The sequence below is a fragment of the Salvia splendens genome, unplaced genomic scaffold (assembly GCF_004379255.2).
Source record: "Salvia splendens isolate huo1 unplaced genomic scaffold, SspV2 ctg275, whole genome shotgun sequence".
Taxonomy (NCBI): domain Eukaryota; kingdom Viridiplantae; phylum Streptophyta; class Magnoliopsida; order Lamiales; family Lamiaceae; genus Salvia; species Salvia splendens.
Window position 1 is genome coordinate 1 of NW_024598914.1, and position 51,138 is coordinate 51,138.

At 38.4% G+C, this 51,138-nt stretch overlaps 3 protein-coding genes and 2 pseudogenes across 4 annotated transcripts; all 5 read left to right on the forward strand.

Moving 5' to 3' along the window:
* The first annotated feature begins 15,913 nt into the window (after positions 1–15,913).
* On the forward strand, positions 15,914–19,234 carry LOC121789566. The gene is made up of 3 exons (XM_042187993.1): positions 15,914–16,054; positions 16,287–17,888; positions 18,719–19,234. The coding sequence occupies exons 2-3, from the start codon at positions 16,432–16,434 to the stop codon at positions 18,969–18,971; spliced, it is 1,710 nt and encodes a 569-aa protein (XP_042043927.1). The 5' UTR covers positions 15,914–16,054; positions 16,287–16,431; the 3' UTR covers positions 18,972–19,234.
* Positions 19,235–21,918: 2,684 nt separating this feature from the next.
* On the forward strand, positions 21,919–26,315 carry LOC121789565 (anthranilate synthase alpha subunit 2, chloroplastic-like). 2 transcript variants are annotated; one of them, XM_042187991.1, is made up of 11 exons: positions 21,919–22,133; positions 22,438–22,622; positions 22,815–23,004; positions 23,345–23,496; positions 23,931–24,046; positions 24,136–24,382; positions 24,474–24,530; positions 24,728–24,880; positions 25,066–25,146; positions 25,452–25,538; positions 25,785–26,315. In XM_042187991.1, the coding sequence occupies exons 1-11, from the start codon at positions 22,007–22,009 to the stop codon at positions 26,106–26,108; spliced, it is 1,719 nt and encodes a 572-aa protein (XP_042043925.1). In that variant the 5' UTR covers positions 21,919–22,006; the 3' UTR covers positions 26,109–26,315. The 2 variants fall into 2 exon arrangements, with proteins under 2 accessions (XP_042043925.1, XP_042043926.1); XM_042187992.1 differs by lacking the exon at positions 21,919–22,133 and having other exon boundaries at positions 22,462–22,602.
* Positions 26,316–32,335: 6,020 nt separating this feature from the next.
* Positions 32,336–33,440, forward strand: LOC121789563 (NAD(P)H dehydrogenase (quinone) FQR1-like). The gene is made up of 2 exons (XM_042187990.1): positions 32,336–32,604; positions 33,138–33,440. Exons 1-2 carry the CDS (start codon positions 32,477–32,479, stop codon positions 33,307–33,309), a joined length of 300 nt encoding a protein of 99 aa, XP_042043924.1. The 5' UTR covers positions 32,336–32,476; the 3' UTR covers positions 33,310–33,440.
* A 1,487-nt stretch (positions 33,441–34,927) lies between these two features.
* Positions 34,928–44,631, forward strand: LOC121789564 (annotated as a pseudogene).
* Positions 44,632–44,730: 99 nt separating this feature from the next.
* Positions 44,731–48,369, forward strand: LOC121789561 (annotated as a pseudogene).
* The last annotated feature ends 2,769 nt before the right edge of the window (positions 48,370–51,138 follow it).

The window sequence follows — 51,138 nt, forward strand, 5'->3', positions numbered from 1 at the left end:
ACTTTAATTGATTGTACTACATGTGGAGTTATAACTAATTAGTAGTTTTGCCACAGTTAAAAATCACCTTATGAGGAGTACTTAATGAAGCATACATAATGAATTGACAAATACTACCATTTGCAGAGTAATGAATTATAATGAAAACTTTAATTGATTGTACTACATGTGGAGTTATAACTAATTAGTAGTTTTGCCACAGTTAAAAATCACCTTATGAGGAGTACTTAATGAAGCATACATAATGAATTGACAAATACTACCATTTGCAGAGTAATGAATTATAATGAAAACTTTAATTGATTGTACTACATGTGGAGTTATAACTAATTAGTAGTTTTGCCACAGTTAAAAATCACCTTATGAGGAGTACTTAATGAAGCATACATAATGAATTGACAAATACTACCATTTGCAGAGTAATGAATTATAATGAAAACTTTAATTGATTGTACTACATGTGGAGTTATAACTAATTAGTAGTTTTGCCACAGTTAAAAATCACCTTATGAGGAGTACTTAATGAAGCATACATAATGAATTGACAAATACTACCATTTGCAGAGTAATGAATTATAATGAAAACTTTAATTGATTGTACTACATGTGGAGTTATAACTAATTAGTAGTTTTGCCACAGTTAAAAATCACCTTATGAGGAGTACTTAATGAAGCATACATAATGAATTGACAAATACTACCATTTGCAGAGTAATGAATTATAATGAAAACTTTAATTGATTGTACTACATGTGGAGTTATAACTAATTAGTAGTTTTGCCACAGTTAAAAATCACCTTATGAGGAGTACTTAATGAAGCATACATAATGAATTGACAAATACTACCATTTGCAGAGTAATGAATTATAATGAAAACTTTAATTGATTGTACTACATGTGGAGTTATAACTAATTAGTAGTTTTGCCACAGTTAAAAATCACCTTATGAGGAGTACTTAATGAAGCATACATAATGAATTGACAAATACTACCATTTGCAGAGTAATGAATTATAATGAAAACTTTAATTGATTGTACTACATGTGGAGTTATAACTAATTAGTAGTTTTGCCACAGTTAAAAATCACCTTATGAGGAGTACTTAATGAAGCATACATAATGAATTGACAAATACTACCATTTGCAGAGTAATGAATTATAATGAAAACTTTAATTGATTGTACTACATGTGGAGTTATAACTAATTAGTAGTTTTGCCACAGTTAAAAATCACCTTATGAGGAGTACTTAATGAAGCATACATAATGAATTGACAAATACTACCATTTGCAGAGTAATGAATTATAATGAAAACTTTAATTGATTGTACTACATGTGGAGTTATAACTAATTAGTAGTTTTGCCACAGTTAAAAATCACCTTATGAGGAGTACTTAATGAAGCATACATAATGAATTGACAAATACTACCATTTGCAGAGTAATGAATTATAATGAAAACTTTAATTGATTGTACTACATGTGGAGTTATAACTAATTAGTAGTTTTGCCACAGTTAAAAATCACCTTATGAGGAGTACTTAATGAAGCATACATAATGAATTGACAAATACTACCATTTGCAGAGTAATGAATTATAATGAAAACTTTAATTGATTGTACTACATGTGGAGTTATAACTAATTAGTAGTTTTGCCACAGTTAAAAATCACCTTATGAGGAGTACTTAATGAAGCATACATAATGAATTGACAAATACTACCATTTGCAGAGTAATGAATTATAATGAAAACTTTAATTGATTGTACTACATGTGGAGTTATAACTAATTAGTAGTTTTGCCACAGTTAAAAATCACCTTATGAGGAGTACTTAATGAAGCATACATAATGAATTGACAAATACTACCATTTGCAGAGTAATGAATTATAATGAAAACTTTAATTGATTGTACTACATGTGGAGTTATAACTAATTAGTAGTTTTGCCACAGTTAAAAATCACCTTATGAGGAGTACTTAATGAAGCATACATAATGAATTGACAAATACTACCATTTGCAGAGTAATGAATTATAATGAAAACTTTAATTGATTGTACTACATGTGGAGTTATAACTAATTAGTAGTTTTGCCACAGTTAAAAATCACCTTATGAGGAGTACTTAATGAAGCATACATAATGAATTGACAAATACTACCATTTGCAGAGTAATGAATTATAATGAAAACTTTAATTGATTGTACTACATGTGGAGTTATAACTAATTAGTAGTTTTGCCACAGTTAAAAATCACCTTATGAGGAGTACTTAATGAAGCATACATAATGAATTGACAAATACTACCATTTGCAGAGTAATGAATTATAATGAAAACTTTAATTGATTGTACTACATGTGGAGTTATAACTAATTAGTAGTTTTGCCACAGTTAAAAATCACCTTATGAGGAGTACTTAATGAAGCATACATAATGAATTGACAAATACTACCATTTGCAGAGTAATGAATTATAATGAAAACTTTAATTGATTGTACTACATGTGGAGTTATAACTAATTAGTAGTTTTGCCACAGTTAAAAATCACCTTATGAGGAGTACTTAATGAAGCATACATAATGAATTGACAAATACTACCATTTGCAGAGTAATGAATTATAATGAAAACTTTAATTGATTGTACTACATGTGGAGTTATAACTAATTAGTAGTTTTGCCACAGTTAAAAATCACCTTATGAGGAGTACTTAATGAAGCATACATAATGAATTGACAAATACTACCATTTGCAGAGTAATGAATTATAATGAAAACTTTAATTGATTGTACTACATGTGGAGTTATAACTAATTAGTAGTTTTGCCACAGTTAAAAATCACCTTATGAGGAGTACTTAATGAAGCATACATAATGAATTGACAAATACTACCATTTGCAGAGTAATGAATTATAATGAAAACTTTAATTGATTGTACTACATGTGGAGTTATAACTAATTAGTAGTTTTGCCACAGTTAAAAATCACCTTATGAGGAGTACTTAATGAAGCATACATAATGAATTGACAAATACTACCATTTGCAGAGTAATGAATTATAATGAAAACTTTAATTGATTGTACTACATGTGGAGTTATAACTAATTAGTAGTTTTGCCACAGTTAAAAATCACCTTATGAGGAGTACTTAATGAAGCATACATAATGAATTGACAAATACTACCATTTGCAGAGTAATGAATTATAATGAAAACTTTAATTGATTGTACTACATGTGGAGTTATAACTAATTAGTAGTTTTGCCACAGTTAAAAATCACCTTATGAGGAGTACTTAATGAAGCATACATAATGAATTGACAAATACTACCATTTGCAGAGTAATGAATTATAATGAAAACTTTAATTGATTGTACTACATGTGGAGTTATAACTAATTAGTAGTTTTGCCACAGTTAAAAATCACCTTATGAGGAGTACTTAATGAAGCATACATAATGAATTGACAAATACTACCATTTGCAGAGTAATGAATTATAATGAAAACTTTAATTGATTGTACTACATGTGGAGTTATAACTAATTAGTAGTTTTGCCACAGTTAAAAATCACCTTATGAGGAGTACTTAATGAAGCATACATAATGAATTGACAAATACTACCATTTGCAGAGTAATGAATTATAATGAAAACTTTAATTGATTGTACTACATGTGGAGTTATAACTAATTAGTAGTTTTGCCACAGTTAAAAATCACCTTATGAGGAGTACTTAATGAAGCATACATAATGAATTGACAAATACTACCATTTGCAGAGTAATGAATTATAATGAAAACTTTAATTGATTGTACTACATGTGGAGTTATAACTAATTAGTAGTTTTGCCACAGTTAAAAATCACCTTATGAGGAGTACTTAATGAAGCATACATAATGAATTGACAAATACTACCATTTGCAGAGTAATGAATTATAATGAAAACTTTAATTGATTGTACTACATGTGGAGTTATAACTAATTAGTAGTTTTGCCACAGTTAAAAATCACCTTATGAGGAGTACTTAATGAAGCATACATAATGAATTGACAAATACTACCATTTGCAGAGTAATGAATTATAATGAAAACTTTAATTGATTGTACTACATGTGGAGTTATAACTAATTAGTAGTTTTGCCACAGTTAAAAATCACCTTATGAGGAGTACTTAATGAAGCATACATAATGAATTGACAAATACTACCATTTGCAGAGTAATGAATTATAATGAAAACTTTAATTGATTGTACTACATGTGGAGTTATAACTAATTAGTAGTTTTGCCACAGTTAAAAATCACCTTATGAGGAGTACTTAATGAAGCATACATAATGAATTGACAAATACTACCATTTGCAGAGTAATGAATTATAATGAAAACTTTAATTGATTGTACTACATGTGGAGTTATAACTAATTAGTAGTTTTGCCACAGTTAAAAATCACCTTATGAGGAGTACTTAATGAAGCATACATAATGAATTGACAAATACTACCATTTGCAGAGTAATGAATTATAATGAAAACTTTAATTGATTGTACTACATGTGGAGTTATAACTAATTAGTAGTTTTGCCACAGTTAAAAATCACCTTATGAGGAGTACTTAATGAAGCATACATAATGAATTGACAAATACTACCATTTGCAGAGTAATGAATTATAATGAAAACTTTAATTGATTGTACTACATGTGGAGTTATAACTAATTAGTAGTTTTGCCACAGTTAAAAATCACCTTATGCGGAGTACTTAATGAAGCATACATAATGAATTGACAAATACTACCATTTGCAGAGTAATGAATTATAATAAAAACTTTAATGGAGTGTACTATACATGTGGAGTTATAACTAATAAGTAGTACTATAGTACAATATGTTCTAATGAAAATCCAAGATAAACATGTATAGAGTATACAATTGGTTTTATATTTATTGATTTAAATTAATAATCTTAAAGGTAAAAATTCTCTTTGTCTTAAGGATATGTATTGTCACGTAGGCTATTTTGAGAAATATTCAAGAGATACATATGTATTGTCACTAAAAAAAAGCGCTCATTAGAGATGGAACTAGTGACGGCGAAAAACAGCTCAAGAATTAGTGGCAGGTAAATGACTGAAATTCGTCAATCACTAATTAGTATCAGAAGTCTGTCACTAATATATGGCAGCCACCTACTTTTCCGTCATTGAATGGGCTAATAACTTGGGTGACGGACAAATCCGTCACTATAAGTTTTTAGTGACAAGCTTGTTATTGACAGATCCGTCGGTACTTTATCCGTCAATAACTGTGTGTATAGAAGAAATTTCGCTGATTAGTGACGGATAATTCCGTCACAAAATCGCGAGTTTTTTTATAGTGTGTATTTGATACTCTCTTCGTCCCACATTAATTGTCACACTTATGTTTATGCACTCGTTTCTACCTTATTCTCTCTCTTATTTTACCATTTCTCGACTTTCACTATTTATTATCATTTTTACAAAATGAGTGCAGAAATGTAAGTGTGACAATTAATGTGGGACGAAGAAAGTATAATTCACCCTTGCCGATGTACCTACTAAGATTGATCTTTGATGATATGATACATCTAATATTATTACATATAGTAAATAGTAGTAAATCGTACTAGCAGGGTAGTCGTACAAATTAGTTCACCAAATTAGCCTACATCTACTAAGGCCATCCACTACGCTGTCTCTATACCGTCCCTTAACTACTATTTGACCACTATTTGAGGGCCCCACTGTCCTTTTTTCCTCCATCCCTTAACTAAGGGACGGAACCTGCAGCGCTCCGTCCCTTAACCGTCCCTTATTCCGTCCCTTAATTACTATTCATTCAATTTCATTTTTTATTTTTTTTCCCAACCCAATTAAATTTAAACAAACACAATTCATTAAAATTAAAACAACATTACAGCATAAAATAAAAATACAACTTAAATTAAAAAAAAACATAATTAAAATCTTAAAAAAATAAAATGACATAATTTTAAAATACAATTTTATATGGACATCTTTGAATGTTTTATGTTTCACTTTCGATGTGGGACAAAATCATTCTTGGATGTCTCTATAAAAGAGAAACAACCAATAATGATTGTCCCACATCGAAAGTGAAACATAACACATTCAAGGATGTCTCTATAAAAGAAGAACAACCAAGAATGATTTTATCCCACATCGAAAGTGAAACATAAAACATTCAAGGTTGTCTCTATAAAAGAGAAGCAACCAAGAATGACTTTGTCCCACATTGAAAGTGGAACATAAAACATTCAAAGTTGTCTCTACATAAAACATTCAAGGTTGTCTCTATAAAAGAGAAGCAACCAAGAATGACTTTGTCCCACATCGAAAGTGTAACATAAAACATTCAAGGATGTCTCTATAAAAGAAGAACAACCAAGAATGACTTTGTCCCATATCGAAAGTGAAACATAAAACATTCAAGGTTGTCTCTATAAAAGGGAAGCAACCAAGAATGACTTTGTCCCACATCGAAAGTGGAACATAAAACATTCAAGGTTGTCTCTATAAAAGAGAAGCAACCAAGATTGACTTTGTCCCACATCGAAAGTAGAACATAAAACATTCAAGGTTGTCTCTATAAAAGAGAAGCAACCATGAATGACTTTGTCCCACATCGAAAGTGGAACATAAAACATTCAAGATTGTCTCTATAAAAGAGAAACAACCATGAATGACTTTGTCTCACATCGAAAGTGGAACATAAAACATTCAAGGTTGTCTCTATAAAAGAGAAGCAACCAAGAATGAGTTTCATAAATTCGCAAGCCCATCAAATATATGTGGGCTATTACGAATTTCTTGTATTTAATTATTTGTAAAAATTGTTTTTAATATAAAAACAATTTTTATAAATAAAAAGTATTTTTTTAAAAAAATCGATTTTTTTAAAAAAAATTGATTTATTGTGTCATCCGTGACGACGCCCACTCGCGGGCCAGCGATGTGGGCGTCACTAGGGATGTCAATGTAACCCGAACCCGCGGGCCGGCCCGAATAACCCGATAAAAATACAGGGTTAGGGTTGTAATTCACAGCCCGAATTTAAAATCGGGCCATTCGGGCTGACCCATTCGGGTTGTCGGGTTAGGCGGGCTGACCCGTTCGGGTTACGGGTCGGCCCGTCGGGTTGAAGGCTTCTGCATAGCGAGCAGTTTTTGTAACGGTCATAACTTTCTCTACAAAGCTCGATTGAGGCGTGCAATATATCCACGCGAAGCTCTTTCGAAGACGAAGAGAAATGATATGTATTAGAGGTTTATCAGACTTCAAAATCGCGAGAAACATTGACTCAAAACAAGGCTTCTGCACATCCACATATTTTGTGTACATTTTCTAATCCATTTTCCATCATTTCTCAACAAAGATGTAAACATACCAAAATATAGAAATATAATCAAAATCATCCAAGACAACCCTCTAAAACCATGCAAAATCCAAATATGTCAACCGACTATATAAATCACGAAAAAAATCATGATGTGGTTCATGGATTCATAAATACTAGTATATAAAAGCTTTTTTTTAGTATATTTCCAATATAATAGTGCAAAGTGTTTTTTGACGCCGCTTCGTCAATTGAATTATGCGTACTTTGATGATTCTTAAAACAAAGATTAACTTATTATTTGTCTTATTTACAGCTGGAATAAATTAAATTTGACCAATCATAATTCAAGAAAACTTAGAGTTACTCCAATTAGCTAGCATCTTGATAATTCACTCTTTAACAATTCAAAATATTTTTGTTACATCTACGATGCACCTCTAACGTTATGAAAATTTTATTTAATTTTCTACGAATTGATTTATGTTTGAATTTTGAAATAAAGTGTTGATTTATGTTTTAAATACATAAACATAAACATAAACATACTATTGATAGATATTTTGTAAATAATTATGTAATGAATAAGTTATTTAAATTTAAATAACTAATCTTTTTGTAAAATATTAAAGAAAATTAAAAATACGTATTTCATTGTTGAATGATTAATTAAAAATATGTATATAATTAAAGAAAATTTAAAATAAGTATTATTTTTTTGAAAATATTAAAATAATTAAAAATACTCATTGGCCCGAATAAACCCAGTGGGTTAGCCCGAAACCCAAAGGGTTAGGGTTAGGGTCGAACTTTTATAACCCGAAAAAATCATAACCCGAATAGCCCGTACCCGAATGGCCCGACAACCCGAACGGGTTGGCCCGATTGACATCCCTAGGCGTCACGCATGCATCGGGGGCGCGTGACTGGCCGGCGCGTCCCTTGTCTCGCGGATACGGGCTACGGGACAGGCTGGGGACGGGCTACGGGACGGGACGAACGTTGCAACGCGTCCCGCGGCGGAACAGTCCCTCCGGGACGGAACACGAGCCGCACGCGGGACGCGTAGTGGATGCTCTAAGCCACACTTTTTTTTGTATTTTCACACACTTGAAATGGCACTTCGTACCTCCGAACCATTATATATATGTCCACAGCATGACAAAAAACTCTCATGTTAAAATATTATTTGTAACGTTTCATAATATATGTAAAATGTAGAAAAATAATTTTTCGTTTGGATCTTAGGAGTGTGATTAAGAGAGTGACAGTGTTAAGAATCCTAAACTTGTTTGACAACATAAGAGGTCTATTGTCAAAGTTGAAACCCTATTATTTTCTTAATCCCTAATTAGAATCCGATACGTATTATTGGGTAATATACTTGTAAATTGCAATTACATATGAAAATTCACTCACGGCTTTGGAGAGAGCTCCACCAACCGACTAATTAAACCTACTTTTATTGTTATAAAACAAAGTATGAATGACACACAATTCAAAAGAAAATGGATGAAGTAAACACCAAAATGAATTTAACACAATCTAGAACATTTCATCAAACACAACATGAAGCATCAGCTGTATTTCAGTTGTCTCCATTTAATGACGAGTCAAGAAGTGGAAGGGAAAGTTCCAATTTCACGTTTTGTATGCAGAATTTGATTGATCAATTCACGGTCCAGGAACACAGTTCATTTACGGTACATTAACAGTAACACATGGCATCTTCCTATTTGCTTAGAAAAAGGAGGGGCCCGTGAACTGTGCCACGTGATTCTCACACCTAGACATGCCCACCGGTTCCGGTTCCGGCGGTTAACCGCCGAACCGGAAACCGGCGGTTCCGGAACCGGAACCGGAACCGGCGCAATATTCCCGAACCGGAACCGGCGCAATTCGGTTCGCGGTCCGGTTCAGGTTCAAGATATTTCGAACCGGAACCGTCACCGAACCGGCGGTTCGGGACGGTTCGGAACCGGCGGTTAACCGTGGAACCGCCGGTTCCGGCGCTTAATCGAGGCAGGGGGATGAGGGGCCGGTGGGTGATCTTCAAAAACGGTCGAAACCGCCGGTTTTTCGGCGGTTAAACCGGCGGTTAACCGGAAAAAACCGGCGGTTAACCCGCCGGTTTAGTGACTTTCGAGGCGGCGCGGGAGCACGAGGCGACAATGGAGCAGCTTTTGCAGACGGTTCGTTGACCGAACCGGCGGTTTTATTTCGGAAACCGGCGGTTTTGGCCCGGAAACCGGCGGTTCCGCCGGTTCCGGCGGTTTTCCGCCAAACCGCCGGTTTTGTGAAAATTCAAATTTTTTTTTTTTTTTTTTAAAGTTTCAAATTCGAATTCTTCCATTTTCCCCCTCATTTTTTTCTATAAATACCCCCCTCTATCCTCATTTACATTCACCCCACTCTTGTGTTAATAAGAGTTTCTCTCTTCAATCTCTCAATTCTCTCTCTTTGTCTCCAATTTCTCATTTGTGCTATTGTGCTTCCATTTAATTACGCAATTGCTACTCTTATTACGCATTGTTATACACTTATACAGTTATACTTGTTCCCGTAGTTCTATAAGTTGTCTTTCTTTCTCAATTACTAAAACAAAAAAAAATATATTATTCCATATTTCTACATTTCTACATACCATTCCAATATGTCTTCATCCCGAGAAGGTCGTGTTGATAAGGGAAAGGGAAAGGCCAAGAGGCCATCTCGGAGATCCGTTATTGATGAAATTTCTCAAATGAACATGGATGAGTGGCAGGTTAATATTTATTATCTACTAATTTCATTAATTTTGAATTACATTTCATTATTGTTCATAATTTTATTTTGTATTTACAATACAAATATTATTTTGTAGGCTCGAGAAGAGCAAGATGTGGCACATGCTATTGCTCTCTCTCGCTCTCAATACCAAGGCGATGCTTATGTTGGTACCGGTAGTGGTGCTCCCGGTCGCGGTGCCTATTCCCAACAAAGTCCAACCCCCGTGAATGTTGATGAAGACGATGATGATGATGATGATGACGACGAGGAGGAGGGGGAGGAGGTAGAAGAGGTTCAAGAAATGCCACCCCCACCACCACCAAGGAGTCGGCGTGGTCGTGGTGGTCGTGGACGTGGACAACCTCCTCAACCTCCTAGACCAGCTGAAAGGTCTTTAACCTCAAACATCTTCGTGAAACATTTCAAGAGGGTACAAGATAGTAACGATCCAAACACTTATAATGTGTATTGCAACTATTGCGAAAACGTATACACATTCCGAAAGGGTGGAGGGTACGGTACATTTACCCGTCACCTGGAGAAAGCGCATCCGGTCGAGTTTGGTATCGCTCCAACCCAAACTCAACTCAACTTTCAACATGGAGTCGGAAGTGGGACGACGGGTTCATCCCAAACATCAGGTATGTGTAGCAATACTCTTTTGAAATATGATCACAAAAATGCTCTTAATGTGATGTCTAGATTTGCCGTTATGAAACATTTTTCATTCAATGCTTTTGATAACGATGCTTTTGAGTCGAGTATGCGGCAAGTATATAATGCCGCTGCAAGAAAATTGAGTCGAATTTCGATTATTCCGCGCTTTCAAAAATGCCACTGTTGAGTTATCCGGTGTTTATTATCCTACTTCTGTGCGCGTTTTGGAGCATTGCATGTATGTGGCAATTGGTTTTAAAACTTGTGTGAAAAATACTCAATTCGTTGAGTTGAAGGCTATTTTGTTTTACATGGTTGAAAAATGGTTAAAATATTTTTCACGTATTCCAAATGTGTTTTTGATTGCAAAATGCTTGGATCCAAAGTGGAACTTGCATGGTGTTTATAAAATTTTAGACATGTACTATGGTTGTTTGCACGCTTTGGATTTTTCTCAACTCCGCGAAATGGGCTTGACAAGAGGAGAATGCTTCGAACTAAGTATTCCGGATGTTGATGAAATCAAACATAGGTTAGATAGTGCACTTCGTTCTCTCTACGCGGAATATGAAATGCGGTATAACACCGCTCACCAGGTACGTGCTCCTCCTAGTCCTTCTACATTTGATTTTGGTGGAGGGGATTTTTCCAATGTCATGATCGATCCCGACGTAGTATCACAATTGCAAGATCTATACGGTACTACAACCAATAGGACTAGAGCGACTAGTGAATTAGATATATATTTGGAATCGCGCTCTATTTTTCAAGATGCAGGTCCTCCTACTCAACAAATTGACGTCCTTAATTGGTGGGGAACACATGACAAAGAGTTTCCGATACTCTCCATCATGGCTAAGGAGATATTCGCCGTTCCCGCTTCCACCGTCGCCGTTGAACAAGCTTTTAGTGTCGGCGGTTGTGTCCTAGACGACAAAAGGAGCAATCTCTCCGCCAAGAACATGGAAGCCACTATGTTACTTGACGATTGGGCAAAGGCGGACATGAGAGCACAAGAGCCGGATTTCGACTTCCGTGTAGAGAGTGATGGTGAAGAATTTTCTTCCGATGGCGATGACGAGGTCAGAAGCGATAGCACTCAACATTAGCAATGAGTCGACGGGGGCGGTGAACGGCGAGCACTGCCGACCAAAAAGGTAAGCAAGGTAAGAGAACTACGTGGGCTTTGATTCCTCAATAAAATTGTGGATACGTAGGCACCTCAACTTAAATTTGAAAAGTTTAACTTCGAAAGTTTAAGTTGAGCTCAAGCCCTTTTCAATTTTTTTTTTTTCCCCCTATTTCATAGATCATTCAGGATGCGGCTATGTTGTACTTGAAGATCATTAAAATATATTCCCCATTTGATAAATATCAAATGCGGAATATATTTTAATGATCTTCAAGTACAACTTAGCCGCATCCTGAATGATCTATGAAATCTTACCTTGGAATCAACCTTTTTTTCTTGCAAAATGTTGCCCATTTTCTAAGCAAACACATATCAGCACGCTATATACACATTGCTGCATTGATTGCTTTGGAAGATCAAATTGCCCCTATTAGAAATGTAGCAATGTGTATATAGCGTGTTGATATGTGTTTGCTTAGAAAATGGGCAACATTTTGCAAGAAAAAAGGGTTGATCCCAAGGTAAGAGAACTACGTGGGCTTTGATTCCTCAATAAAATTGTGGATACGTAGGCAACTCAACTTAAATTTGAAAAGTTTAACTTTGAAAGTTTAAGTTGATCTCAAGCCCTTTTCAATTTTTCCTTTTTCCCCCCCATTTCATTTTTTTTTAAATTTACCTTCCGAGTCCGACGAGGCGACGAGCCGACGCCCGACGACACTTGTAAATTATATTACATTGTTGTATGTTGTTGTATTGTATACTTATGTATTGTAAATTGTAATGTATCGTTGTCCGTTACAACTCAAAATCAATAAAATTTATTTCATTTTCTCCTTATTCGTCTTATTTGTGCTTGAATTATGCATTGTCTTGTTCCGATTTGTTGTATAAAGCTAAATTTCAAATTTAAAAAAAAAAAAAAAAAAAAAAAAATTGAACCGGCGAAACCGCCGGTTCAAAAACCGGAACCGCCAAAACCGCCGGAAAACCGGCGGTTCCGAACCGGAACCGGAACCGCCCGGTTTTCGAACCGGAACCGGAACCGTGAAATAGCCTCACGGTCCGGTTCCGGTTCCGCTTCCGCCAAAACCGGAACCGGCGGTTCCGAACCGGAACCGCCGGTTTTCGAACCGTGGGCATCTCTACTCACACCCACCCCTTAAGATTCAACTCTATCTTACCAAAACTCCGCCAAAAAATATTCTAAGAGCATCCACAACCGTTCTCTTGCCAAAGAGTATGGTTGTGGGTCAAGCCCCACTTTTTCTGCATGCTCTTAGAGAAGAGCACAACTCCCACATTTGTGCTCTTCCGCAAGGACGAGCACAAGGGTCACATCATTCCATTATTCAATTTAAATAAAAACATTTCCACAAAATTAAAATACATTAAACATACTCGGAATAATATTACAAAATACATTAAAAATTACATAATTAAAATCTTAAAAAATAAAAATTACATAATTAAAATCCTAAAAATTAAAAATTACATAATTAAACTCCTAAAAATTAAAAATTACATAATTAAATTCATAAAATTAAAAAACCACTACTCGTGGGCGAATTTCGCCCACATGTGTTTGTTTAGGTCTTCTTGTAGCTCAACGTGGGTTCGGGTATCACGCATTGTGTGTCTTGTTTCGATCCTCTCACCCACCGTCGTATGCACACCTCGGCGCTTGAGCTTCCGGCTTCATCCTCGTCGTAAAAGCTAGCCGCCCTCGGTCCTTCGTCCGCTATAATCATGTTGTGTAAGATAATACACGTGTGCATAATGTCGGCGATAATTTTCACGTACCACAGCTGAAACGGGGCCTTCACAATGTTGAATCGAGCTTGAAGGACCACAAAGGCTCTTTCGACGTCTTTCCGCACGGACTCTTGACGCTGCGCAAAAAGAACCCGTCTCGGGTCTTGCGGGTTGCTGAGCGTCATCACGAAAGTCGACCACCTTGGGTAGATATCATCGATGAGATAGTAACCCATGTAGTATACATTTCCGTTGACGGTAAAGTCGATCGCCGGTGCTACACCATTCAACACATCATTAAAGAGGGGTGAAGAATAGAACACGTTCAAGTCGTTGTTGGATCCGGCAACATCGAAATATGCATGCCAAATCCATAGGCGGTAGTCGGCGACCGCTTCAAGGATAAGTGTTAGGCCGCCGCCTTTGTGGACGCTTAAGTGTTGTCCCCTCCAAGCAGTCGGACAATTCTTCCACCTCCAATGCATGCAGTTAATGCTGCCAAGCATACCGGGAAAGCCATGGACTGATTCGTGAAGACGAAGCAACCGTTGGCAATCATCGGTGGTGGGTGCCCGAAGGAATTCATCACTGAAAGCTGTACGAACGCCCTCACAAAAATTTTTAAGACAAAGATTCCAGTGGACTCACCGACATGCAAATACTCGTCGAAGAGGTCGGCCGTTTGCCCAGTAGCGAGTTGTCAGATGGCACACGTACACTTCTGCAACGCCGAGAGACTTTGCCGACCGATTGCATCTGGACCTGTTTGGAAGAATTCAACACGGGCGGACAATGTGTTGACAATACGCATAAACAAGCACTTTGACATGCGAAAACGGCGCCTACAGTAATCTTCCGGAAACCGCGGCGGGTCGGAAAAATAGTCGACAACGAGCCTTTCGTGGGATCCCTCCCGGTTGGTTGAGGATGAGGGGCGGGGGTATTCACTGTGACATATGCTTCTTAAGCGACACGATGTTGTTTGTAGTATTCTTGTTCTTCGCGCTCCGCTTCCACAATGAGATGGGTGAAATCCATTTGAGGTTTTGAGTGTTAGATGAAGGTGTAGATAAGTTGTATGAAAAATATGAATGAGAGATGAATGAGCGATGATTTGATGTGAAAAATGGATGATGAATGCGTGCATTTATAGATGATTTTGGGGGGGAAAAATCAAAAAAATACAGAAAAACGGGCAAAAAAGGGCCATTTTTTGGGATTGGGAAAATATTTTTTTTTGGTATTATTTTTTATTTTTTTAAAAAAATGATTTTCCAACGGATATGCCGTTGGCCAATCACACGCTGCCACGTATGCTGCTCGCTGGCACGGACGTGCTTGATGCATCGAGCAGCGCCGTGCCAGCGGCAAGAGTGTAGTGGCGGACAGCGAAGCAGCGCTGCTGGCACGGACGGACGAGCGCGTGCTCTCCATCGTGGATGCTCTAACACCGCAACACCATTAAATTATGCACCTCAAATAGTGAAAAAAAAAACAAAACTACCCACTAACTCAAACGGCAATTCTTTGTCATGTGTATTAACACCTGTAAACTGTAAACATTGATTGTCAATATTTTATTGATAGATAGTCATCCAAATTATTGAGATATAAATATAATAGTAAAGTTCAATTTTAATCTTAAATATAAAAAAAATATGAATTTTATCTAAAATATTCACTTTTTGAAAAACGGGTCTATAACAAATGAAAATGTTGCCGAATTAGTCATTTTTACGTTCCGTCAAAAAACTAACGACCAACGCTAATTGCACAGCGGCATGACCATTAATTTTTTGACGGAACCATAAAAAAAAGGACAATTCCAACAAATATTTCATTGGTTATGGACATGTTTTTCAAAAAGTAAATGTTTTGGATCAAATTCGTATTTTGATAGTATGTTTAGGACTAAAATTGACCATTATTTTAAATATAAATTACATAATTTGTCCATTAGTAATACTGTAATAGTAAATAAATAAGAAAAATAAAGAAAAAATATGAATAAAGTAAAAGGGAAAAGTAAAAAATAAATTTTAGTAACCTATGAACAACTTTTTATTTTAATATTAGTATGTAACTAATTTTAATATAACGGATAAAAATAAAAAAATAATAAATAAAATGATATTTTCATAATAAGAATTTAGGAAAAGAAAAATAAAGTGCGGACCCACCACATGTTGTGAACTTCAAAATTCAGTAGATATATACAGTCACTACGCCAAGATTTTTCGTAGGGTGTTTTTAGTGTTTGTTTTTGTATTTTCCTTCTTATTTTCTCATGGTATTTAAAGGCCTTTACTCCTTTTCTCTTCGTTCTTGACAAGCAAAGCCGCGGTGGTGGCGCCGACGGAGTGCTATTTTCCGGTGATTTTTTCTTCCTCTTCGTTTTACTGTTGGACTAAATCTTACGAAATTGGTTTGCGCGCCTGTCTAGATTCATCTCGGAATGTGTAGCCTTGATCCGTTTTTGGCGGCTGTGTCTGTGAATTGATTAAAAGACTTGAGAGTTTGCTTTCCATTATTGTGTATCTTAATTAATTGTGTATTAGCACGTGCTTTAACTTCAATTTGATTTTTCATTCCTTTCCGTTCGCAGGGTTTTGTGTTTTGAGTTGAGCGCAAGTAAAATTTGGGGATTGGTCCCTTTTCCCTGCGGAAAAGGTGTTTTTATCTTTTAATAGAAAAGTGAGGATTGATTCCTCCCTTTCCCTCTCGATTCTGTGTTTGATTTCGATTGAATTATGGTATTGAAAGTAGCTCCAGCTTCACTGCACTGGTCTCAGCCGTCAGTGCCCCAATCGCCGCCTTCTTCCTCCCAGACATTGGCCTCCGCCATCTCCTCCCCGTCTTCGCGGCGGCGGAGCTTCGCTAGCGGCGATGGATCCCTCTTCTGCCGCTTCGTGGAGAAATCCGGCGTATTCCTCGGCGCAAATCCGCCGCTCAATCTCCATCGCTCACGATCATGCGGCAGCAATAAGAGATCCCGCGCTCGGACAATCCGAAAAGCCCTAACCGCCAGCTTGGGTTCATTCTCCGACGAAGAATTCTCGAGGCAAATTAAGGAATTGGCTCTCAGATTCCAGCTGAGCGAGAACGATGATGTCAACGCCAATTCACAATTGGATGAATTCGAGACTAGATTCGATAATGCCGGTGCAGGTGAGTCGAAGTTCTCGGAGGGTTTGAAGCCATTTGATGCCTTGGTGGCGCCCTATTTCCCCGATAGGGACGAGATAATTCCAGCTAATATTGAGAGGATAGCGAATAGTGGTGAAATCCCATTGTCGCTTAGGATGATCAAGAGAAAGAAGGAGCAGTGGCAGGGAGGGCTTGTGGGGGCCGGGGGTGCGGCTTATTGCTCGATGAAGAAGGCGTTTTCGTCTATGGTGTTTATAATCCGAGAGCTCCACAGCTATACATTGCAGATGAGGTCCTTTTTATACTACGAGGATATGGAGGGGATTGTAGCCAACGTGCAGAGAGAAATGCACGCCTCGTTTGTATGGTTGTTTCAGAAGGTTTTCTCAACAACCCCAACTTTGATGGTGCATGTGATGATACTCTTAGCAAACTATAGTGTCTTCTCAATGTCGAGTAATGCAGCCATAGCGGCTACATCACCAATGTATGGTGCTGCAGCAGCGGCCACCACAGAGGAGGTGTCTGTGATCAATGAGCAGGGCTTGTCCCGGAAGAAGTTTGATGCATCGATTCTTAAGACACTGAAGCTCTCTTCCTCGACTGGGAAGGCAGCTTCGGTTGGAGGGAGCAACGGGAGTGGTGGCGGGAAGTTCCGGTCTGTTGCTAGTGGGACTGACGGAGATGGGAGGTTTGATGAGTCGAGTTATTATAGTACCATAGCGCCTGATAGTGTGTCCTCGTTTGTGAACCCATCTAGGACTAGTCGGGAGGAGTCTGTCTCGAGGCAGGTTTCTGTGGAGGAGGAAGCCACGTTGTGGGATTCGATTGTGGATGAGGCTGCCAAGATGCAGGCTGCACCGAATGGCGAGGTTTTGGATCAAGAAATGAAGGAAGGATTCGTTTCTCCTGTTGATGCAAGGATTGAGCAGGATGACAGTTCAGAATATTTTAGAATGGAGTTACTGTACCAAACAGAATTGGCTCAAGAACCCAACAATCCACTTTTGCTAGCAAATTATGCTCAGTTTCTCTACCTCGTGGTTAGGGATCTTGACAGGTATACAACTTTTAATCTCGTGTTTGGATTTTATTTTCTTGTTTTGACTGTTTAGCATTGTTTGCAGCTGTGTGTTAATAATGTTTGATTATGTTTCGTTTTGGGGTATTATTGTTGGAGCCTTGCAATAATCTTGACATGTTCATGGCTGATTCAAAAGTTGTTGTGTGCAAGCTATGATTTTTGTGGGGAAGTTGTTGTCCATAACCGGGTTGAGATTCGTGGGGGATAGCGAAATGTGTGGTGTAGTTTGTGTGTTTCTTTTGAATGAAAAAGATGGTATAAGTGAATGAACACGAAACATCTCACCCTAGAGTTAGAGCCCACCAAATGAAAATATCACCAAACCTTGGCAATTTATTTCTAGGCTGTACTTTGTTGTCTTTACTTATGAGTATGAAAAATCTAAGGGTGAGGCTATAGTCTTGATCCCGACAACTATACGCGCAGCCAAACGAGTGTGGTCACCGTTGGCCGGCCTTCTGATAGGAACCTTACATTCTGCCGTTGATTCTATGATAGTCCTAATCAATCATTGTGCAAATTATCAAGAATCTGGAATCGTATGTTAAAACCATGCCGTTGATTCATTCAATCATTGTGCAGCTGATAAAGTATCTTAAAACCATGTCATACCATTGATTCTATAATAGCTCTTATTGATTCATCTTGCAAAACTACAAGAATCTTGAAAACATGTTGTGACCACGCATGTTTTTACGGTATGCCATTAATTCCGTGATACTAAAGTTTCAAGAATCTGGAAACATGTTCTTACAATGAAAATGGGTGGAATTCATGTTTGATCTAACAGAGTCTGGTTGAAACAGGGCGGAGGACTACTTCAAGAGAGCCACGGAGGTGGAGCCAAAGGACGCGGAGGCACTGAATAAATATGCTACCTTCCTGTGGGCGGTGAGGAACGATCTGTGGGCAGCCGAGGAGACCTACTTGGAAGCCATTGCTGCAGAGCCTAGCAACTCGTACTATGCGGCTAACTATGCCCATTTCCTATGGAACACGGGCGGAGAAGACACTTGCTTCCCTCTGAGCTCGCCCGATGCAGAATCTGATGGTCTGTAAAACTCTTACATTGGTGTGATCAAGAACAGGAGGCTTCCCGCGAATGGTCTTTGTTGATGATCAAACTCTTTGGAGAAAGAAAAAAGAGAGGAGAAAGAAAATCAATTTGTTTTTTTCCCTTGTTTTGATTTTGGTGGGGTGCAAAGAGAGATGCTCTTTGTTTTTATTTTGTACTCTACCTACTTATACACATGCGATTGCCATAATTGTAATTAAACTATCATGTCAATAATTTAATGCCATTTTATTCTCTTCGAAAGTTACATTTCCTTTCGTGTGTTTAGTTTTATTATCTAACGAATGAAAAACAGTAATATGATGCACCGTTAGATTTCTAATATCAATGACAAATATTGTTAATAGAAAATGTCAAAGTATTGTTAACTAGGAAAGATGCAATATGCAGATGATTATCACTAACCTCTATGATTAAATTTTGCATAAATTAAAATCATCTATATATCGATAATGAATAAATCATTATTACTATGACAATGACATAGTCCCAAATTATTCTTAATAATAAAATTAAGTAAAGCTATATTGGAGCTGATTAAGATGAAATGCTGGTAAGACGCTTCCTACCCCTATCCATCTACTCGTTAAATAATTCTTGATGTTCTTTATAGAGAGAATAAAGTTATTGATGGTCATAATTTTTTTATAAGAGTGCTAATTACATGTCTATGATTAATAATAAAAATACTCCATTAGTTGGTAATTTTTTTTTCTATTTTGGTCTGAAATTAGATTTTTCCATTTTTTAATATGACCAATTATTTTGTACCTCTCTTACTTTTTCTTTCTTAATGTTTGTTTACTTCTAATTAATAACTCTGATTATTTTCCTCTTATATTTTACCAAAATTTCCATTTTTCGATATGATGTGTATATGCTAGATTCAAATTAGGCCTAACCATGTTCAATTTTGTTTATTAAGAACGACTCACTTATCGTAGAACTGTAATGATGCAGTTGATAAGTTAGGTCTATTCTTAATCTAGAAAAACTAATAAGTAGTACTACTAAACACAATAATTGATGTAGCTTAACTTTTAGGTAAGCCATTAATTAGCATTTGGATTTCATAGTTGTTCTTTTAGGGAGGGGATCCCCTGCTGTGCACAGCAGGTGCGGTCCCCTCACTGTACATACACTATTCATTTGTTTAATAATAAAAAAAAATTAATAAAAAAATGAATAGTGAGGGGACCGCACCTGCTGTGCACAGCAGGGGATCCCCTCCCGTTCTTTTATAGGGACTTCTTATACTAGCTCTTAAATTCATTATTAATTTCATTACTAAGAAATGGAAATTCTAACACATTCGTTAAAACTTTAAACGCCTAACAAATTTAAAACTTGTAAATAAATACATGTTGAAAAATATATGTTGTAAATGGATTCTATTTTGAATGGTCTATAAAGTAGTTTTTCTATCATTTTTTAAATAAAATTTATGGCTCTCATCGTTCTACTAATTACATTACTTTATTAGAATCGTTAAAGTAGTTTGAAAGGTAAAATTCGTGAAATTAGTTTCATATACAAAAATAAGTGAAAAGAATGAGACCGTTTATTCATTATTTTTGTAAATAATACAAGTATGTATTTATCATCATGTGATGTTATTGTCTTCTATACTCCCTCCGTCCCATAAAAATATGGGCGGATGAGATGACACGAGAATTAAGACAAAATTAGTAAAGTAAAAGAGAGAGGATGAGAATGGTATGATAAAATAAGAGAGAATAGGAGAATGGTAGTTAAAGTAGAATTATTGGATAGTGAGACCTACATTATTAAATTGATATTTACTTTTAAAAAATGGAATGCACATATTTTTGTGGGATGAACGAAAATGGTAAGTGCACATATTTTTATGGGATGGATGAAGTAGTAAATTGGAATCCTTTTCTAATAAAATCAGTCAGTCATTAATAAATAACTCATCCAATTGACAAAAATATACCTCTTGGCACTAGTGAGTTATAGTATTTGTCAAAGAATTAAATATGATGACTATTTTGGGCCCACATATTGACATGGGATGAACATTTACTGATGGCCTATCCAAGTCAAACTAAATGGCAAGTACTATGTATAGACATAGTAGTTAATGAAAAGTCGACAACACAACCCCAAATTTATTTTATAGTAATAGTCCATATAGTTAAATATGATAAAAAAAAGTAAATATAAATTGTAATGATGAATAAATTGAATAAAATAATACACATATAATTAAACGGATAGAGTATAAATTTAAAAAACGACGATTTTTTTTCTATGATCGGGCAAATTTTCATGCATAATTGTGCTATATATAGCCTTGTCGATGAATGCACTTTTATGTAATAATATGCGAATTGCAAATGTTTATAAGATTATAATCTATAAATAACAATTACTTTCCAAATATGATCATATGTTCCAAAATTAGTGTTAGTGACTTATAAAATTTGTAATTACATTGACATGTTACGAGACTATCGACGATAAAAGTTTCCAATAATTATTAGGTGTGATCTAGCGAAATTCTCCCATGAAAAGAAAATCAGGTCATAAACCTACTAAATCAGTTTATAATCGTATTGAGATTCAAATTAAAAAAGTACTTTCTCATTATATTTTATATTTTGATCTACTATTTTTTCAAACAAATTTCTCAAGATGGACTATATAGTAGTACTAATTAATCTAATTATTTCTCGTTAATCTCTAATTTATACTGCAAAAAGTATTAATAGATGGAGAAATTCTACTGTATAAAAAATATCCGACTTTTACTAATATTGGTATAGTTTGTAAATTCCGGTATTGTAGAAGATCACGTACATTAAATTCCATAAATGTATGTTATTCCCATTGACAAAATAGTTACAAAGTTAGAAATTCGATAATTACTGTTCATATATAACTGTATAAGTTATATATCGCGAGTCTGCTTCTTTGTCAAGCTAAATTCTACGAACTCAGTCTCTGAGAAGAGGCAAAAATCAATTTTACTATCACATTTTCGACTGTTTTGTAAATGGAAACCCTAGGTTTTCGTTGTACCAATCCGCTTCTAGCTCCTCGCCGCACCGCCGCCGGACCTTTAACAGCCTCCTTCAGGACTAGTTTTGCCGTTAAATGCGGCATTTCACTTCCATCATTGGGTCAGTTCAGTCTCTCCTCAATCGATCTCACCTCTGCCACTTGAAATCATTTGTTTTACTCCTTATTCTATATTGTTTATGTCGTGAGGGCTGGATTGCTGATTTCCAAATTAAACATAATGAATTTGAAATTGGAAGGAAAAACGATTGGATGATTTTGTATTGAGCTTGTTCGCTGCAGTGTAGTTGCTATGTTTCTATTGAATTTAACATACTAATAGATTGGAAAGTGAAAGGAAAAACGATTGGATGATTTGTTATTGTTTCTTCAATGTCATGATCGCAATGAGTTTGGTGGCTGCAGTGGACCACTCTGTTAAGTTCAAGGAAGCAGCAAAGGATGGGAATTTGATCCCTCTATACAGACCTATATTTTCTGATCACTTGACTCCAGTGCTTGCATATCGGTGCTTGGTGAAGGAGGATGAGAGAGATGCCCCCAGTTTTCTTTTTGAGTCCGTTGAGCCAGGTTTAAAAGCTTCTAGTGTTGTAAGTTATCTTTTTTCATCGTGTTTGCAGATTAGTTTTCAGTTGATGCTCATTTTTATTGATTAGAGAAAACAAAAATGGAGATGTTATCTTGAGTAAACCTCTCTCATTGTTGTAGTAGGTTTTCCTTATGCACATAAATGAATAATAGGTTCCTTATTTGCTCTAACTAATGCTGAATAAATTTTCTAGGGGCGCTATAGTGTTATTGGAGCTCAACCAACAATGGAAATTGTGGCGAAGGAGAACATGGTGACCATAGTCGATCACTTTAAGGGAGAGAGGACAGAGAAGTTTTTGGAGGATCCCATGGTTGTTCCTCGCATGTATATGGAGAAGTGGATACCACAGCGAATCGATGAGCTCCCTGAAGCATTTTGCGGTAATTTTTGAAAAGTTGAGCACTGCAATTGTTAAGTAACTGCCATGGCCATGATATACCCCCATGGCCGCTATTTAACAATGTTGTTGGTAAAATTCATGATATTGGCTATAACTAACACAAGATTACGTCTAGCCTAAGGTTCAGGGAGAGCAGTTAGCTAGAATGTTAGATATTTAGTTAATGATTTCTTGATAAGATTATTTTCCCTGCATGTCACTATTGAGTATATGTCAATGGTGTTCTGGATTACTGAGTGCAAGTAAAGATCTCTATGTTCTGTTCCGAGACTTCCGTCAGAAACTATAAGAAATCCATAACAATGTGTTTTTTCAAACAGGTGGTTGGGTTGGTTATTTTTCGTACGACACGGTTCGTTATGTAGAAAAGAAAAAGCTTCCTTTCGCAAAAGCTCCTATGGATTACAGAAACCTTCCTGATGTTCACCTTGGCCTTTATGATGATGTAATTGTGTTTGATCATGTGGAAAAGGTTCATTCTAGCTCCCTCAGAATGTTAACACACGTTCAATCAAGGAATTTCAAAATTTTAATTATTTTGAGTTTGTCTAGTCATATTATTGTACAGGCTGTGTCATGCTGGACCGGTCTGCTTTCTTGTTATTGTATGTGTTTGATAGACTCTCTTGTTCAAACTCTCTGGCTAGTGGCCAAAACACTAGCTCAGAGACAAACTTGTTTTTAGATATGGTTCTCTTTATGGTAAATCTTCCTTTTAGTTTCTCACATTTGTTTTGACAAATGATTATAATATACAAAGTACAGACTATTTGCATTAATTTGTTTAAAAGTTTACTACTCCATTATACTATAACTATCCCTATTAAATTTAAAGTAACTCATTTCCCGCCCAGCTTTTATCGTTGCTTGAAGTTTATTATCCCATGTACTGGTACTTCTCTCCAGAAAGCATATGTGATACACTGGGTCAGGTTGGAACAGTATAAAAACGTTGAGGAGGCCTATCATGGTGGAATGAATAGATTAGAAGCTTTAGTTTCAAGAGTGCATGATATACAAACGTAAGCAATTCATTTTCCTATTTAAATTTCACAATTATATGAATGGTTTCAGTTGTTACAATTTATCTTGTTCTGTTTGTTACTTTCAGTCCTAGACTTGCTGCAGGTTCAATAAAATTACACACTAGCCTTTTTGGTCCCTCTTTGAGCAAGTCCACCATGACAAGTGAAGAATACCAAAATGCAGTAATAAAAGCTAAGGAGCATATCCTAGCAGGGGATATCTTCCAGATTGTCCTCAGCCAGCGATTTGAACGTCGAACTTTTGCAGATCCTTTTGAAGTGTATAGAGCATTAAGAATTGTCAATCCAAGTCCATACATGACATACTTACAAGTCTGCCTACTCTTCTCTAAAATTGTTCCTTTATGTTGATCTCATTTTTTTTTTGTATCTTACAATCTGTAACTATGTCATTGGTGATCAGGCAAGAGGCTGTATCCTTGTTGCTTCAAGTCCTGAAATTCTTACTCGAGTTAAGAAGGCAAGTAATATCTGCTGTTCGAATGTGACAGCTTCATCTCCACTATCATGCTAAAACTTGATCTTTCTAATATATTATCGTGAGATTCTAGTATTTTCTCCACAAGCCTGTTTTATGGCTTTCTAGTATTCTCTTACTTATTTTTACTGTTTTTTTATACGAATCTGTTTCTTTACTGCTTAATATTCTCATAACAGGGTGTAGTTACTAACCGACCTCTAGCTGGAACTATACGGAGAGGTAAAACATTACAGGAAGATTATATGCTGCAAAATCAGCTTTTGCATGACGAAAAACAGTGTGCAGAACACATTATGCTTGTTGACTTGGGAAGGAATGATGTCGGAAAGGTTATTCTCATCTCTGTCTACTATTGTTTAATTTGTTACTTTATACATGGATTAGGTGTTGGGAAAACATGCTATTTGAAACTCTGTAGTGTATATTGCTTGAAAGATTGTTCTCATATGCGAGAGGTATATTTCTAGATCACATATCCTCTTGGTCCTGTGCTTGATTAACTCTGGCATTGTAGGTGTCAAAACCGGGCTCTGTCAAGGTTGAAAAACTGATGAACATTGAACGCTATTCCCATGTCATGCACATCAGTTCAACTGTATGTATTCTCAACTAGAGATTATCCTTTACATTTAATAGCTTCTTTTATTCTGAAAAGAAAAGGGAGAGTGCCACTGCCTTGCATATTCAGCTCTATGAAAACTAGAAGTTTTCGTTTATGCTAGGAAGGTAGAAATAATATTTAAACAAATCAGTGAATGCTGATGAAGGTCTTGCATATTTTGCTCAGAGATTCAAAAAACATTTTGTTGCTTTATTTCTCAGTTATCAGAAAACCAAGCACTTTTCCTCTGAGAAATATTGCCACTGATTTTTCCGTCTTTCCTTCTCTTGATTTTGAAGGTTACTGGTGAGCTTCTACCTAATTTGACCAGTTGGGATGCTCTCCGTGCGGCATTGCCTGTTGGAACTGTCAGTGGAGCTCCTAAGGTTGTGCATTTCAATTTTCTTCATCCGACAAACCTTCCTCTCTGTCTTTCTTGTGGCAGCTGGAAAATTTTCAACTCTTAATGTTTCTGTTTCAATTGGGACAAACTCAAATTATGTACTGCACATAGTTGATAACGATTGTGTGTCTTGAAGATTTTAATCGAATGGATGCACTTTCATTTTCATCCAATAAAAGGATCGCATCATTTTTCCTAATTGCACAGTTTGGTAACTTGTGATGTGCAGGTGAAAGCTATGGAATTGATTGACGAACTAGAGGTGACGAGACGGGGGCCTTACAGTGGTGGTATAGGTGGCATTTCGTTCTCCGGAGATATGGATATTGCCTTAGCTTTGAGAACCATCGTGTTCCCAACCAACATGAGGTACGACACTATGTACTCGTACAAGGACAGCGAGAAGCGCCGCGATTGGGTCGCCCATCTCCAAGCGGTGGCTGGTATCGTTGCCGACAGTGATCCTGCTGATGAGCAGAGGGAGTGCGAAAACAAGGCCGCTGCTCTTGTTTGTGCCATCGATCTTGCAGAGTCATCATTCATCGAAAAGTAACCTCCGGTTTCCATACTCCATCCCACAAATACCTCGGAAAATTTATATGACCTAGTAGTTGTAGAAAGAAATCTTTCATTTCACTGTAGGAGTTGGGTTTCCTCTCTATCAAGTTGTAGATGGAAAAGATGGCTTAGGATGGTTTCTTGCTCCAGTTTTTGTTCGACATTTTGCAAATTATGTGATGCTCATGTTGTTGCTTGCAAATATTCTGTTTATTTATTACGAGAATTTGAAAATTCAATAATTACAGTGCATACACGTATCATTTCGCTCGAGTTGCATCTCACTCTATATTAATATATTATTAATCTTCAAATCTTCGTTGTTTTAATTTCCCCAAAGAAATTAATTTTACATGTGAAGTTTATGTCCTATATATTTACACACGAGGGAAACATTATCTCAAACAACAAACTATCCACCCAACGAGACAATATAGGGACTCTTTATAGATTGATCAAGTCATGGTGAGCAGCGGCTTGATCAAGTGACTCAAACAACAACTTGATCAAGTCAACCCAAGCAAAACTGATCAAGTCACTCCCGCAGCTTGATCAAGTCATTCCATGCAGATTCCGCACTGGAAGAAAATTGTGATGAAGAAGAAGATTTAACGGCTAGTTAAATCTGGGCCGTTGTTTTGTAGTTCGTAGATTAGGTTGAATGTAAGCCGTTAGATCAAAGTAAGTTGATCAAGTTAGTTGGGCAGTTTTTGTCTTCTTCGTTCTTTTAAATAGTGGTAGTCAAGTAGCTGTTTGTAATTCAATTCCATTCAGCTCAATTCATGATTTCTTTATCTCAAAACTCATCTTCAAGTTTCAACATTTGAATTCCAAAGAAGGTAACAATTGGCGCCGTCTGTGGGAAGCGCAAGCAATCGGATCGAATTGCGGCTTGATCTTTGGAATCGAATCCACGGTAAAGATGGCGGCGAGGTTGGAAGCGGAGGTCTATGGCGGATGAAGATGCGCGCGATGCTCATTCAACAAGGGCTATCGGCGGCGCTTGATGAAGAGAAAGAGGAAGCTGAGACCAATCTTGATGAGAAGACGGTTATCAAGCGAGCTGATATTCTAGCCAGAGCTCACAGCGTGGTGGTTTTGTGCTTGAGCGATAAAGTGCTCAGAGAGGTCGCGAAGGAGAAGACGGCGGCCGGAATTCTCAAGAAATTAGAGAACTTATATCTCACCAAATCCCTCGCCAATTGATTGTATATGAAGCAGAGGCTCTATTCTTATAAGTTCTTGGAAGAGAAGGCAGTAATGGAGCAACTTGAAGACTTCAATAAGGCGATCGATGATCTTGAAAACATCGATGTAACAATTGGCGATGAAGATAAGACGATAATTCTACTCAACGCTCTCCTTAAATCATATGATCAACTAAGAGATGCCATCATGTATGGAAGGGAGGGGTCTATCACACTCTTGGAAGTTCAATCTGCTCTGAGAGCTAAAGAGTTGCAATCCTCTGGAGTAAAGCACATCGACTCTGCATCCGAGAGCCTGAACGTCAGAGGATCAAAGGGCAAGAAACCGTTCAAGAAGAAGTTTGAACCAGCCAAGCAGTCTTGGAATGATAAGAAAGAGAGTAAGGTGTGCTATTGGTGTAATAAGCCTGGCCACCTCAAGAAAGATTGTTTTGGCTGGAAGAAGAAGCAAGCTACATAAGGCAATCAAGGTGCAAGCACCTCTGACTGTGTTGAGTCAAATGATGCAGTGGAGGTCTTAAATGTAATGGAGACAATTGATGGTGCTTCTTGGATAATGGACAGTGGTTGCAGCTTCCATATCTGCCCCAACCATGATTGGTTCGAAAGCCTACTGGATTCAACTGGCACTGTCACCCTTGGTAACAATCAGGTGTGCAGTGTGAAGGGCATATGGTCAATAAGACTCAAGATGCAGGATCAGCCAATCAAAGTTCTCAGTGATGTCAGGTTCATACCAGAAGTTAAAAGGAATCTGATATCTTTGGGATCACTGGAGCAAAAGGGCTGCTCATTCTTGTCCAAGGAAGGAAGAATGCAGGTCAAGAAAGGGGAGAATGTGATTATGATAGCTGAGAGGAGAGGAAGCTTGTACTATCTTTATGCTTCAGTAATCAAGATCCAGAAGGGTGGTGAGCAGCTGATTCTGGTGAAGCTCCCTAGCCTGAGAGTATGGCATGAGAGGCTGGGCCATCCTGCAATAGGAAACATCAAAGAACTAGTTAAAAAACAAGTGATCTCCGCTGATGAGTCAGAAGATATTCATCCTTGTCAAGACTGCATCAGAGGCAAGGCCAAGAAGTTGTCCTATCCCACCCGTAAACATACTTCTGCATCTCCATTGGATTATGTGCATAGTGACCTATGGGACCTGCTTCTGTGAATACCATTGGGGAAGGGAGAATATTACATGAGCTTGATTGATGATTTCTCAAGAAAAACGTGGATTTACATTTTGAAAAAGAAGTCAGAAGCACTTGCAAAATTCAAGGAATGGTATGATGAAGTAGAGCTTGAAAAGGGGTGTAAAGTGAAATGTCTCAGAACCGACAACGGACTTCAATATGTGTCCAGGGCCTTTGATGAATTCTGCAAGCATATGGACATCAAAAGGCATAGGACAGTTCCTATGAATCCTCAACAAAATGGAGTGGCTGAAAGAGCTAACAGAACTATTGTTGAGAGAGTAAGGTGTATGTTGTTTTCTTCTGAATTGGGGAAGAAATTCTGGGGTGAAGCAGCTTCTACTGCAGTGTATCTCATGAACAAATGCCCATCTATCAGCATTAATGGTGATACTCCAGATTATAGGTGGTATGGCAGGAATGCAAGTTATGACAACCTGAAGATTTTTGGCTGTAAAGTGTTTGCTCATGTGAAGCAAGGAAAGTTGGATCCCAGGGCATTAATGTGTGTGATGCTGAGATATCAAAAGGGAGTCAAGGGGTACAGGTTGCGGTGCATAGAGCCAGGCAGTCACAAAGTGATCATTAGCAGAGATGTGATATTCTTAGATAGGGACATGCCTTTTCTGAATAAGGGAGATGCTAATGCTGATGGAGTAAGGATAATGGCTAGTGATGGTGCTGAGTTTGAGGTGGAGCCTGCAGAAAGGCAAGATCAGATTCAAGATGATGGTGACTCTGATGCAGAGGCTGGGGAATCAGCTTCTGGAGTAACTGGAGCGTCTGGTGTTGATCCCGATATTACTCATGATGAGAGTGAGGATCTCAGTGGCTATCAGTTGGCCAGAGATAGAACAAGAAGAGTTGGCAAGCTACCAAGCAGATTTTCTGAGTATGAAACAGTGTTTTATGCTCTTATTGCTGCAGAAGAAATATAGCTTGAGGAGCCTCTCACATATATGGAGGCCATGAAAAGCAAGGATAAAGAGAAGTGGCTGCAGGCAATGAAAGAGGAGATGGACTCTCTCACAAGGAACAAGACTTGGGTCCTTGCGGATAAAATTGAAGGCAGAAAGCTAGTCACTTGCAAATGGATTTTCAAAAGGAAAATTGAAGCTGATGGTTCAATCAGGTTAAAGCAAGTCTAGTGGCAAGGGGGTTTACCCAATAGTATGGCATTGATTACAACGAGGTGTTTTCTCCGGTTGTAAAGCATAGCTCCATTAGAATGCTACTGTCAGTTGTTGCAAAGAATGATTGGGAGCTTGAGCAAATGGATGTGAAGACAACTTTTCTCAATGGGGATTTAGAAGAAACCATATATATGGCACAACCTAAGGGTTTTGCTGCTCTAGGACAAGAGAGAAAGGTGTGTAAACTGATTAAGAGCATCTATGGTCTTAAGCAAGCAAGCAGACAGTGGCACAAGAAGTTCAACTCACATATGCTGGTCTGTGGGTTTACTAGATCCAGATTTGATTCTTGTGTGTATTTCAAGAAGAAAGGTGGAGTGCCAGTGGCTTATCTAGATGATATGCTCATTGCTGGATCAAGCATGGAGGAGGTGGAGCAAGTGAATGAGGATATGAGGTCTGGTTTTGACATGAAGGACCTTGGACCTGCCAGAAAGATTCTGGGAATGAATATAGTAAGAAACAGAAAGCAAGGTACTATATGGCTTGGTCAATCTGATTATATACTGAAGATGTTGAAGAGATTCAAGATTGATAACATGAAAGAGCAAGCAACTCCTCTAGCTCAACATTTCAGACTGTCAGCAGATCAGAGACCTCAAAGTGAAGAAGAAAGAAGGGAAATGAAACCGATTCCCTATGCTAATATAATTGGCAGAGTGATGTATGCAATTAGGGATGTCAATCGGGTCGGCCCGTCGGGTTTCGGGCCAACCCTACTCGGGTTGCGGGTCAATCGGGTGCGGGCTAATCGGGTTGTGATTTCTTTCGGGTTATAAAAAGCTCAGCCCTAACCCTAAAAGCTCGGGTTTCGGGCTAGCCCAACGGGTTAATCGGGTTGCTACCAATAATATTAACATGCATCAATCCAATAAATAATTATTAAAATTACTAATATTCATGCAATGTAAAACATTTCATTATGATATATTTGAGATATATGCTTAAACTCAATCATAAACATGATCAAATACTAATATTTGAGATATTTCGTAGAATTTTAATGCATGTTTTAGAAATTTAAATATTTTTCTTGTGAATTTGAAGTTTTTAATTTATTTATCAATTATTATATTGATAAAAATTCAATATATAATTTGTATATATAATATAAAATTAAAAGTTATTTTTTAGTTAAATTAATCAATAAAATGTCGAATTAGGAGTAAAAAAAATAGAATAATAGAAACTTAATCGGGTTTTCGGGCCAGCCCATCGGGTTTTCGGGTCTGGCCCTAATGGGTTGCGGGTTAATCGGGTGCGGGCTAATCGGGTTTTGATTTTATCGGGCTAGAAATTTCCAACCCTAACCCTATAAATTTGGCGGGCTATTCGGGCCAACCCACGGGTTACGGGCTACATTGACCTCCCTATATGCAATAGTTTGCACAATGCCAGACATTGCATATGTTGTTAGCACTACAAGCAGATTCATGGCTGATCATGGAAGAGAACACTGGTTGGCTTTGAAATGGCTGCTGAAATACATGAAAGGTGCTGCAAAGTTGGGAATTCTGTATGGAGGAAATCAGACTTCGAATGGTGATGCCTTACTTGGCTTCTGTGACTCAGATTATGCTGGAGATGTAGACAATCGAAGGTCACAGTCAGGCTATGTGTTTACAATGTATGGCTCTGCAATAAGTTGGAAATCAAGTCAGCAAAATGTGGTAGCATTGTCCACAACTGATGCTAAATATTTGGCGCTTGCAGCAGCTATCAAGGAGAGTTTGTGGTTGAAAGGTCTTGCACGAAGGTGAATCCGACTGATATGCTTACTAAAACTTTACCTAGAGAGAAGGTGGAGCTTTGTAGAAGGTTGATCATGATGCAGACTTGTGGTGAAGCTGATTGAGTGAAGGTGGAGATTTGTAGATTGATCAAGTCATGGTGAGCAGCGGCTTGATCAAGTTGCTGTGAAGGTGGAGATTTGTAGATTGATCAAGTCATGGTGAGCAGCGGCTTGATCAAGTTGCTGTGAAGGTGGAGATTTGTAGATTGATCAAGTCATGGTTAGCAGCGGCTTGATCAAGTCACTCAAACAGCAACTTGATCAAGTCAACCCAAGCAAAACTGATCAAGTCACTCCCGCAGCTTGATCAAGTCATTCCATGCAGATTCCGCAATTGAAGAAATTTGTGATGAAGAAGAAGATTTAACGGCTAGTTAAATCTGGGCAGTTGTTTTGTAGTTCGTAGATTAGGTTGAATGTAAGCCGTTAGATCAAAGTAAGTTGATCAAGTTAGTTGGGCAGTTTTTATCTTCTTCGTTCTTTTAAATAGTGGTAGTCAAGTAGCAGTTTGTAATTTGGTCCAGTTTGTGGGATTTCAGTTGATGAAGATCTTTGATTCTTGATTCCTATTGCAATTTCAGAATCCAACATCTTTTTGTGGTGGTTTGATTAGCTTAGTGATGACAGTATAGTGATATCAATAGTCTTATTGTTTTAATTCATGAAGTTTCTAGTGAGAAGAGAGATGGAATCCATCAGTTTTTTGTAGGTTGAACAAAAAGCTTTGATCTTGGGAATTTAATAAGTGTGATAGGATGGGTGAATAAAACTGATGTTGGCTAGTCTACTATTTTTACTTAGATGGGATGGATTGAATGATTTAGGACTTGTTTTGGTCTTTGAATTAGCTACCGGAAACGCTTCCTAGCAAGGTGTTAGAGAAGATGAAAGCTCCTGAACAACCAGATGATGTGCCTTAGATAAGGCCTCAGCAGCTGGTGGAGGCCGATGGTTTCCTCTTCGGTTTCCCCTCTCGTTTTGGGGTAATGGCGGCGCAGTGCAAGGCCTTCTTTGACGCCACCAGCGATATATGGGCCTCCCAACTTCTTGCTGGGAAGCCTGCTGGAATCTTCCGGAGCACGGGTTTCCATGGAGGAGGACAGGAACTTACAGCGTAAAATTTCCTCTTCCTTCTTGATCATCTGTTGCAACAATCTTGCTTTCACCTTGTCTTTGCTAGTTGCTAAGAAATTTCAGGGAAGGTGCATTTTCAATGATTTAGTAACATTATTCAGTTTTCTCTTCTTGATTTTGTTTCATCAATCTTGATTTCATCTTGTTTTGCTAGATGCTTGGTGGCTGAGAGTCACAAATTGTGGGTTCTAATACACTTCCATAATCATGTGAATTATATAGTTTGATGCTTCAGTGATTTAGTAACACTATTCAATTAAGTCTTCCAATTGATCATTGAGTTAAACTAGTTAAGTTGGATCATAAACTTGTGGCAATCTTGCTGTCGCGAAGCTTCACCTCAGTCGAGTAGTAAGAAGAATCCTGCAGAGATGAGTCGAATAGTCGTTGTCTTATTCTACTTCTATTAGACATGGCTAGGATTAGTGTTCGTAAAATTTGATTTTTTGAGAAGCTATGATCATATATGTATATGTGTGTGTGCTTGAGTGGATATATGTTTCTTGCTGACAGATTGAAGGCCATAACGCAACTGGCACATCACGGCATGATGTTCGTCCCTCTCGGCTACACATCTGGTGGTGGGATGTTCGAGATGGAGCAAGTGCGCAGTGGATCTCCCTACGGTGCAGGGACTTATGCAGCAGACGGGTCGCGCCAGCCTACGGAGCTCGAGCTTCAGTAAGCCTTTCATCAAGGTAAGTACGTTGCTCAAATCACCAGAAAGCTCAACAAGTGAAGAAACTTTGGAATGCTTCACAATCTTTAGCAAAGAGATGGAAATGCCAAATGTGAAGTGTTTCGTTTCTATTCTATTTTCATGCTTCATGAATAACCGTACAAAATATGTCATTTTATTTAGGTTTTTAATTGGTAAAGCCTAATGAAAAATCGACCTGAGATTGAGATTCGAAATGTATTTCAAAAAAAATTGTGTTGCAAAAAAATATTGTATCTTTTAATTTTTGGGTTGGAATAGAAATATCTTTTTGTATAAATAGTTATTTGATTAAAAGTCGATATGGTATTAAGGATTTTAGAAAAATAAGAAGAAATTTTTTAAAAATCCACAGGATGGATGATTATTTTGCTTTTTATCGTTGATAATATGAAGAATTGCTTAACAGTTTTACTTATTTTTTTGTTCGGAGATTCATCTTTTCCGTCTGAGACCTAAAATAAAACACCACTGTGATACTCTTTTTGTTGAAAGATTCTTCATTCTTAAATATGTCATAAAAATATTAGGAGTAATAGACAGCAAACGATCTAGTAAACATTGTTTCAATATATATTGTTATAGGGAATGGTTTTAAAATAATACTGTCTCACCGCCATAATATATAGTTTGAATTTAGTTCGACTTTTTTTTTTTTACATAAATCAATGAATCTTGAATCAATTCAAACATAGTTTGAACTATATACTCTAATCTTTTCTTGAAGCAACTTCAAAATAAAACAAATGTCATTAAAAATTAGAATAAATAATATTCAAATAACTTTTATAATTATAAAATTATTAGCTGAATTAATTATAAACTAGATTAGATTTATTTTTAGAACTTTAAAAAGAAAATCTCATTATAATCTGTAATTTAAAATAAATAAGGGAAAAAAATGTAAATACAAAAGATAATTTTTTTTAAAATTAATACTCCCTCCGTCCATGAAAAATAGTACATATTGTGAATGACACGAGTTTTAATATGGAATTGGTAAAGTAAGAGAGAAGGGAAAAAATTAAGAGAGGAGTAGTGTTAGTTGAATGTGAGGTTCATATTATTAGTAAGAGAGAAGAGAAAAAAAGTAAGAGAGGTATTGTTAGTGGAATGTGAGGTCAATATTATTAGTAATAGAGAAGGGAAAAAAATAGAGATAACTTGTTGAAAACTTTCTTTTTTTTATACGTGCTCTATTTTTCTTGGTCAACCGAAAATGATAAATGTGCTCTATTTTTTTTGGACGGAGGGAGAAAAAACTTAAAAGTTAGTGGAGTACTACATTAATTAAAATTATACACGTTTCCTAAAAATTGAAATTTTAAAACGGTAAAATTTTTTAATATTAAATTAATAAATTAAGGAAGAGATAAGAAAAAAAAATGTTAAGGAAAAATGAATCTCACCTCATTGACAAATTTTTTTAATATAAAATTTTTTTATTTTGAAAAGATGAACTTAAAAAAAAGAATTTTTATTTTTAAGAATAAAAGAATACGATATAGTTACGTCCATTTTGAAAATATATTTAATTTCCATTTCAATTTCTCAACTTCCCAATTTAAATCCCTCCGCCGCAAAAATGAGGGTTTTCCGATGACTCCACCTCCGCCGTCTTCCTCACCTCCCTCCCAGTCTCCTCCCCCAAAAAAACCAAGCACAAAATCAATGGCCCGATCAAAACCTTCGTAGTTGTAGTCATGGAAAACCGCTCCATCGACCACATGCTCGGCTGGTTAAGAAAAACCCGCCCCGACATCGACGGCCTCACCGAGATCCGAATCCAACCGGGTCAATGCCTCCGACCCTGCCTCCCCCTCCGTACCCATCACCGACTCGGCCGTCTTCGTCGAATCCAACCCCGGCCACTCCATCCAGGCGATTCGCGAGCAGTTATTTGGCCGCAACGACACCTCCGCCCGCCCCGCCCCATGGACGGCTTCGCGCAGCAGGCGGAGGCCATGGGATGTAGAAGATGATAAATCGAGAAACATTGAATGAAATTGAGAGAGAAAATGTCCTTATTAATCACACTCAAACATGTGTTTACAAAGCTAAGAAAAGAGCTATTTATACTAAACAAGCTAAGCTAAACTAACACGGTTATGAAGCTTAACTAACAATTAACTAACTCCTCTTTCAATTGCATATGCTGACTAGACTCCACCTAGACGCCAGCTGGATGAAGATATTTTCTCACATCAACTTCTCATCTATGCACATCGACTTCACGCTCATGCATGCTGCACTCTGCTATCTCCATGCATGCTGCATTATGCTATCTTCAACATGGGAGTCGCCGGAATGGCTGCCACCGTCATGAGCGGATTCAAGCCGGAGCTCTACACCGAGCTCGCGAACCAATTCGCGGTGATGGACCTGTGGTTCGCCTCCACGCAGCCGAATCGCCTCTACGTCCACTCCGCGACCTCGCACGGCGCCTCCAGCAACGTGCGGAAGGATCTCATCCACGGATTCCCGCAGAAGACAATTGTCGACTCCCTGGACGAAAATGACCTAGAGTTTGGGATATATTACCAGAATATCCCGGCGACTCTGTTTTTCAAATCGCTGAGGAAATTGAAGAACGTAGTGAAATTCCACAGCTACGCGCTGAAATTCAAGCTGGATGCGATGCTAGGGAGGCTGCCGAACTACGTGGTGATCGAGCAGCGGTATTTTGTGTCAAACATACCAAAACTCAAAGGAGAAATTGGAGGAATCATTCAAGATCACATTACCAAAATCAAAGGAGACATTATAGGGAAGAGATACATAATTGATATGGCACTTATTGTCCTAGAATAGATTTATCTACTTCCTAAAATACATTGTACTCTTAACTATAAAAAGGAGAAGGATTGTGGTATTCAACACATAGAAATAAAAACGCCAATCATCTTCTTCAATCTTCTTCAAACACTCCAATATGCATAGCCCTCCCAAATCTCTCGATAACCATCTTTAAGATGGTATCAAAGCGGGACGATTCGGGCTTGAGACTCAGAGCAATATCATCATTGTCTCAAGTACCTTTCCCGACCCTTTGAAACCTACAAAACACAACCAATAACCATGTCAGATTCAAACAACACACCAATTACACTCTCAGCCGAACAATTCGCTGAGTTCATGAGACTAAGCATGTCTCAGAAAAACCAAAACCTACAGCCTTCATCCATTGAATCACTAGGCGAAGTACGCCTGGCCGAGAAACTCAACGGAGATAATTATCCATTGTGGGCCAAACTGATGAGTCGGGCGATTCGAGGGAAGGGCCTGGCGTCTCACATCTCTGGGGTTACAGACCCTCCCCCTCCGACAGATCCAAGCTACAATCGATGGCAGCAAAGAGATGATTGTTGCTTCAACTGGATCATAAGCAACATCGATGCCAGCCTCGTAAATGAGGTCTCCCAATACGAAATGACATTCGACTTGTGGGATAGTCTAGCCACAACGTATGGGAGCGGCGCCGACCAATTCCAGATTTCAGACCTGCATAGACAAGCGTACACCATCAAACAAGGCGAAATGACTCTAGAAAATCTATGGCAGAAGCTTCAAGACCTCTGGATATCAATCGACACCAGAGATCCAAACCCAATGGACACCCCAACAAGCACTGAAAAATACAACCAAAACACACAAAGGCACAGGTTGTATCAATTCATTTGGGCATTAGACGATCACAGATACAGCAAGATTAAGAGGGAGATTCTAAATATGGACCCAATCCCGACGGCGAGAAAAGCGTACGGGCTGGTGAGACGAGAATCAGTGAATGAGAAGCTACTCAATCCAGAACCTGGAATCGGCGTGGGTCTGGCCACAATCGATCGGAACCGAACTCCCACACCACAACACAGCCAACCACAGAGGAATCCCAAAGATGAAGATAAGAGCAAATTAGTATGTAGCCACTGTGGAGGAAAGAAACACACCAGGGAGACGTGCTTCCACATTCACGGCTTCCCGGAGTGGTGGGAAGAGATGAAACGAGCGAGACAAGCTCGAAATGGAAGACGAAGCGGCGGGGGTAGAGGAGGCGGAAGAGCCTCAGCGGCTGTTGCTCTTGAACACGCCACCTACACCGAGATCCCGGCGGGCGGCAATGGAGGCAATGGCAACGCCGGAGCCAACGGCAGTGGCGGCGAAACTAAAACGGCGGAAAAAGCCTCAACTGTGTCCGTCGCGCTAGCACGGGCATGGTTAGAAGGTAACGATTCACAGATCGGAGGCCTCAACGGCAGAGACGGCACGGGTAGGGCGAAAGGACCTAGGGTTTCTCCAGACCAATTGAGGGAGACGGGCCAAATGGGGGAGGCGGCTAGGGTTAAGAAAACCTATTTAAACCGCCTTCTTTCCGAAATCCCAAAGGCACCCCACAAATTACCGAAATCCCGTACCCAACCCCAGCCTATAACCATGTCTCCAAAACCACCCCAAAACCCTTCACAATCACAAAAAGGCCCCCACCCTGAAAATACTCCAACAAAACTACCCCATAACTCTAAAAAATGTCAAAGTCCACCCCACCGATTGAAAATATCCCAAAACCCACCCCATACTTCCACCAAATTCCAAATTAAACCCCCACTCGCAAAAACCTTACAAATTACATCCCAAAAATCCGTCATTGTCCAACATCAGCCCATCATTCCATGCCACAACTCGTTTGACGCTTTAGCCTGCTCCTCCACTTCCATTTCCGGCCCAAAAGATCCACACTGGATTTTTGACTGTGGAGCGACCGACACAATTTCATTCGAAGCCTCAGACTTTGTATCCATTACCACCTCAAAAAAAACACATGTCCAAACTGCCAGCGGGGACCTGGCACGAGTTATGGGAGCGGGCACTATACACATCTCACTCACTCTCTGCCTCTCTAATTGCCTATTTGTTCCGTCGTTATCTCATAAGTTGTTGTCCATTAGTCACGTGACTAAGGAACTGAACTGTAAATTGCTAATGCAACCTTGATTTTGTATGTTGCAGGATATCAAGACGGGGACGATAGTTGGGCGTGGCACTGAGCGAAGCGGACTGTACTACGTGGATGAGATAGCCCAACAGAGTGCTGCAATGATGCTGACTCTCGGACCGACAGACAGACAGGCTTGGCTTTGGCATCGTCGGTTAGGGCACCCATCCTTAGGATATTTTCGCCTTCTTTTTCCTAAATTAGCTAAATCTTTGAACTCTTTTCATTGTGATACTTGTGTTTTAGCCAAAAATCATAGACATTCTTTCAAGATAAACAATACGAGAGTCAAAACTCCTTTTGCTTTAATACACTCTGATGTTTGGGGTCCTGCTCCTATCACTGGGGGACAGGGTTTTCGTTACTTTGTGCTTTTTATTGATGACTATTCCCGCATGACCTGGATCTATTTTCTGAAAAATAAGCATGATGTGTTTGATAAGTTCGTAGATTTCTATAACCTTATTCAAACTCAATACAAACTAACCATCCAGGCCCTTAGATCAGACAACGGGGGGGGGGGGGAATTTGTCAACCACAAAATGCAAGAGTTTTTTAGGAAAAAAGGCCTAATCCACCAAACCTCGTATGCATACAATCCAGAACAAAATGGGGTAGTCGAAAGAAAACACCGATATATCCTCGAAATAACCCGAGCTCTCCTCATTGAATCCAAAATACCCAAGTCTGTCTGGCCAGAAGCTATACTTACTGCCGTTTACCTCATAAATCGACTACCCACCGGCATTCTTGGCTTTAAGACTCCCCTAGACACCTTTTCTCAGCACTTCGAAATCCCATCATCCCTATCCCTTGAACCAAGAGTATTTGGATGCTCTGTTTTTGTCCACATTCCAAAACATGAACGTACCAAATTTGATCCCTGTGCCCTCAAATGTGTCTTCCTTGGTTATGGAAAAAACCAAAAAGGATACCGCTGCTATGACCCGAAAACCCATAGGATCCACACCACCATGAATTGTGATTTTGTGGAAGGAGAGTATTTCTACGACCAATCTAGTAGTCAGGGGGAGACATCAGACAATAGTCCAAAAGATGACCACCTAGATTGGCTACCAGATATTGGAGACTACCATTTAGGGAGAGAACCACATCTAGGGGAACATCAGACAGGGGGAGAGTCACAACCAAGCCCTGTCACAGACGTTGGTCCACCTGAGGAGGTTAGCAACACCGCCGGGCCGTCGAGTCCAGTAGTACAGAACGAAGACCAAAGTGGCAATGACCAACTGTCAGCCCCGTCTTCGATTCCTGAGGTAAACAGTTCAGATTTTGATAATACGCCCTTGGAATGCACTAATCTTGATAGGGGCAATAACGAAGAATGTGGAGTTAGTGGAGGCACATACGAGTTGCCCCCAAGAAGAACAAGAGGGGTTCCTCCACGACGGTACTCACCAGACGGGAAAGGAAGAAAGGCCAAATATGCAGTATCCAATATTGCTCACAGGCACCTTTCAGAAATGGCCAAGGCATTCGAAGTTGCCTTGTATGAGGAAGAAGACATCCCTCAGTCCTTTGAAGAGGCCAACAGACATAAGCACTGGAGAGAAGCCATTAAGAAGGAGATAGATGCCCTGATGAAAAATGACACATGGGAGAAATGTGCACTACCAGAAGGAAAGAAGCCAGTTGGATGTCGATGGATATTCACCATAAAGAGAAGAGCAGATGGTTCAATCAAAAGATACAAGGCGAGACTAGTGGCAAAAGGGTACACCCAAGTATATGGAGTGGATTATGAAGAGACGTTCTCCCCAGTGGCTAAGATGGAAACCGTGCGAACACTACTATCATTAGCAGCGTGTAAAGACTGGACACTGCACCAGTTTGACGTGACCAACGCCTTTCTTCATGGAGAGCTTGAACGAAACAAGGAAGTATACATGGAGGTCCCACCTGGTTTCTCCGAAGAGTTTGGAGAAGGAGAGGTGTGCCGGTTACGAAAAACTCTGTACGGATTGAAGCAGTCTCCACGAATCTGGTTTGGAAGATTCTGTCAGGCTATGACCAAGCATGGATTCCAACAAAGTCATTCCGATCACACGCTCTTCACAAAACGGAGAGACGACAAGGTAACATGTCTGATTATCTATGTTGATGACATGATTATCACTGGAGATGATGTGGAAGAAATCCAGAGGTTAAAGGAAAAACATGTTCAAGGAATTTGAGATGAAGGATATAGGAGAGCTGAAATACTTCTTGGGAATAGAAGTGTTGAGATCTCGACACGGAATATTCCTAAGGTAGAAAAAGTATGTCTTAGATCTGTTGGCGGAAACAGGTCTCCTCGAGAGTAAGCCTGCCGACACCCCAATGGTTCCAAACCATGGTCTAAAGATAGAGAAAGGAGCGGAACTAGCAGACAGGGAAAGATATCAACGACTTGTTGGAAAGCTCATCTATCTCTCACATACGAGACCAGACATTGCATATGCAGTGGGCATTGTGAGCCAGTTCATGCACCAACCTCAAGCTAACCACATGGAGGCAGCCTTGAGGATCGTACGGTACTTGAAAGGTACGATAGACTATGGAATATTTCTAGCCAAGAGGGAAGACCTAGAGATTGATGGCTACACAGATGCTGATTGGGCAAGCAATCCAGTGGATAGGAAATCTACAGGAGGTTACTTTACGTTCATCGGGGGAAACTTGGTTACTTGGAGGAGCAAGAAACAAAAGGTTGTAGCTCTCGCTGAAGCCGAGTTCCGAGGAATGAAAAGTGGACTCATGGAAATCCTGTGGCTTAGAAGATTGCTCACTGAGATTGGTTTCCCACCTACTCGGAAGAGTCAGTTGTTTTGTGATAACAAGGCTGCCATTAGCATCTCAGAAAATCCGGTGCAACACGACAGAACAAAGCATGTAGAAGTGGACTGACACTTCATCAAAGAAAAACTGGAAGGAGGCATTATTGAGTTTCCGTTTGTCCGTTCTGAAGAACAACTTGCGGACATATTGACCAAGGCCGTTCACCCAAAAATCTTCAAAGAGATATTGGGCAAGTTAAGCATCGGGGATACCATTGCTCAACTTGAGGGAGAGTGTCAAACATACCAAAACTCAAAGGAGAAATTGGAGGAATCATTCAAGATCACATTACCAAAATCAAAGGAGACATTAGAGGGAAGAGATACATAATTGATATGGCACTTATTGTCCTAGAATAGATTTATCTACTTCCTAAAATACATTGTACTCCTAACTATAAAAAGGAGAAGGATTGTGGTATTCAACACATAAAAATAAAAACGCCAATCATCTTCTTCAATCTTCTTCAACACTCCAATATGCATAGCCCTCCCAAATCTCTCGATAACCATCTTTAAGATTTTGATGTGTCGCTGTTCCAGCGAACGACGATCATCCGTCGCATGACGTGGCGGAGGGGCAGAGGTTTGTGAAGGAGGTTTACGAGACGCTGAGGAAGAGCCCGCAGTGGGAGGAGATGGCGATTTTGATCACTTACGATGAGCACGGACGCCGGTTGAAGGAGTCCCCAATCCGGATGGGATCATTGGACCCGACCCGTATTACTCCGAGTTCAATAGGCTTGGCGTGCGGGTGCCTACGCTCTTGATCTCGCCCAGGATTGACAAGGGCTCTGGTATGGACTTGTCTTCTGTGTCTTGATTGTTGATGATGATTGATTTGATTTGATTTGATGATGTTGAATCTGTGAGCTAAGTTTATAAGTTGTACTGACTGCAAGTGTTGTAGTGTCGTTGGATCATTGCCTGATGGCGTAGTCTCGTGAATTTTGCAGTGATTCATGAGCCGAGTGGCCCGACCCTGACTTCACAATATGAGCACTCCTCGATACCTACTACTGTGAAGAAGCTTTTCAATCTGAACTCAAACTTCTTGACTAAACGGGATGCGTGGGCTGGGACTTTCGACAAGTACTTTTACACGCGTGATACTTCACTTCGATTATTATCAAGAGAAGCTTCTTGGAGAGGCTAGATCTATTGTAGAAGGCCATAACAAGAAAATGAACCAATTAAAATGATGATTCTTGTATTGCTTCCACTCTTATTGATTCATATAGTTTAGTTTTCTGGCTACTGCAAATGTATGGTATTGAGCAAAACCATCATATTGAACTATCTGGTTTTCACGGAAACGAAGGAATGCAGCGTCCGTGCTTCAGCAGAGGCATTGCATTCTGACTCGGTTTTAGGTGTAACCATGTTATGGAAACCGGCCTGCGCTATCTACACGAGACCACCTGCTTAAAATCGAGTTTCCATCTGATTCTGATCTACATTGTATTGATCTTGCCCACCATTTTTTTTTATCATGGTTTGGATTAAATCTTGAAACTTACACTTATCATTTTGCAGAGAAACTCCCAGAGGTGAAGATGGCACTGAGGCCAAGGGGGGCAAGGGAAGACGAGAGGCTGTCGGAGTTCCAAATCGAGCTGATTCAACTCCTATCCTGACATAGGAAAAGAAATGGACGTGGGAACGGCCAACAGGTACGTGGAGGATGCAGTCAAGAGGTTCTTGGAAGCCGGGAGAGCTGCCCTGAAGGCTGGCGCCAACGAGTCACCATGAGGCCCTCCTTAACCAGTAGAACTGTAGAACCACAGTCCTAAATGGGACATGAATCCTTCTGAGTATTTAAGTATTCCTCCTTTTACGTGTATAGATAGATATAGGAATATATGAAGTGGAATGGAGATGTTCATGTATCCTTGTTGTTGTGTATGTTAATTTAGGATGTACTCCTATGAGTTTATATTGTACTAGTATTTATGTACTCCCTAACTTAACAACTGGGCCAAATGTAGTGTGTGTGATTGCTTGTTATACTATACTTCATCCGTCCCTTAAGAATATGCACTTTTTCCTTTTTAATTCGTCCCATAAGAATATGCATTTTCTAATTTTAGAAAGTCTTCTCTCTAATGCGGTGGGACTCATTCTCCACTAACAATACTTTATTTACTTTTCTCTCTACCTCTCTCTTCCTTTATCAATTTTACATTAAAATCCGGGCCGACCCCAAAGTGCATACATATTCTTTGGGACGGAGGAAGTAGTATTTATGTACTCCCTAACTTAACAACTCGGCCAATTGTAGTGTGTTTGAGTTGGCCAAGCGATAGAGAGGTTAATAATGCATGAGGCCAACTGTCTCAGGTTTGAATCATGCGTGGCGCGACCTTTAAATTTATGTTCATTTAACCATAAAAAATAAAAAAAAATTGGGCCATTGGTAGGTATTTTGTTAAGTTTCTAAAAATTATACTTGGAGAATGACTATTGTTATAGTTTCATACCACCGATAATATAGAAACTATGGTAGTAGAAAATCTTTTATTCGCAAATGTTGAAGTGAAGTATAACATTACATGCATTTCAGACATGATCAATTAATATAAAAATTACATGAAAAAACAGTTAAAAAAATGGGAAGCAAATAAAACGGCATCGCTTCATGGTTTTTATTTTTAGGTGGGGGAGGGTGAGAACGACCGGCGGTCGGTTAAGAAACTGCCACGTAGTGCCCGCCATATCACAATAATCAAATGCCAATAGTACCCTCGACTATATCACACCGAGTATTTTGAAACGATAAAAAAGAGACTTGTTATTTCGGTAGCATTTTGTTATATAAGCATCGCTTATTTAAAATAAAATCTCAATGATATTAATCCAGGGATATATGGGTAACTACAACACCAAAGCTCCAAAAGGCCTTTCGTCTCCAAAGTCGGTTAATTATACAGTAACAAATTCATTACCCTTTTATTTCTTCTTTAATTTTCTGTAATTTCACTGCCGAGTTTTGGAAATGGCGCCGCAGGACGAGGAGGGTCCCCTCGTTCCCCAAAATCGTGATTGAGAGAGACTCCGACACCGAAGAAAGTTCAGAAGAAGAAGAAGATTTTGATGATGAAGTCCAGAAACTCGCCGGAGAGGCGTCGGACGAAGAGCAAGCGGAGGAAAAGGATGAGGCGTCGACGTCGACGAAGAGGAAAAGAGAGCCTATCACTATCAGCCCTCAAGAGAGTTTGCACAAAGTAAATAGCTATTGCTAGTTTTTGTTTTTTTGCTTCAATTTCAGTAATTTTTTCTACTAGCAGTGTGCTTTATATACGTCGATTATGACGATTTGAACGTATACAACGTGTGCCTGTGTATTTTTTTTATGGGTAGTGAAATAATGACATATTGTTTTGTTGTAATGTTGCTTAGGTGTGTAAGCAGTCAGGTCATGAAGCAGGTTTCGTGGCGCCACCTACATTGACTGCCCTATGAAGCCATGTTTTCTTTGCAACTGCCTGGTATTTCATGTTGGAATTGTGTTGTTATTTCATAGGATGTGTTGTTTTGAAATTGTGTTGTTGGTATGTGAACTGGTTAGTTATCTTATATGAGATTGATTGATTGATGATCGCTTCTCCGCGGTGCCATGAGCTAAAATAGGGGCATTTTCCTCATTGATTTTTTAATTGAAGGGCATACCACGATGACTTGCCCGCACAAAGTGGCTACTGAGTTTGGGTTTTTCCTGCACCCTTGAAGAACTCTCATAATTCGTTGAAGTATCTTTTCGACCGCCAACTTAAGTGTCATGTGCCTAAGGTAATGTCTCTTGGCATGCTCTTCTGTTGTGTATTTGAGGTTCTGTCATTTGAAATTGTGCCCATATTTCTCCTTCCGCTTTATATGTAAGGACTTTTGTATGGATTCTTTGTTGATCATTCGTTTTAGATGTTTCTTATCAATATCTTGAGGTTGAAAGTCAGTTCTATTTTGGTTGACTTTTGAGTATTGAGTGTACAAGGATGTTCATCATGAAGGTTTGTTTAACATGACAATTTTCGGCTTGAATGTTATGAAATATGGTTTAATGCTTTGCTCTTAACAGATGAAGCCAGCATTTGTGATTCCGAATAAAGTTGACTGTGCAGTAATTAGATATCACAGCAGACGTGTTACTTGTTTGGAGTTCCACCCAACAAAGAACAACATTCTTATTTCTGGGGACAAGGTTAGCCCTGCATTTCTCTTAAGCGCATAGCTCTCAGTTTTGTGTTCATATAATGAATAACTGAGTACTATGGTTCTCCTTTTCTATGGTTTATGGTATAGAAAGGACAGCTTGGAGTTTGGGATTATGAGAAAAGTGCACGAGAAGATAGTATATGGAAACATACATAGCTGCATATTGAACAACATGAAGTGAGTTCTGCTGGTTTCATTTGATTTTCGTGATTGACTGATTACATTCGTGCATGAACTGTATCTTGACTCTGGAATCTGGATGTTTGGCTATCACATTCTACAGGTATAATCCATTAAATGATGGAACCGTCTATGGTGCCTCTTCAGATGGAACTGTCAGCAGCACTGATTTAGAAACTGGAATTTCATCATCATTGGTCGACCTCAATCCTGCTGGGTGGCAGGTATCTCCTCATCACCTGTTAAACAATACAAATGGTATCTAGTATCTGGAGTTAACCTCTTAATTATCTTGTATATAACTTGTCATCTTACTCATGGTCTTACTAGTTCGCCTGCATTCATTTAATCCTAGATATTACCACATCTGCTTTGTCCGCATCTGTGCCATTTAAAATGGGTATGAAGACTGCTTACTAACGTCATATTCAACTTCTCTTCTATCTCGACTGAAGGCATTTTTGGTTGCTCTGGGGGCTTTTAAATATTAAACAGAGAAAAGTGCAGTCCAACAGCTTAAATGTTTATATAGAAATGTAAAAAAAGTAACTAAAAATGACCATTCTTGTCTTGCTCTTAGCTGTATTCATTCATGAGGTTTAGTTCTTTGGTTAGTGGTTACTGCATTTTGTACATGACATGCATTTGGATCTAATTAAAGTAGTTGTTTCTGTTTTCCTTTAGGGGCGTAGCAGTTGGAAGATGCTCTATGGTCTGGATCTGAACTCTGAGAAAGGAATTTTGCTTGCTGCAGATAATTTGGCTTCTTTATATGTGAGTATTTCCTGTTTTATTGAGCTCTTTGCACATGTGTTTCGTGAAATTGTAGGCTAAAAAAGAGGAGAAAAGATGTGCTAACCCACTGTCAATGTTACCTGCATCACTTGTAGTGCAACATTCTCACATAGTTTCATTCTTATGGTGAATATTTGAAAAAGATCCATTAATATGTTGATTGCCTTCAAGGAACACTGTACTTCATATGGTCGTAAAATATTTTTCTTATTTTTTAGTTACTTGTTATTTGATGTGATTTAGCTTTATCTGCAAACTTCTCATTTTGATGTATGTCGCGTCATCCAGCTGTGGACAATTTCGTTATAATGCATGATAATGTGCAAGATTTCTTTGGCAAGTTGTGATTGCTATGGCTTTACTCTTTCAAATGCATATGCAGGATTGATGCGGCCTCCAACAATGTGACAGGAAAGCCTATACTGATTCACAAGAAAAAAAGCAAAGTTACTGGTTTACACTGCCATCCTCTACAACCAGATCTCCTTCTAAGTTGTGGAAACGATCACTTCGTAAGCTTCTCCCGCATAGCTTTTGGTTATTTATGCACTCTTGTGTTTCTGTGACAGACAAGTAGATTGTTTCTGTTCCTTGACGAGTGATGACTACATTTGTGGCCCTTCATTCAGTATCTTTTGTAGCATTATATCTAATATCTTCATGTGCACTCTTACATATTTTATATCCGTCTCAGGCTCGTATATGGGACATTCGAAGACTTGAAGATGGTTCTTCTATTTATAATCTCAACACAACCGTGTTGTTAATTCAGCCTATTTTTCTCCACAAAGTGGTAGCAAAATACTGACTTACGTCTCAGGACAACCGGATTCGTGTTTGGGATTCCATCTTCGGAGATTTGGACACTCCAAAGCCGAGAGATTGTGCACAGTCAGGATTTCAATCGGCATTTGACTCCTTTTCGAGCTGAATGGGATCCAAAGGTAGCAAATACATTCCCTACAGCTTGATAGTCTAAGTACTCCATGACTGGACTATCGTGTTGCCAAATTTATAGTCAAATACGAAAACTGTTCGTTTACACAGGATATATCAGAGTCCCTCGTTGTTGTTGGGCGTTACATAAGTGAAAACTATAATGGAGTAGCCTTACATCCCATAGATTTTATTGACATCACTAATGGTCAGTTAGTCGCGGAGGTGATAGATCCAAATAATGACAATCACTCCTGTAAATAAGCTACATCCACGCGATTGATGTCCTGGCATCTGGTAGTTCCAGGTTTGTATATCAGCTCATCTTTGCTACAGTTCTTTTCTGTCTAGTATCATTTGTTTTGTTTGGCTGATTACACTGCAATACGGTTCGGTTGAGCCAGGTCTATCTTCATATGGAAGCCCCAAGAAAACACTGAGCTAGAGCGTGGAGAGGATGTTAATCGGATCATTATATGCGGGAAGGCTGAAAAATCACGGAAAGGGAAGCTCGATGATGACAGTGGTGATGATGACATGTTTGACTCCAAGAAGAACTCGAAGACGAAAAAATTCAGTTAAAATCTAAGGTACATGGTGGTAAGAGGAAATGCTGATTTTTGGGTAGGGATTTTGAAGAAGTGGCAATACAGACCTTTTCAACCTTCTACATGCACTGCTCTTGTGCTTTTGATATTTTGTGTACAAAATAGGGTAACATAGAGATTAGAAGTGTCTAATGGATGGGGTGAGTGAGAAATCGGGCAGGTCCGAGGTGTAGATCAATGGTCCCATCTAGCTTGATATTTTGGCGCCTATGAAAACACGGTCCAAGCCTCACTAATACAACACTCCCAGAGTAGAGTGTATTATTTAGGTTTGTACTTGTATGTTTTACTTTTTTTTTTCCTAGTGTGGAATGGTTGAAGTTGTAGGAATTTGTTACTTTATGCTCTACTTTTAATACAACACTCCCAGAGTAGAGTGTATTGAAATGAAGTTGAATACGGAGTATCTCATTTTGCAACATTCTGGTTCAGACAGTTCAGTTATCTATCAACATATCTGGTGTGTCGACCCCTGATCTCAGCTCACTTCACTTTACTTTACTTTACTTTATGCTTTGATAATATTTGATCAATTTTTAAGATTTTCCTCTCTATAATATTTGTTCTGTCGTGCTGAAAATCCATTTCTTTGCTTGCTTGCTCAAAATATGATTTTCCTGAGCTGAATCCACTGAATTCTTTCGGGTTAAAGAATCTTGCTATTTGCTTTGGAACAATTAGGAGATTCTTTAGAAGAAATATGGGCTTCTGCCGGCAACATACTTGGTCTCGCTTATGGGTCAAATCACTGCGTTCTAAGAAGAAATATTTTTTGAGGAATTTTTTATACAAATATTCAATTAGTTTGGACTTGTTTAGTGCGCTTCTTTTGATGAAATAAGGGCAAATGGTTTGATTCGACATTTCCTAATAGTAATCGATACGGTGTCATAAGTGCATGCTTTGCATTAGAGATGCCCACTGGTTCCGGAAACCAGTGGTTTTTGGACCGGAAACCGGCGGTTTTCGGTTTTGGTGCGGAACACGAGGCAGACGGTTTGTTGATCGAACCGGCGGTTCCGACGGTTTTCGCCAAAACCGCCGGTTTTCCGAAATTCATTTTTTTTTTATTTTGAATTCAAATTCATCCATTATCCCCCCTTTCATGTTTTTTTTATTTACGTTCCGACGACATTTGTAAATTATATTACATTGTTGTATGTTGTATACTTGTATATGTATTGTAAATTGTAATGTATCGTTGTCCGTTACAACTCAAATTCAATAAAATTAATATCATTTTCACCTTATTCTTCTTATTTCAATTTAAATTATCTGTTGTCTTGTTCCAATTTATTGCATAAGTCCAAATTTCAAATTACATAGAAAAAAAAAACGAACGTGTGAACCGCCGGTTTTCGAACCGGATCCGTGTAAACCGTCTGAAAATCGGCGGTTCCGAACCGGAACCGGAACCGCCGTTTTTCGAACCGGAACCGGAACCGGAACAGTGAAATAGCCTCACGGTCCGGTTCCGGTTCCGAATTCCTATAAACCGGAACCGGCGGTTCCGGTTCCAAACCGCCGGTTTGGAACCGTGGGCAACACTACTTTGCATGGCCTGATTATATATAACTCCATGTGTAGTTGGGTTATTATAGAAGTATTTTTTTGTCATATTATAATTGAGTTATTTTTTTCAGAAAATATTATACTTAATTTCTCTTAATTTATATTTTTCGCACTTTATTTTCTATCGTCTCTCTATCTGTCTTTATTATTATTGTTCTTATATGATTTTCCCTTCATTTAATTCATTAAATATATTTTCAAAACTAACATTCTCTAAAGTAAAACAGAGGAAGTATAAAATCACTGGCGTAGGTGAAATAAAATATTGAATGATACTAATATTCCTCTGTCCCATAAAAGTATATATTATTTCCTTTTTAACGTGTTCTACAAGAATATGCACTTTCACATTTTGAAAACTCTTTTCTTTCTATTGAAGTGATTTCTATTGAAGTGAGACTCATTTTCCCTAACAATAGTTTAATTACTTTCCTTTCTATCTCTCTTGTTCATGCTTTATATGTGGTTGATTGACATCTTAATTATTTGTATATACTTAGTTTGGGGAGCATTAAGGTCATATTGCCTCCTTAGTGTTAAGTTCCTACTTAATATCAACCATTAGATTGATGGAATAGACGGGCTAGATTAAGAGGAGATATGTGATCCCGTGTTGCATTATTAGTTCAATTTTGTACATTATAAGGGTATAACTGTAAACAAACAGGGGATTCCACACGTTTCAAAACGGAAGGCGCGATAATTCAGCGGGATATTCATTGAAACAGATTGACCTTCCATCCAATCACTCTCTCTCTCTCTCTCACGATACCTCTCTCATCCCTTAACCCACGATCAAAACCTTTCTCTCTCATTTCTAAACCCTAGCCGCTGCAAAATCGGAGAGAAACTTCACTTGAAAAGCGATTTCTGCCGGATTAACGCCATTCGTTCGACGTAGCAACGTTTTAATCGGTGGAAGATTTGCAATCGACAACAAGGTAGGGTTCCAAAGTTTCGATTTTCGGTAATAGAGCAGTCCCGGAGTCGATTTTAGCCTTAAAAATACCATAAAGTCGACGATTCAGAGTTTCTACTAAACGCGATCACTATTTTGGCAAACATTTGGTCGATTTGATTGGTAAATTATAACAGCTGTTTCATTTGTTGTAGGTTTCTCTTCATTATTCACCCCTTTTAGTTCATTGTTGCTTTAGATGTGTGTATTGGTCGATTTTAGTTATCGACACACTCTTACGATTTTTTCACATATGCTGTCGATTTTTCTGTAAAGCATGAAATCGTGTGCATTTTTGCTAGGGTTCTGTCCATTGAATTGAAGTTTAGGTAATTAATAGTTACAATTGTGTATGGGCGATTTGGTAGAGAAAATCTTATCCGGTTTTGATTTTTGGTTAGTCTCACAGATCCAGAATGACGAAAAGAGGCCGACCATTCTAAAGCCAACCCACCCAGACTGCAGGTGAGCAATCTCTTGCATTTGCCTTGAATCTTGGAGTATTTGTACATTATTTTAGGGAGTGGTGTACATTATGTTCTTTGTTTAAAGTTACATCAATCGGTTCATAAAATGCCTGTAATTGAGTGAATGTTATATTCATGTGCATTTTTGCTGTCATTTGTACATAATTGTAGGGAGTGGTGTATATTATGTTTTTTTGTTTTAAATTACATCAATCGGTTTTGTAAAAGGTCAATGGTTGAG

Bases quoted from the DNA above. Each gene is read 5' to 3' on its own strand.
- LOC121789565 (XM_042187991.1), top strand. From the start codon at position 22,007: ATGGAAACCCTAGGTTTTCGTTGTACCAATCCGCTTCTAGCTCCTCGC. The intron at 23,005-23,344 runs GTAATTTTTGAA...TTTTTCAAACAG, and splicing joins GCTCCCTGAAGCATTTTGCG to GTGGTTGGGTTGGTTATTTT. The intron at 24,047-24,135 runs GTAAGCAATTCA...TGTTACTTTCAG, and splicing joins AGAGTGCATGATATACAAAC to TCCTAGACTTGCTGCAGGTT.
- LOC121789563 (XM_042187990.1), top strand. From the start codon at position 32,477: ATGGCGGCGCAGTGCAAGGCCTTCTTTGACGCCACCAGCGATATATGG. The intron at 32,605-33,137 runs GTAAAATTTCCT...TCTTGCTGACAG, and splicing joins GGAGGACAGGAACTTACAGC to ATTGAAGGCCATAACGCAAC.
- LOC121789566 (XM_042187993.1), top strand. From the start codon at position 16,432: ATGGTATTGAAAGTAGCTCCAGCTTCACTGCACTGGTCTCAGCCGTCA. The intron at 17,889-18,718 runs GTATACAACTTT...TGGTTGAAACAG, and splicing joins GTGGTTAGGGATCTTGACAG to GGCGGAGGACTACTTCAAGA.